The 60,265-nt window shown below is 56.6% G+C and overlaps 8 protein-coding genes and 1 non-coding gene across 9 annotated transcripts; 5 read left to right on the forward strand and 4 right to left on the reverse strand.

Moving 5' to 3' along the window:
• Window positions 1–5,780: 5,780 nt before the first annotated feature.
• On the reverse strand, window positions 5,781–9,201 carry NCLIV_008130 (GTP cyclohydrolase, related; the record flags this gene model as incomplete). The annotated part of the gene is made up of 6 exons (XM_003880326.1): window positions 5,781–5,862; window positions 6,239–6,318; window positions 6,758–6,839; window positions 7,100–7,253; window positions 7,488–7,590; window positions 8,071–9,201. 6 exons carry the CDS (start codon window positions 9,199–9,201, stop codon window positions 5,781–5,783), a joined length of 1,632 nt encoding a protein of 543 aa, XP_003880375.1.
• A 4,808-nt stretch (window positions 9,202–14,009) lies between these two features.
• On the forward strand, window positions 14,010–18,357 carry NCLIV_008140 (zinc finger (CCCH type) protein, related; the record flags this gene model as incomplete). Its single annotated transcript, XM_003880327.1, has 2 exons — window positions 14,010–14,332; window positions 14,688–18,357. Coding segments are annotated over 2 exons (3,993 nt in total), but the record flags the coding sequence as incomplete, so codon positions are not given.
• A 4,867-nt stretch (window positions 18,358–23,224) lies between these two features.
• Window positions 23,225–27,316, forward strand: NCLIV_008150 (putative ribosomal protein L15; the record flags this gene model as incomplete). Its single annotated transcript, XM_003880328.1, has 7 exons — window positions 23,225–23,227; window positions 23,780–23,961; window positions 24,590–24,664; window positions 25,285–25,360; window positions 26,182–26,349; window positions 26,660–26,813; window positions 27,153–27,316. 7 exons carry the CDS (start codon window positions 23,225–23,227, stop codon window positions 27,314–27,316), a joined length of 822 nt encoding a protein of 273 aa, XP_003880377.1.
• Window positions 27,317–28,078: 762 nt separating this feature from the next.
• On the reverse strand, window positions 28,079–35,537 carry NCLIV_008160 (conserved hypothetical protein; the record flags this gene model as incomplete). Its single annotated transcript, XM_003880329.1, has 9 exons — window positions 28,079–28,119; window positions 28,860–29,262; window positions 29,640–30,011; window positions 30,610–30,708; window positions 31,251–31,291; window positions 31,537–31,608; window positions 31,832–31,886; window positions 32,330–33,552; window positions 34,013–35,537. The coding sequence occupies 9 exons, from the start codon at window positions 35,535–35,537 to the stop codon at window positions 28,079–28,081; spliced, it is 3,831 nt and encodes a 1,276-aa protein (XP_003880378.1).
• Window positions 35,538–39,033: 3,496 nt separating this feature from the next.
• Window positions 39,034–40,901, forward strand: NCLIV_008170 (hypothetical protein; the record flags this gene model as incomplete). Its single annotated transcript, XM_003880330.1, has 4 exons — window positions 39,034–39,261; window positions 39,597–39,737; window positions 40,151–40,288; window positions 40,731–40,901. 4 exons carry the CDS (start codon window positions 39,034–39,036, stop codon window positions 40,899–40,901), a joined length of 678 nt encoding a protein of 225 aa, XP_003880379.1.
• Window positions 40,902–42,333: 1,432 nt separating this feature from the next.
• Window positions 42,334–43,640, forward strand: NCLIV_008175 (uncharacterized protein; the record flags this gene model as incomplete). Its single annotated transcript, XM_003880331.1, has 2 exons — window positions 42,334–42,961; window positions 43,468–43,640. The coding sequence occupies 2 exons, from the start codon at window positions 42,334–42,336 to the stop codon at window positions 43,638–43,640; spliced, it is 801 nt and encodes a 266-aa protein (XP_003880380.1).
• A 1,488-nt stretch (window positions 43,641–45,128) lies between these two features.
• NCLIV_t040006 lies at window positions 45,129–45,201 on the reverse strand. Its single transcript has one exon. It is a non-coding gene; the product is annotated as a tRNA-Thr (tRNA).
• An 889-nt stretch (window positions 45,202–46,090) lies between these two features.
• NCLIV_008180 (conserved hypothetical protein) lies at window positions 46,091–47,887 on the forward strand (the record flags this gene model as incomplete). The annotated part of the gene is made up of 1 exon (XM_003880332.1): window positions 46,091–47,887. One exon carries the CDS (start codon window positions 46,091–46,093, stop codon window positions 47,885–47,887), a length of 1,797 nt encoding a protein of 598 aa, XP_003880381.1.
• Window positions 47,888–50,285: 2,398 nt separating this feature from the next.
• Window positions 50,286–60,044, reverse strand: NCLIV_008190 (hypothetical protein; the record flags this gene model as incomplete). Its single annotated transcript, XM_003880333.1, has 6 exons — window positions 50,286–50,512; window positions 50,789–50,881; window positions 51,085–51,178; window positions 51,372–58,389; window positions 58,727–58,851; window positions 60,027–60,044. The coding sequence occupies 6 exons, from the start codon at window positions 60,042–60,044 to the stop codon at window positions 50,286–50,288; spliced, it is 7,575 nt and encodes a 2,524-aa protein (XP_003880382.1).
• Between the last annotated feature and the right edge of the window lie 221 nt (window positions 60,045–60,265).

Here is a 60,265-nt window from a genome sequence, read left to right on the forward strand (position 1 = left end):
GCACAGGGAAAGGCAACATTCGCTAGCTCCGTACAGGCATTCAGAGCCGGGTTACCATCAATGCCGTAGGGTAAACTCAACTGTGTGCTCAGAGTGTGGCATGCAGTGATAGGGCCCCCGCGGTTTCCCGCCTACGCGGATGCACATTTTGTTTCAGCCTGTACGCACCAGTGGATGCCGCAAGAGCCGCCAGGAGTTGCAGCGACGCCTGCAAAGAATGTAACACGCCTTTTTCGCTCGTCATCACCGTACACCCATGCCCGAGCCGTCAATGCAGGGGAAGGGCAGTCCCGGAGTCTCTGTCTAGTTTGATGAAATGAGGCGTGTCGTCAGACCGGGCGGATTTCCACTATGTTCAATAGAGTACGCCGCACATTAGAAAGAAATGCATGGCGCAGGCAAACTTTGGAACGGCGAACTGGCTAATCGCAGGAGCAGCGCGCACTCCTCCCTTCAACTGAGGGATTGAAATGATTCTCTACTCTGCTGCGATCCAGTCAGTATGTGCTCAGTGCCCCAACGGAGCATATGAATGTAGTCGGGGCCCGATCAATCATATCGCTTCATGCCTTGGGGATTTCTGATCGAATCGGAGCCGGACAATCCATCTGGACAAGTGTACAAACCTACGTCGTGGCACGTGTGCAGTGTGGCGCGCGCCCGGTGTGCCACGGCTACCTCGCGGGATTCACAGCTAAGTTCGATTGACACGTTTTGGCCGGTGATGTGGAATGAACTTTTCGTGGACCCAACAGACCAGCCCAGCATGGATACACGTGCCGTGTTTCGCAGACAGTGAGTTGCGGAGCCGCTGGGTGAGCGGCCCTAACTGAGAAGTTCGGCATCGCCGGTGACCGAACCCAACTCGCCGAAACGGAGCCGTCACCTTTGAGGCTGCGTGGCCTTGCCAAATGCCTGAGCTACGGCTCAGACTGGCTGTGTCTCAATGCATTCGCTCGTGGTGGACTGACTTGTTGAAACGCCGTTACGTTGCGGAAGGGTATTAAGAGCAGGCCAAGGCCAACTGGACAGTGGCTTTCCCGTTTTCCGTTCAGGGAGTAAGGACTCACCAAAAGCGAAACATTGGGATAGACAACGGTCGGCCTTTAGCCACAAACACACACGTCTTCGACACGTGTTTGCTCGGCCTCACTGGCAGATGAAGGCAGCGGTATCCAAAAACGTTGCCTGTTGGACCTGACGACAAAGTGCGGCCTATCCGTCGCCGGGGATCAAAGAACGAGAACTGCGCTGACGGGCCGAGTACTTGAGTCCGTAAGGTTTTAGCCTTCGGAGCTGCCGCGCAGCTACGTGACTGCGCTATCATCGATAGCCTGCGCGACTATGACGGGGAGAATCGCGGTGCGAGTTTCTGGAAAGGATCTGACTGATCATGGCTTCTGGAAATCCCACACTCCCCGTGTGGTTCTTGTGCGGTCGCAATCCTGCTCAGAAGGTAAAGTGGTGCCTTGCGCCGTGCTGATTTACAGTGAGAAGAGAAAACGGGCGAGGAAGATGCTGTACGTTTCCGGCATGACTTCGTGTGTGACATACATGGAACTCTTCTTGTACGAGTTTGAATGGCAACTTTATCAGGCGGTAAGCAGAAGCTCTCCTTCTCTGCAGAAACTTCGGGTCTGATAGCCCACACGCTCCGCGATCCCTACCACTCTGTGACACGCTCGGAATTCTCCCTTTTCTTATCAGTCGCTGTGGGCCGTACCTCCCTGTCGCAGGTGATCCGTCACGGTCTTTCTCAGAGAGTCGAAAAGGACGGCACACTGACGGAGTGGATGCGGTGTGTTCGGCACACGAAAAAAAGCCGCCATCTGTCTGGCAGGTATGTCACGGCAAATTCCTCAACAACAGTCCGTGCGTTCTTCATGAGCGTGATGGGATCACAAAGCGAGCCGTTTGGTTTTTGGTGTAATTCAAGTAGTCGGGGCATCTGACTGAAACCCGTGGCCTCCACGCGCGGCACGAAGAGGAAGAGGTGTAGCTACCGCTGCCAGGCAGCACTCAGTGCTGTCTTGTTGGAAGTGTCCCTGGGAGTACGAGGGCGCTTACGCCTTAAACACCTCGTCTGCATCGTCCCTGGGTAGACTGCCGCGATGGTGCGTGCCAGGCGGTAAGTGACTCTGACTGGTCGCGTAGATGTTCGATGCAGCTGTAGCTCGCACCCGATCAGGTATTGACGCCGGAAGCACAATATTGAAGCGGAGTGCACGAGTTGGTACCACTGAACCCGCGAGATGCCTGGGTTGTCTCTGGGGAATTCATGGGCTTTTTGGCCAAGGAGAGTCGCTCGGCCTCGTGGAACAGAAAACAGTAATTGCGTTTCAAGACAACATTCCAGGTGTTCTGAGCCAAAAGCTGCTCATGTACTAGGGCGCAACTGCGGTGCCGTGCAGCTCTCTTCGGGGAACTCGTTACAGAGAGTGAGTCTTCAGTACCTAGCCTACGTACAATGCGGAGCCCGTCATGCCATCCCGAATCTGTTTGACGCTCCGAGAACGGCTGCCATGGGACAGAGTTTCTGAAGACGTGCCTCTGGTGTGAGTGACATCAGGGGCATCGTGATGGAGTATCGCTGGAGATCTGCCCCAACCAATGCACCGTGTGCACAGGAGGAAACGTGCTGCGATGCCGGGCGGCTTTCCGCAGTTCGTGAGTCAACGCTTGACATTCGATCTGCACATGCACAGACTGCTTCCCTCAAAAGGCGGCATCTCCGGACCTGGCCCACGCTGCCGGTCACACATGGACCATACCTCTTTCAGCGTGGCAATTGTTTGAAAGTACTTGCGAAGATGTTGTTTGTGGGGTAATATAACAAAAACAGTCCAGATGCATCGAGCGTAGTGAGTCACAACTGGAATGTGAATTGCTGCGGGATTCCAGCAGCTCTGTCGTGTCGGTATATGTCAGTAAGCTGTTGGTGGCGCCCATCGCATAGCTGTCCTGGTTCGCCCTCCTGTATGACAGAAGAAGCTGGTAGGATACTGCACAGCGGCGCCTGCAGCGCGTACACTGGCACAGCGGCCGCAGGTAAAGCCGCAGGTATCGCTTAGGTCGGGGATAGCCCGTGCAAGCGCGCGCAGAGATCAGCCAGGCGGTTCCTGCTCTGCAGAGCCGCAAAGCGCGTCACCGCAGCCACACTTATTTGGACACAGAGCTTCGCTCATTTGCCTCACCTCCCTCTCTTCCGCGTTCACCTCCTCGTGACAAAAGGGTGCGAGAGCTGCCTTTGGTATATGGGCGTGTCATCTCGTCACAGCCGGTACGTTTAATGCGTGCAGCACAGACGGAAGAACAGGCACCCCAGTGCAAATGTAGAGTCAGCAACGAGAAACATGCGGGAAAGGAAGACGATCACTGAGGCCGCGCTGTGTTTGTGTGATGCTGTCAATCACTGTTCTCAGCGCGACAGAAGCAGTTGCAAATCCAGCTACAGGCCGCTGCGGCTAGCCTACAGGCCGAGCTTCAGCAGTGACAATTGGACTCGAGTTGCGCGTGAGTCACGAGGGCACACAGGGAAGGCTACATCAGATTTCTGTGCGGCTGTAGTGGCGATTGCTGGTAGATGCTGTAAGGGTAATCTGAAAAGTAAAACGGATGGACTCACAGCGAAGGCACCATGTCATCGCGTCTGCAGGTCAGGCTTTGCAACGGTTTTTCTTCTGTGACAAGCTTGCACGAGCTTCACACACTGGGTTCAGGATGTCGGAGAGTCATGACGCTTGGGCGGTACGCTGCCGCACACACTGGGTTTAGTGAAATACAAGTTCACAGGGAAGCCTCACACCAATGCTTCCGGACAATACGCAGACTCTTCCCTATATGCAGCTATTTTGATAGAACGACCTCAGCGGGCTTGGACCCGGTTAACTCTTTCGCTCAGACGCCGCGAACAGCTTAGTCGTCACCTGTCGAGAAATGCAAGGCGGCCGACAAGCTGCGCTTACGAAATCAGCTACTGAGCGGGATGCTATCTTTCAGGCAGGGCTAACGCTCCGGGGTTCGAGGAAGGCCGGCGTTAGTGTGTGGCGTGTGGCGGCGTTGTGTTCCGCGATGAAATGACAGTGTGAACTGCGTCACCCTACTGGGTTGATGTGAGTGTTCCGCGTATCATGCATTTCCAACACAGTGTCAATGCATGCAGCCCTGGGCACACCCTAGGACAGGAGCAGCGTTGGGTCAGTGTCAAAGGGTGTCTACGAGAGACCGAAAAGTTACTCTTGGGCGCACTCCGCCCCGACTGTTTTCCTTTCAATTTAATGCAGCGCGTGGCCGCTCAGACGCAAAGTTTTTGTCTCCTGGGTGCGGGGGCTGGACTTAGGGACACTTGTGCCTGGCAGTGCGGGGCATTAGCTCTCTTGGACACATTTCTTCTACGACAGAGAGTCGGGGGGTGCCTCCTGATAGACTTTTATATCAAGCCCACCACTTCGCGAATCTACCGCAGAGCCCCAGATGTACACAGCTAACTTGGCGAGCAGCTGACCCTTTGTGAGAGATACTAATTGAGTTGTGAGCACGAGTAGTTGTTACCGTAGAACAGGGGTTTCACAACGTTATTCGTCACCACCCCCTCTATGATTTTGTCTGAAGCATAGGCCTAAACAAAACGTTTTATCCTGCCTTTCCTTCGTTGAATTTCGATCCACATCCCCTTTCAAGAAACGCCAAGCACAGGAGTCTCTTGCGTGCAGGTAAAGCCGTATACAAAATGGATCCTCTGCAATGCAGGCGATACAATCGTAGGAAACACAGAAAGAAACCTTCGCCATACATGGCCGACGTATTTCTCAGAATCTACCAGGAAACAAACACTAGAAAGCCAAAGAACGATCCCGCCAGAAACTGGGCTCCTTTCGCTACGGACGGCTAGCCACGATATTACATCTCTCTGTATCCTTTATTACAGCCGTTCCCGAAAGGTCCCCAAAGGATGGGGCTATTTTCTGGGTGCAGACAAAAAGGTTCAAACCTCTTGAAACGCCGCTCAGACGACCACGTGCCGTCTGCGCGTCTATTACAATCACGGCCACCGCTGTGTGCATGCGCACTTACAAGACATGGATTGGTGAGACGACCTGGCGAAAGGACGGCAACGGGCTGATGCAAACTTTCATGTTTGCCAGGCCGCACTGCTGGCGCAACTCCCCATCGCCGCCTAGGACGTCAAATACGGCCGGCAAACAGTGCAGCAGGTAGCCCCATGATGGGTGTAGCGGCGGTCCTTCAAATTCTCACAAACGAGTTGTTCACAGAACAGATTACCTTGAATATCAAATTTAGGGCATCTGTTTTTGGACGGGGGCCTTGGCGGAGGCAAATGCCGCAAACCACCTTTATCGCGCGATAAACGGAGTTCCAGGTGAGCCAGCGGAGGCCTGGGGGTCCACGGGCAAACCAGCAACCTCTTTAAAAACGGCGGGGTAGCCCGTTTCCAGCGAAGACAAAATCCGTCCAGAAAGATTAGGTCCTAACGGGTAGCTGCCGAGCAATCGACGACAGGAACTCGCTCCGAAGGGCAAAATCCGTTCTGAAAGCATGGGCACGGAAGGGACAAGCAACTGCGTCAGGAGCGGCCCGCGCTCGCCGACACACGGGACGACCTTTCTGCACGAATCTGCAGCGTGTACAGCGTCACCTCGCGACGCCTAAGAAGGTAAGCGCGTCAGGCATGAAAAAGCGCATTTGTGCTGCGCCTTGCATTGGACGTCAAACCTGCGTGCTGGACACGTTACGCCTTCCTCTTTAGCACCCCTTGGAACTCACTCAAAGACGCCACGGAATGCTGTAGTGGTGGTCATGCTGCCAGGAGTCGAGACGCCGCGCATCGCCATGCACATGTGTCTGAAAAGCACAGAGGCCAAAACAGAAGCTTTCGCAGTCGTGTTGCGAACCGGACACACCAGCACATCGACGCGACGTTGCGGAACCAGTTGAGCTCGCCCCCCACGCAGCATCCAACCGCACGGGGGGTCGCCGTAGCCACTGCTTCTATTCCTGCGTCCTCTGTTAGTTGAGACAATTCACTCCGAACAAATCCGCTGGTGCAGACCCCCACCCTGTGGCGGGAGAAATGGGTCCGTGCGACACCGACGCTGATGGGAGATCGAGCAAGCCGTGAGGCGCCACGTACGGCGTTATGCGCGAATCGTTACTTTTGTTCCTTCCCTACCGTGTTCCAGCTTCTACATCGTCATCCAGTGTACGTTGCACATCTTACTTGCATTCCAGCAACACCGCGACTCCACGAGGCTTCACAATTTTCATCACGGCCAAGGCGATCTGTTGCGTGAGTCGCTCCTGTACAAAACGGAGACAAGGAATGCATGCGCTGGGGCGTGGGCCACTGAGCGGCACAGTCCCTTGCTGCAGCGTGACTCAGTTCTACAAAGCAGTGTGCTTGATTGCGCCTCTTCGGGATGCTCTTGGGCGTCACAGACACTCTCTGCCTTCGCGGGTTCCTCTGCGGAGCCGAAGAAACTTCCACCGGACTTGTCTCCTTTTCTTCAGAAACGCAAAGGCCGCCTTCGAGATTCAACGCTGGTGGTGCCCATGCACAGTGTCATAGTCAAGCCCTGCGTCTCACAGCGGCAGGTACACAGAACGGATGTCACGAATCTAACGACAGAGCATGCCAGGATTCGCGCTCTGTCGATGAGTATAGGAGCCGCACTACCTGGTCCCCCCGAAAACGTCCGTGGACATCTGCGAGCTGCTGCGAACCAAGAGGAACCCTTACCTGAATCTGCAATCTGCATGCGTAAACGCGCATTATCCGAGCGAACTTAGAAAGACCCAGCACGTGCTTGTCGGGGATATACCTGCGGGAAAGAGCCATGCACGCGCGGTACGTGCTGTGCAGCGTTGACACGAGGTACCGCGACGCAAAAGAGCCAAGATGTGCACCACAGGGAAGGCTCCTTTCTGAGCGAGGCAGCCTCACAGCGAGGTCCTCGGTAGCTGAGGAGTCGCCGCGCATTTGCCTGGACACCTCGCGGAGGCGCAGTCGCCGACTCTGCAGACAGGCAGCGTCACTTGCCTGTCGATCCTCGACGACTACGCCCAGTTGCAGCCTCCTTACCCAATGTGGCACTTGCCGACGAACGGGAGGAGGTGGTGTTCACACAGCGAGCTGACATCGAGTTGCCCCACAGTGACCATGCCTTGGTTGCCGGTGAGGCAGTCCCCTTCTTCGAGCCCCTCCTCCACGCTGAAGAGGGCGTCCTTTACCACTTCTGCATGCACAGCGGCACATGCACACATCTCACTTCATCAAGGAAAACTGGCTTCAGCCACCGCGTCTCTTCTCATCTACCAGCCGTGAAGCAGCCTGAAGAAGCGAGCAAGACTACGCGAGTTCTGCTAAGGTTTTGGATGAATGCGTACCTCGACGCCAACATTAGAACGCAACATAACTGGGAAGGACATCCCGAGCTCCCTTTATATTTTCCGATGGGAAACGACGGTACCTTTCGGATCGGCCCGGTAGCCCTGGGAGAAAAACTCCATGGCAGCAGCGACTCTCGTAGGCGTGTCTTGCAACCCTGGCCGAGTGACGTCTTCGCCCATGGCCTGAGACACACAACGCACGCACCCGCAGCGGAAACCTCTGATATGCCCATTGCACCCCGATATCATCCCTGTAACGAATCAATGGCGTCGCTGACAAAGAATCCAACAGCCCAGCCCACCCGTATTGAACATGTGCGCGCTTTCCACAGTTCTGAAAAAACGAACGGCGCGGTCGATCACCAGTTTCTGTGGCAACGTTCGATTTCTTTCGGGTGGTCATTGTGACACGGAGAAAGCGGCAGCACTTTGGTTCGTGCAACGTCCAGCATCAACATGAATCTTCCGTGACAACCCCTTAGCAAGACCACCGCGCTGATATGTTTCTAGCTATTCGAATCACAACCCACCCGACGTCCTCTCTACGAATCTTTGCAGGACCACTGCTAACTCTGACGAGACACAAGCCTGACTGGGACCCGGCGCAGCTGTGTAAGGGAAAGGGTTCGTAGCTGTGTCAGGACAGCATCGTACAAGGCTTACTCGGAGGATCATACGGACGCCTTCCTCTATCGCTTTTTTGCTGTCTTGTGCGACTAGCCCGCGATCAATGGATTGACCTGGGATGTGATGAATCTCAGAGATACACGCAGCCTCGGAGACATCTCCAACGCCGGAACTGAGTTCCCTGCCGTTTCCTTTGTATTGCCCATTGCTCGAGCGGCGACACAACGCAGACCTGGCAGCCTCGGCTTTCTCTCCGTACGGCGCCGCCTCGTCGACGTGCTCACCCTCACTGTTCACGTTTTCTGTAGACCATTCTGCTGGAGTCTCCGCTTTATATCCATTCCATCGTTTGGATGCTTTCCCTCTTCTCCTGCGCCTTGTTCGATTTGGTTCGCTTGGTGTGTCATTAAGCAACTGACCGTCTCCTGTCCAGCCGCCGTCCCCACAGCCCGTTTGGCGTTCACCCCTGGATCGATAAACCGGCGCCGGGGAGGCAACCATTAGCTGCTCCTTGTCGTTGACCCCGCCTGCGCGAACGCGACCAGGCTTTGCCTGCGTGGGGCAAGCATCTGCTCGTCGTCGGGGACCACGACTAGTTTCCGTTGCTTCTGACCCCTGAGCCGGAACATCACCTGTCACACAGCCGCTGCGTTCACTCTCTCTGTTGCCGCGTGTAATGCAGCCAATACCGAGCCAGTGACGCGAACTTCGCCTTCTGGTGTTTTGAGTATCTCCGAGGGATTCAACCGCGCGTTCGTCGCGCTTTGAAGCGTCAGCCCGAGAACTTGTCGATGTCCTGCGCAGAGCCTGGGAAGACGACTGGGAATCGCTTGCTGAAACCGACCGTTCACAAGCTATCCCCAAGCCATAACGTCCCAAGCCGAAGTGTCCATACACCTGCGAGGTGCCTTGATTGCGCAGGTCATGTGTTGAGGGGGCCGCCTTGTAACTGGAAACGGGAACGTGTCGACTCAGATCTCGACCGCTGCTGCAAGTGCTAATGCTACCAGTTCCCCCACTTTGACCCACGCTGCTTCCTCTACTTGTGTGGCGTGTGGCGGCCCGCGAGCGACGTTGGATCCTGTGGATGTATGAAGCCGGTGTTCTCAGCGGCTGAACTTCTTGGTGTGTTGAGATACTTGCTAAATTGTGGATTGATCTTTCCATCCTGCAGCGCACTACCAAGCAATACCAGGCCGCGCAAATTTCACGGAAACCAGCGGGGAATGATGTCGAGGGAGACTTTGCAGCATTCCTTGAGCAGCGTGCTGCCCAGTGTCGACAGAGATCCGCCTACACGGTGAGAGGCGCCGGCAGCATGAGATATGATCAACTCCGACCAATTGCTGCAGTCAAAGCCAACGCCCTTTCACAGAAGACCGCTGATAAAAGACAATGGAGAGGAACGGAAATCGACCCTTGGAAAAGTGCCGGCAGGCGGTACGAGCCCGAGACACTCCGTGTGGGGTATGGTTTATGTTGCTCCCTGGGTTTGAACTTCTCGAAAACAAAGAAGGAAGTGAAGGTAAGGTCACCTCTGTCAGCAGCGTCGATGAGCTGTGAAGGAATGACTGTTTAGCGTGGCTGGCAGCCGATAAAAACAACTATGGAGTCGGAGGCGGCGTGTGTACATCACAGCCGGGTGATCCTAACAAAACACTGTCGGCAGTCTCTGTCCACGAGCATTCACCATTATAACGCGATTCCGAAAATGAAACAACAATCGTCCAACAACTCACTGGGCAATGAACGCGTAAGCGATCAGTAAAACACAGTCTTGTACGCGTTGACGAAACGGCAAAAACTCGTGACGAGAAACTGGGCGAGAAAATTTGACAAGTGCTCTTGAAAAACCCTCTTGGAAAACGCTGTCAACAAACAATAACAGACTTCCTTGTCGGTGACGAAGCTAGAAAAGTTCAAATCCCTTGGGGTCGCAAACACTCCTCATGTGTTGCGCACCCTTCGGGAGATGGCGCACTACACGAGAAAGTGGATTTACGGATTTCAGGCCTACAATATTCTTGTCTGCTCAGGGGACGGGGTAAAGCTACAACTCCCTTGGTTCCTACGAAAAACGGCGGCAGAAAAACGAGACAGGTACAGAACTAGGGGCAGTTCCTGCAAGGCACAGGCACACTGGAAAGCGATTCTTCTGCTTGGGACCAGGAGAGGGGGGCAGAGGTGGGGAAACATCTGGTACAACCGAAGAATCACTCGATCCCGCAAGCAGAAATGTCGCACTACAGCAATATATGAGGAGGCGATGAAACCATATGAATTAGGCGGTGCGTCAAACGAAATAACAACCCTGTGAGTACGCCTTCGGGTATCGCGCGAGACAATGCTTACCCCTACACGTTCAGCAAAATGCGACGTCAACTTTGCGCAAAACACCAGCCGAAGCCTCTTCTGCTTTACCGTTGCATCCCGTTGCATGGAACATCTGCCGGCCGCTACACGCTTCCGTCGCCTCTGTCCATCACACAAAAAACCACATGCTCAGAAAAAGCGGACAGTGCAATAACGGGAAAATGGCTTTGGCAAAGCCCACGAACCCCGCGTGTCAGTTTATTGTGCGAGAGGGCAAAAGGTGAGATTGCCGCTGGACGCAAGTCGCTGCAAACTTCTCCGCTCCAGTGGGCAGCAATGAGCGCGCTCCGCACACATGCGTAGGCATATTCCCGCACATTCATTCGCTCTCGCTCTTGCGAAGCAAATCGTGGTCCGGTTTGCTCCTCTTACCATCTGCCTCGCCCTAACTCCCCCTCCTACATTCGGCTCTCCGCTCTGTCACAAGTTGATGGGGCATGACAATTCACAGAGGTAATGAGGTCTTCCCTGAAGCTCCCCACGGTCGACGGTACGTGAACAGATGCAGCACGGCGTTCGATCGCATCAGAGAACCACGACGTGTATCATTGCTGGTTTGCTGGCTAGTGCTTTTCCAACACTCAGAGAGGTCTCTGCGATTTGACAACAAAACAAACTGAAAACCAAATTATCGGATAGATGTGGGTGCGCGTGGGTTTTAAGTGCATGCATAATGAAGCGAAAAAGGGACTCACACGCTAGCAGTCTGGGTCTCCACAGCGGCAGTCTCAACCCGGGTTGGTCTCCGGGTTGAGACGGGGGCGGGGAGGAGGGGGGGGAGGGGTGACCCATGCCGGAACTGAAGTCGAGAGGTTCGAACCCACTATATTCAGACGGCCAAATGTCTTGTGCCCACTCTTGCGTTCACTGCCCAATGCAAGCACGGTGCCTAGCTCATATTGTTCTATATATCGCGCTTGAGCAAAAGCGTCCTTTTTGTTTGGCCTTAGTGAGGAGCTGGATCGCATTCGGTACTCTCACGTTGCACCGGCAGAACACGTGCCAAGTACCCACGCGATCACGGCCCTAATTTCTTCGAATAAAGGCTTCCCACTGGTCCCCATCCCAGCACACCTGTATGGTGACCAGTGGTTCACACTTGGAAGAAGGCCGTCCGGCGTAATCCCACAGAAGGAAAAGACACGCTAAGCTATAAAAGCGAGACATTTTGCGTCTCTAAGACGGGTTCTGGATGAATGGCGCTGCTGATCACAGCGACCTTTCCAGTGAAATTTCGGTGAGGACTCTGCATTCGTTTGTAGGCTCATAGCCCCATGACTAACCCGGTTCGACTCTCCTGGATGCCAGTCTTGTTGGGGTATGGGGGGCAGATTTCATGGAGGTGGTTTTTGGTAATGATCGCAGCTGTGTTCGGTTCCTTCGCACACACAAGAGTCATGAACATTGGACAGGCTCCGCAACGCGCAAACATCGGTCGAAGCCTAGAACAACGGTTGCAAAACGTGTCTCCCGTTCCCTGGGTGTCTGTGTCGTCGTTCTCTCACCTGTTACACAGATGAATAAAAGTAGAGTACGTTCCTTGTCACTGCGGACGTCAAGGAAAAGTTCACAGCTACTGTGTAGAGTGGGCGGGTGCAGCACAGTTGTTGACCGGCGCGCATTTTTCCTGCAGTGCTACTGCCCTTCACCATTGCGCGATGAGCTCTGACAGTTAAAATTTCGTAGAGGGCTTCGGGTGATCGCCGAAGTGTGGGCTTCTCCGTAGTGGTTTGTTATTCGCAGCGTAGACATTTGTTGGTGCACAAAGCACCGGTCCTGTCCATGCCGCACCGTCCCGCATTGTTTGTCGACGCGATTGTGATACAACGCTCGCTTGTGTCGTTGACCGATGGCGGTTTTTCACCGAAAGGCAGAGAGAGGTGCCGAGGTCATTTGCGTGGTGGAGTATTGGTAGAAATGCGGGAGAAAAGCGTGAATCGGATTTACCGTAGCAGATTCGGGAATACTGTGAAGCCGCGGATGTAGCGCAGTACATGCGCCACGAATCACCTGCATGGAGACGGCGTTAACAAGGGGGTACCAGTTTACCTTTACCGGTATCGTTTGCAGAGGAGGGACGGCAACGAAAATAGTATCCGTTGTTTTATTATTACTCAATACGTTTTTTCTTCACAGCGGCGTTTGCCTGCCGAATTCCTTCGTCGCAGTGAATTCCGTTTCGAACTGTTGTGCGAAATCTTTCTGAAGGGCGGAAGTGGCCCAAAGGACCGTTTTTGTTCCGTTGTCCATATATCGGAAGGTAGAGGCCCTCTCCTGTCTATTAAGGTGTCTTTTTTCACGCCGCAAGAAGCACACACGGAATATCTGTAGTATGGAGGCTTCAGACGGATATGTCCAAAGCGGTAGGGCTGTCATCTTTATAACATTATATTTTCCCCGCAGTATCGCTGTTGGAGAGCGCTGAGCGCGTTGCTCGGTTGTCCCTGTCGTCATCCGTATCTACGCGTGAATGGTACCTCGGTGGAGGTGGCATAACAGAGTCAGGTACAGTCGTCTCTCGTCGGCGCTTCATCTTCCGTGACCCCTCCCGCTTCATCAGTCAGCGATGGGTCGGAAAGGCAGACGAAGGAAGAGAAGCCGCGTAGAAAGGAGGGATCGTGGGTGTATGACTGCGTGCAACGAACCAATCGATCGGTGCGGTCGTGGAACAGTCGCGGGGCGTGCTGAAAGGAGAGGCTCGACGAATAGTGCTCAAGATCTCAGCGAGGAAGGACTAGAGGCTGCAGGACGGTTGGTAGGGGCCGTGAGCACGATTACGGCACGAGAGCACCTTATGGAGCAAGCCTGTGACAGAGTGTCAGGATCTCAAGATGATTCACGCAGACGCGGACGAAGACGCCGGGTGAAACATGGTGAAAAAGGTTCGGTGGCGAAGGCACTTTCAATGCGGGATGGCGAGGCGTTGGATTTGATAGCGGGTGTCTTGTCAGACACAGGCCAACGGAAGGAGGTTGGGCAAGCGGGTCAGAGTAAGGAACCACTCTCAAAAGGTGCTGATGAAAGCTGTCCGCCTGCAAAAGGAGAACAGGAGCAGAGTTTCAGCGGCCGAATAACTCTGGTGAGTGGCATAGCGACGCGTCACTGATTTGCCGAAGATGTCTGACGATCACATCTGTTCCTCCTGTGGTATTACTGCTCACATCCACAATCGAATCACTGCAAGGAGACATACCGGTCGCCACAAAATGTTGTGGCGTTACGCCGTGGAGGAACTTCACTGAGACTTCTCTGAAACCGGAGGCGTTACCGGTCGGTAGCTGGGTGATGCACCAGGAAAGCGGTCGGTTTCCGAGAAAAGATATGTCGCAGTGGATAATCTGCGAGAACTCCTGCTTGGAATCGTGTGTGGTTGCTCCTTGTCGGGATCCGAATGTTCACCGCAGGCGCTGTTATTTTTCTAGGGTAAGCGTCAAGGGAAGTCGTGAACTGTGGAATGACGGGGGAAACCGCACCATTTTCGCCCTCATGCTCCGGGGAATGCGAGCGTTTACACGGATATATGCCACTTTGTCATGTCGTGGAGATGCCCCTGCTTGTGTGAGGAATGTTGACTTGGTATGTTGTGTTCGTGTCGCCTGTAGCCGCCCGCTTCTCCCGAGAATATCCTGGTGCCAGCGTCTTTGAGGGGGTCCACCATATCCACAATCTTTTTCAAGACGAAGATGTGCAGGTTTTTGCGCCAAGGCCGCTGCAAGCATGGACCATCTTGCCAGTTTGCACATAGTCCAGAGGAGTTGCGTACCCCTCCCAATCTCGCGAAAACCCGTCTCTGTCGGGCTTTCCGAGAAGGACGATGCGACCGCGGGGAGAACTGCGCTTTCGCACATGGTCTTGTCGACTTGAGGGGAACTGGCGAAATATACAAGACACAAATTTGCATCTTCTGGCCAGCAGGTCACGGCAAGTGAGGAAAGGCGGATTCCGGTTTCTGGTAGCGACTGTGTGCACGCAGATCTGAAGCTGGGGCATCGCGTATGTAGTCTTCCATTGCCAGTTCTGTTCCGACATTGGCACTACAGCTTGGCGGGTCTCCAGGGTGTTGAAATGGGCAAGTGGCGAGCACGGCCAAAGGCAGAGAGCATCGCGAATGTAGTCGCTGGACAGCTCTGGACCTTAGGAGCATGCGCCGTACCCTAAGCGATTTTGCCTCTAATCGAGGATTGCTTCTTGAACACTACGCTCATCCCCCGGACATGACCGACGTCGTCAAGCTCTCTTTTTGATGTAAGGTCCACTGGTCGTGGCTTCCTTGTGTTCAGCAGAGTCAGCGAGGGAGGTCGGCATGCCGTTGGCGTCGCAGATCACCCTCCATGGGATGGAGAACGTGGTGTTGCCAGCCATGACGGATGTGGCCCATCGTTGACATCTACCAGAGCTGCACCCCCGGCGCCTGTCAGTCAGCCGCCGTGCGGCCGAGGGTTTGATGAACAGAGGAGCTCGCGGCCGGTCGGAGTGTGCCGATCTCCACTGCACACGGAAGGATCTGCGGCTTGCATGTCATTCGGCTCTGTTGCGGCGATGGGCAGCAACGGAAGTGCGAAAGGTACACGTTCTCGCTCGTCGCCTTACGGTAGCGGAACGGCGTCTCCGCCGTCGTCGACTGCTGCATGCTCTGCGTTCGCCGCCTCGCCCATGTCATTTTCTCCACCCATAGTTGCTCCGCCTGCATCTTACTCCTCCTCTCGCGCGACACCTCGAACAGTAGGATCGTATCTGCGAGAGCAGGCTGCTCCAGTTGCATTTTCCCATGTCTGCCACACGTCAGACTTCCCTAACCAGGAATGCGCACCACTGACTTCCTCCCAGCCGCCCCCCACCCAAGAGGAAGGTTTACAGGATTTTCCTGACATGCTGCGGCGAATGAAGCCGCTGTGTGGTGTGGTGGAACGAAGTGAAGACGCCGCTGTGAAGCGTCCCTCCGAAATATGTTCAAAGCCAAAACTCCCTGGTTTCCCAGAGGGGCATCTGTCATCGGAAAAAGCGAGGAGTTCTGTGAAAGTAGCGAAGAGCATGAGAGCTCAGTTCAGGCCGTACGCGTATGATGCGGGCTCCTCAGTTCTTTCGTCGCCGTCGTCCTGCGCGGGTGGATTTCCAGTTGTGGACTTGCCTGCTGGTGTTGGCACAAAGCAACCGTTCGGCAGCTACAAGCTTGCACATGAAGCCACTCAGAGCCATCAGAACATCAGGCTACCGGCATCTGTGCACACTGGCCGGGAGATTCGTGGTCGTGGATTAGACACAAGCGAACATAACGGAGGGTGCAAGGATATTACAGACCGCTCAGTGGTCAAAGCTGTGACATCCGCTGCATCTGGAGAGCTCGCCGGGGTCGAGTGTCACGCCTCTCGCCAGAGCATTTACGGCAGACCAGTTCTCGAACAAACGCGGTCTATGCTCGTGGTCAGCTTCCCAGGGGCCGGAAGGTCGGGACGCTCTCGCGACACAGTCGGAACATGGAAGCGTACTGCTCCTCCAATTCCTCCCCCCCCACCTCTCTCTTCCTCTTTTCCTTCTCAACCATTCCGTTGTGGTGAGAGTAGGGCGTCACCAGATGGGAGAACGCCGCATCAGTCTTCCGGTTGTATCGACTCGAATGCCGCTATCAAAGCAGCGGCCAGCTCCGTGCCGTTGCTTGTCAGCCCTTGGGGCGACGTCAGTGACAGGAACACCGAGTCAAAAACTGTCGCCTCTGTATCGCCTACACCTGAGGTGGGAGTACGTCGGTCTCACGGGCCCTCGTCGACAAAAGTAAGGCAGCACTGGCATCCAAACGGTGAGCAGCGGGCAAGTGAGATCTTGCAACACAGAGGTGCGTCGCTGGCAAACTCGAAGCCCCAAGATCAATGCTCCTCATCTGGTGCGTATCTAATGCCGGCACGTGTTCCTGCCGCCTTAGACGTTCAAACGCGTGATCAACCTGGCTGTACAGTACGTGGTACAGGTTTTTGCAGGGCAGGGACAGAAGGCGAGAAAGGCGGACACTGTGCAGGAGTGTGTCCCACAGGCGTTTGCCAAGGGGCAGCAGCGTTGAGCTCTGGGTCTCAAAATGGTGAAAAACATGGCCACAGTGTCCCAGCAATGCATGTTAATAGAGGGGAACGAGAGTTGGACCAACAAATCTTTCCTACTGTTAATGCCATGGTCCAGGAGATTTCGAGCGTGGCGCAGTCCCAGCGACGAAGAGAAAGGTGGGATTGGGGCCACGAGACAGTCACTCCTACTGGCGCTACTGTGGACACGGACACGCGTGAGAAGAAGGGGATGACGAGTGACATAGAGCATGCGCCCAAGAATGTGGAGGAAGGACGGAGTGAGAGAAGAACGGGAAACTCAGTGCCTTCGACGACCTCAACGGAGCAAGCAGAAAGACCAGTCCGGCAAACCGCACTCACAGGTGCTGGTGGTCACCACGACCCCGCTGATATCAGGGGCGTGATGGACTTGGGCCCCTCTCTGCCGTCCGGGGGCTTGTTTGGATCTGTATCACCATATGCATCAATTCAGGGGCACAGTGTAGCAGTTGTCTCACCGGCGTTTGCTCCGTTGTATTGCCACGGCACAGCGGGTCTCGATAGTTCTTCAGGTGGCTTGCCAGGACACGGATGGCCTATGTCACCAGTATGTGCTGAACTGGGGGTCAGTGAGAGTCTTTTGCACGACGACGCGTCTCTGGTTGCTGCAGCAATACGAAACGTTGGACACGAGTTCGCGGTTTACCCACAAAGGAAGGAGCAGGAGACCTTCGGGCCTGGCCCACCACCACCAGTTATTTTTGTTAGCGCGTCAGTTCCAGAGCTGTTACCTTCACAGGTTCAGTTGCATCCGGCTGGCCAGTCCGTGTTCCTGTGTTCCCCTTTTCCAATGGCAGGCCCCGTTGCAGACCCGACGGGGCCATACTTCTTGCTTCCATCAGCGGGGCATGTTGGTTGTTTCGATGTAGGACAAGAGGCGACTCTTGGATTCGGACACGGAGTGCCTGCTCCCGGGGTTTTAATCCCGACAGAACTCCGAGGACCTTGGCCTGTTTGGGGACAAGGCGAGTTTCACGCGGTTGGACTTCTTCACACATCCACGCATGAAGTTCAGGGGCAAGACTGCGTCCCGGTTGGCCTCGCCGAATCCTCGTCAGAACGAAGTGTTAACAAACCAGCCGACAGCTCCCCAAATCTTTCCAGATTTGCAGTACAGGACGGTGTAGTGGATGGTCTTATTACCCAAGAGAGCGATACTGGCTGTTCCGAGGCCTTCGATGAAGTGGGTGACAAGTCATGGCGACCGCGTATAGACGAACCAGAGGCTACTGCGCAACAGGACGAACCCTTCCGATTGCCTCCTGTTTCGCGCATGCACTCGGCTCTGCCGACGTTTCCCTCCCCCTCACGTGAGGAAGAACCAGCTGTTCAAACCCCCAGGAGCGAGGAGCCTCGTGCTACTTGGGATAACTCTGGAGGTGAATCTGAGTCGTCAAACAGCCCTCTCGACCGGTGTACGGAACGTGGAAACTCCACTAGTATTGGGCGTCTATGGCGATGCAGAAGTGTATGCCAATCACGTTGCGGTCTACATACGTTTTTAGATCGTCCCTCGAAGAACCGTGTGCAAGGTACCTGCCGATGCTATAACGCCCGGACCAGAGCAGAGACAAACAATGATGATAATTCCCAGGAAGCAAGGACGAAACCAGCCAACAGGGGGCCGGTGGTTTTCGAGTCAGACCTTGAGCACCCGTTGCAAACCGTCTCCCGTACGTCGGGTCCAAGTTCTGAGCTAGCAGCTCAGGGGGCACGCAGAGCCGAGGAGATAACTCTTGTCACTGGTCGCTGCGACCCGGATGACGCCTGGTTGTGGTCCGAGCGGGAACAAAAAAGGGTCGAATCGTTTTGTCACCGGCTGGCGGTAGCAGGAGTCGATCATATCCGGAGTTGGTAGCGGCGGATCGGTTGCACGATGTGCAGAGGCAACGGCACAGAAGGATCGCGGGCGCCAGTGTCAAGTCAGTACGGACGCAGCCTCACAGACGCCTGTCCCTGTGTGCAAATTTCTGGCATAGGGTTGCTGTAGCAACTTGCCTGTGAGCGGTGGTCTGATAGCTGAGTCTGCGTTTCTGGGGAAGGGCAAACAGAAAGTGCAAGAGGGTGGTGAGGACGGAGTTGGGCTGAGTATAGACGAGGAGAACGTCCAGTGCCCACGGCGTGTTGCTGTAGATTCGAGGCCTAAAGGTCCGCAGGAGAGGTTGGTAACATGCGGTACACTCGAATGACGTCAATTCGGTAGCAACACACGCGCCTCTTCAGACAGTGCAATCCAAAGGCGAGAGGCATATCGATACAGAGCGGCACTTCTATGGAACGCAAGGTGGAAAGAGAGGCGCCTCTGTCAGGGTCCCGAGTATGGAAGGAGGTAGCGACGGCAAGTTCAGGGGGTCAGCGGATCCAACATGATGCTAAGCGACGTGCTCATGGTTGTATGAAATGCAGGCCGTTTCAACCGCAACCGGAGCACCCGGTAACTGCCTAGATCAAACTCATCTCGTTCGGCACCCGTTTCCCTCAAGATTTCGCTTGGATCTGATGAGATGGACTACGGAAGCTCCGTGTCGAAAGTGTTAGAGCGACAGCACACTTCGGCGGTTGGCGTGCTGTGCAGTGTAGACGGTGATTGAGGGAGAGATAGAGAAAACCGGAACAACTGACCGGGAGCGACACATGATTTGCAAAAGAGAAAACCAAATGCGTTTCCATCGCAGAGCAGAAGGCCATGTGAGGTTTCTCAATACCTGCAGCGCAAATGGATGCCGTTTTGACAGGGACAGAACGATTGTGGTCCCCACGATCGTGCAAGTTCTCCCGAGCCCGGAAAAACAGAAATTCTCGGGATACCTAGCCAGTGTTGAGCACTGTGAAGTTCTGTCGTCCGGGCGGCGGCAGTTTGGACGCGACTGCTTAGCAATGCAACATAGCTAGACCGTTTGAGGCGGGCTGAGAACCCTGTGCATCTTCGTTTGCGTCGAGACGGTTTTCGCGCTTCTTCACAGCACCGGCGGGGCGATGAGCTGGACGACCACTGGCAACATCTTCCTCTGTTGTCAGAACCAGCATAGTTGTTGGATAGGCTGTCAGCGGGGATGTGGTGGTGTAAAGCAGTTTCCTGGGGGATGCGTGGAGGCCGAATACGTGCACGCCAGTGAACGTGTGCATTCAAAACAAGATATACAGCAGTGGGGAAGTGGTGCGGCACACGCATTCAAGAGGATGTGAGCCGGGCAAGCATTCAGGGTTTTGTCAGCGGAGAGAAAACCGGACAATTGTATGCGTGTCGTCGTCCCGCTTATGCATGCATCAGGCACATGGCGATTTCATGTGCACGCAGGATAGTGCGATTGCGCTTTCTTTGCGCGAGACGTCGTCAGTCTAAGCTTGTGTATGTGAAAACAGTGGCTGTTGTTCGCCACATAGTCGGTGAGAGAACCGGGCTTACATAGGGTCGAACGTAGCATGAAGCAGCGGCGTGGTGTCTGGTTTGGTGCTCCCAGAGGAGGATTTGTTTCTCGCTGTTCCCGCGGGAGATTGTTTTGTGTGTACGGTTAAGCACGCGTATACAGTGGGTGCTGCAGAGGACGTTGTCTTGAAGCAGCCCAGGGTATGTTTTGTTCTATGGCGTACGGATGGGAACATCATGAGTCACACTCAGTACATTTAGGAAAATGCTTAAAGCGTCACCGCTGATAGCCCGTTCCCAAAGGACCATTGGTGCAGTGGGGCCATCGCGGGTGTGGATTGTGGCAAACTGAGTACTCCCAAGCCGTTAGTAATGACGTTCACCATTGTGGGTACAGCGTCCATTTTTGCGTCACAAAACGAGGTGTACTTGTCTCTGTTATTCATTAAGTAACGATAGGACTAACAGACCGCATGCGCGTTTCTGTAGACAAGACATGCATTCAAATACGACATGTAAATCCGGGGGGTGAAATACTCTTAGATGGTGACACACTCTATAGATCGAAGGCCGAAACACCACCCACTGCGCAGGCAGGATCCATGAAAGTCAGCGGAAGCTCTACGAATACTCGGCAATGTACTAAGGGATTTTTTCTTTTCGGGTTCCCCTTCTGGCTTAGGGTCACAGAGCGGCTCGATGGAAAAGCGTTCGCGACGGCGAGACGGGAATCCCTGCGCCGCAGGCATTTAGCCGTTCAGTGCTCGGCTGCGGGAGGTCGTACGCGGAGTTTGCAGCCAGTCGGCGTGCTACGTCGTTTTCCGGAAAGGAGGTGTAACAAAAATGGCAACGTACTTCTACGAAGAATAGCTTCTGTTTGTGTTTGATGAGACTCAGAGGGCGAGGGCTTGTTTCACACACCATCGGACTCCTCTTGGGTTCCGAAGAATAGAGTTCTGCCGGCACAGGCAAACCGCGTTCTCACCAATTCCGTACAGCTGAGAGACCGAGAAATGCGAGAGACGACAGCGAGTAGCTGCAGAACACAGTGGCCACTCCAGCAGGTATCTGTGAGACACCCCCCCTACGTGCAGGAGCTCGGTACAGTTAATCTCATGCAGATTTAGCACTTTGTCAAATTCGTCGGACGAAGACGACGCGCATGGAAGCTAGGTTTTACGGTAGGCTTCTTCAATACAGACATCGAACGCTTGTTTGCCACCTAAACGGCAAGCGGGCGCGCCTAGTGGTGTATACGGCAGCCGACTTGGACAGTCCGTTGATAGACATGCTGGCCACCCTTCGAGACTAAGTGTTTTGACGTCGTTCATCATTCGTGGCTCTTTTATGCACCCATGTAGAAATCTGTCCTGCAACTCAATGCAAGCACCGCTGAATGGGGAAAATCATTCCTGCCCCCGACGTGTGGAACGTTGTCGATCTCGAGTGCCTCCATCTGAAATGCGGGGCTCTTTTTCGCAGCGTCCAGTTGCAGATCATCTTGTCGGGTCCGGGACACCTACCGTCGTTACTTTGTTGTTTCAAATACGCCTTTGGCAATCAAGGGAACAGATCTCTGACTGGACGTTGACAAGCTCCTCCGTTGTCGAGCCCATTTCTTTGATTTTATGTGTTCAACTATTTGCCGTTGATGTTCCCGCACGCAGCCTGTTTCGGCGAAGCGTGCCGTGCCGAGCAGTCCCAGAAACGCTGTCCACGGTTCGCCTTCGATGCTGTTTGTGTCAGCCGTACACATCAGATGGATTTGCGTCTTCAATCCAAGATGCATGTTTCACTCTTGGTCCCATTTACTGTCTAGTTAACAGACCGCACACCAACCCGCGAGCAATTGCCCGTGACCCTACACACGCCTTCCGTTACCGCCGCCTCCCGGCAGGACCAGCGGCAAAGTGGACCCGACAGCGCACGTAAGAATGCCCGATGTGGCAAAAAGCAGAGAATTCCTATTTCTTTCAAGGCGGCCTGAAACAAACGTGGCGCGGTTGTGATCTCTCTGGAGCGCACGAAGCCGTGTGCTCTCAGGTGGCTCCAGGCTGCTGTCCCTCTCGGGAACCCCGTCTAAATGAAGGGTAACCGAGCAGGGGATCCGGTGCTATTCCTTGCATTTGCTTCTTCTTTTCGGCGCTGTAAAAAGGAACTCGAACGCGGAATTCCGCCGCTGTTCTTTCTTTCGTCGCCCACCAATCTTTCCCCCCATGTCCCAAAGATGGGGCAAGTGGGGGCAAATCCCCGCTTTATAACGGGCCTTTCGAGGCGCACCACACGGGGCAAGTCCGTGACTAATTCTTCGGTGAGTGCAGCCTCTGAGCCCTGTTCGGCGTCATGCGCACATCGTCGTTGCCTTTGTTCGCGGACGCTTGCGGTTCGTGGCGCTCCGTCCTCGTCCCCGGTCTTGGGCGGTTCTCGTCAGCTTGCCGCGCTCGGTCCCCGCCCGCTGTTCTCTTTCTCCCTTTGCTCTTTCGCGTCCTTCGCTCGTCGGTTTGCTCTCTTTTCCTTAAAACGACAGTCGCCTGGTCTCTCGACAGTGTCACGCCGTTCTCCCTTGCCGTCTCCGGTCCGATCCATTTCCCAGCTGCATTATCGGTTGCGAAGCTCCACCCCATATTGCGCAGTGAATCTCCAGAACGCTTCGTTCCCATCCTTCCCTCGATCCGTCTGGTGTTCTCTCCCGTCGCTTCCTGCTTCTCGCGGGTCAAGCGCGTGCGCGCCTCCCTCAGTTGCGTCTCGACTTCGTCGCTCTCTTCGCCGGATCACGGCTGCTCCGCGAGCGAGCGAAGGCGTGGCCCCTTACGGTAGCTTATCTGCCCGTGGCATCTGCACAAGTCGAAAGACTTCTGCTTCCTCCTCGTCGTCCGCTCCGTCTGTTTCATCTTTCTCTTCTAACGGGTACGCCCGCGCCGTCCCTCCGGTTTGCGTCTCACTTTCTTCCTCACCGTCTTCGCCCCTCTCTACCTCTGCGTCTTGCCATCTCCACGCACCCCCGAACGGTTCGACCGCACTTGGCCTGGCTGCCACGCGGAGATCGTCTCCCTTTTCTCCTCTCGTTCCCTTCTTCGTGTTATCCCAACCGCGCCTAGTGCCTGGAGGCCCGGCCGCAGAGAGAGACGGAGATGGAATGCGGGAAAAGGGAGAGCCGGGAGGTGCACAAGAGCGACACAGAGAGGGAATTGGGAGCGGCAACCGGGGAGAAGCAGACGGTGAAGTGCATGCACTGCGCGTCACTCGTGAACAGTTTCACGACGGATCCAGGGGGCTGTTTCGGCCGCATCCGTTCAATCGTCGTTTTGCCCGGGTCCGGAAACCCGTCTTCCCGATAGAGGCGAGGAACTTAAGACTCATGGTAAGAGTTGCACATCTTCAGCTAGGCGCAGGAAAAAACATCACCGCATTAAACCGATAGACAAGGGGGAGCAAGAAGCCGGAAAGAAAACTGTCGCTGCCCCACGGTTTTTCTTTTCTCGTGCGTTAGTCACGTCGCCTCTCTCTCCCAGCGGCGGAGTGACAGGACAGGAGACAACGCCACCTGAGCAGCATCCGCAAAGGAGAGATTGAGGCTCTTCCTATCTGTTGTGCTCCCTGTGTCCGCCGATGCCCTCGGACGAGCTTGTCTCTCCGGCACCATTGCGCCTGTCTCGTCTGAGGTGGAAGGACGGGAAGAACGACCCAGGAAACGGAACGGGAGATGCAGACTGGCGGGTTCCGTCTCGCGTCTCCGTCCCCCTGTCGCTCCTGTTCGTGTGTCGTTGGTCTCTACGTTCCGCGTTGTGTCTCGGTGGGTTCCCCTCCCTCGCATTCCTCTTCTCCGTGCCCGCGCTGCCGCTGTCTCCCTCTCGCTCGCCTCGTCGACCTTTCCGGTTCGTTGTGCACTCCCGTCTGTTCCTGCTCTGCTCAGTACAAACGCAAGTCCAAGAGACGCCGAGGGAGGGGAGATAAAAGCAACGCGAAAGGCATCAGATGGAAGCATGTTCACCAGCAGGCTGGGCGTTACAAGGGACCCCGCAGTCGAACCTTTGAGGGTGGGAAGCTGCCTCTCTACAGGCGTATTCCCAAGTGGCCAGACGCCTGGCTTGCCCGGTAAGAGCCTCGCCACTGATTTGCACAGCAAGCGGGCCTCGAGGCACATACTCATATATGAATATATATATATATATATATATATATATATATATATATGCAAATATATGTATATCTGTGCGGGTACAAATACGGGTTTAGACGTATATTTCACGTGCGTGTTCGTCTCGGTTGGCACGTGCTTCTAGTGAAGGCATAGCGTAGTAGCGAAATACCGCACTCGTGCGACTTTTTCGGCTTAACGCGAACTCAGCTCTTTAGGCTGCTCTGTCTTGTCACGACAGCCGGGGGGGGCGTTTCGTCACGGTCCATGGTGAACGCAGTTCGTTGCGGCTGTCCGCGTTTGCGGTTTGTGCCCTCTTTGGTCTTCCGATGCCAAATGGGCCTGAGGCAAACAACGGCATCGCAAGCGAGAACGGGCTGCGTTGCGTGCGCATTGCTTCCCTGCGTCCGCTCTCGCTTGCCAAGGCGTTTTACACAAAAATCGCTCACCCAGGGTTTCCAGGTGTGCGTGCAAGGAACTGGAGCGCGAGGGGCCAAAGCTGCAGATGCAGGTGGCCGCTCGTGCCCGCCAAGCGGCTCTGCCTTTTCTTGATTGCTTCCGTTTTTCAACCTGTGGCGTCTTCAGGCAGCGGAAAGTGCTGGAGCCACTGAATCTAGCAAAGCTGCGCACATTCATTGAGAGCGGCCGTCTCGATACGCGGTGAGAGACCACCAAAGGGAACCTTCCTTTTTCCACGGGGTGGTAACAGCAACCAGACGAGCACGGCGCGCAGCCTCGTAGCCAGCTCCCTGTTTGCTGCCGACGACTGAGGCCCAGGGGCGCCCCAACCACTTTCTGACAGTCCAGGAAGCTTGCAGTGTATTTGGATTTCCCATACGCACATATTTGCACGCTTCATGTGCACGAATACCCTACATATATGTATATATATTTGGATAGGAGAAAGAGTGATCGAGGATCGTAGGTACTATCCTGTCTCTATTCGATAGGCAGACACTGGCTGGGGTTCCGGCTGCTCGGTTGCGACTTCGTGTTTTACACGTGGGCCGGCAAGCGTAAGACAGATGTTGTCTGTATGGAGGTCAAGGTGCCCGCGTTCCCGGGTGTTGCTTGACGATCTGCGAAATGCTGGGCAGTGCCGGGGCCTTGCGAGGGTTCAGACGTTGACTTCCGCTAGAGAAGGGGCACCCGACTATAACGCGGTTTCTGTATAAACAAATCGTCGCTGTCGTCGCCTGAGGTGTTTCCTTTCATGAGCCGGCACGCGCGTTCGCCAACGCTCCGGGGCTGCCCGTGTCTTTGCACCCTCGCGTCCTCAGGTTCACCATCACCCAGCGGCATCTTCACGACAGTCGCTGCGTGAAAGTGAAGAATGGCGTTCGTCTTTTCAACGTGGTACGTCTCGGCCTCGCGCATGCGCTCCGTAGGTCGGGTTTTTGCCGGCCTACCGCCCGATCTGTTGCTGCCGGGCCCTCCGTCCCGCCGGCCGCGTCTGGGTTCTCAGCCTTTCATTTTGCGTTCGTCGCCACTCGCTTCCCTCGCTGTGCACCCCGGCACTTGAGACGGCCCCGCCTCGAACGTGGGCTGTCCCTCTACCGAATATCTCGCGCTGGTTTCCCGCTCCGTGGGCGTCGCGTCTTTCCTTTTCCAGCATGCGCATCCACCGCGTGCGTAGCCGTTCGCGTGCTTGCCTCAAAAGGGTATCTCGCTGGCGTTTCCTTGCCGCACACAGAAAAAACACACGAAGGCTTTTCGCTTCATCGTCTCGTTTTTCTCTTCCGCTGCCACTCGGCGACCTTTGAGCTCCGCCCCCCTCGGGCCTTCAGGGCTGGCGCGACAAGCAGGGAGGTTGCGTTTTAACCTCTCGTTCCAGTCGTGGACGCGTTTCGTCGAGTCGCCCTCTGCATTTCGGCTCGGGATGTCTTGCGGCCCTCCTATCCGTTGTCTTCCTGTCTCCTCTTTTCGCTTTCTCTCCGAGCTGGGCGTTTCTGCGTCTGGCGTTCTCGTACACCCTGGTTTCCATCATCTTCCCATTTTGAGGCCCCTCCCTATCCATCTCGGGCCTCTCCGGATTTTGCCCGTGCTTCGGCCGCCCTGCCCTCCAGTTTGCGGTCTTTCCCGCGCCATCGGCAGCGTGCCGTCCGACGCTTGTGCTCCGCGCCGCCTGTGCATGCGTCCCTTTTTGGTGTCAACGCTGTCTCGAAATGCGCTCGCAGAACGACTACCCATTCCCCTACAAAGTCAGCATCGAAGTGGCCGGGGCTGACCAGTCGTCGATCGACGCGATTCGCCGTGTTGGCGGCGAGGTCATCATTGTCTACCGGAATCCCCTCAATTTGCGGGCTCACATCAAACCGTACAAGTTCGAAGTTCTTCCGAAAACAGTAAGAAAACGCATGCAGATCCGCTGCTTCCCGCGTTTCAGGTCCTAGCAGTCCGTGCTGTCTTTTCTCGTTTTTGCTCTTCGTTTCCATTTTTTCAACACCTTGTCTCGCTCGGGCTTCCCGTGCTGCAAGCGCGGCGCGAACCACGCTTGCCTTCGAGTTTTTTGCCTGGCGTGTGCTTTCTCTTTTTCCACACTGCATGTCGGCTAGAAGGCCTTCTGCCAGCTCCCGGGGGACCGTCTCCCGTTTTCCTGTCTCTGCGTGTTATCCTCGCTTCTGCCTCCTTGAGCTCCTTCCCCTTTTTTTCTAGGCGAGGCCGAATCTCGAAATGGTTCACTACCTGGAGAAAATGCGGGCGCGCGGCTGCGTCGTGAAATACGTGAAGCCGCAGTGGCTGATCGATGAAGAAAAGAGCCTAAAAACAGAGCTCGCAGAGTTCGAGGCAGAGGCGCTCATTGCAAAAGGTCGGTCCACAGTTCCTCCAAACCCCAAGTCCACCAGGGAGCACAGCCGACCGGCGCCGGCTTATAGACGGACGAGGGAACCTGAATGAAACCCACTCACACACGCATGTACAGAGGGCACCGTCGACTTGGGTCTTGCCACAGAGATATCGTGACAGAATCCACTGTACATTTGCATGTGTTTGAAAAGACAGACGTCTCGGTTTTCAGAGCCGCAGGCACGCCAAATGACAGATGAATTCTCGCGCGGCGCGCGACAGAGATTCCGCGCTCAGACTCGCCGTTTCGCCTGTGCCTCTGACATTTCGGGCGTCCCTCCTCTCCTGAATTTCTTTTTAGGGCAAGCCATTGAGCGAGGCGATCCGGACCTCCGCGAAAGCGTCGACGACCTTCAGCAGCGCCTCCTGAAGCGCTTCCGCCTGCGCGAGACGCTGGCAGCGGAGTTGCTGCGCCAACAAGAGGCCAGAGAAAAAGAAGAGAACGAGGATGAAACGAGAGAGTAGCCCACGAGTGCACAGCCGCAGGGCGTCTCGAGAGCGGCGCTGGGAAGCCTGCCTCCCACCGACGAAAGCGGGAGGAGCGGCCGCGCAGCAACGAAGAAATGAGACGAGACAGGCGGCGAAAAGAGAGAAAAGTAAAGAGCCAACGCGTGCCACAAGAACCGAAGCAATGGGAGACGATGTGTGGACATACTCAGTCGACCGGGCGGTCTGGTGTGTAACGTTTCCTTCTCGAAGTAAAAACGGGAGGATTAGCCCCTGCTTCAGCGCTTGCATCAATCGAAGGATTGCAGTGACTACCCAGGTGGTCTAGTGATGATCTGCGAATGCAAGTTTCGCGGGGGGATACGGGGAAAAGCCTCAACGTCACATGCCGTTCGCCTTTTTGCACTCGGGCGCTGTGAACTCCTACGCAACACCTGCTGTATACACACATCTGTGTGTCTATGTGTCTGTTGGGGGATAGATACGCGCATGGATGTATAGACATGTTTTTGCGCATTTACGTTCTTGGTCCTCAGGAGTGCGTTGTGGAAAACGATCATGTCACAGCGCGTTCAACCTTGCCACTGCCTTTCTACCGTTTGCAGAGACGTGTCTTCTGCCCAATAGGCGGCGATTCAGCCGTCCAAAGTGACATTGTAGAGCTATCCCACACGCGCTCGCCGGGGTATCTCAGAACTGAAGGGACAGTCAGGAGCTTCGGCCAACAGTGTGTCTTTCCGCACGCACGCGGCACCGTCTGTGCATGCAGACGCACATTTTCTAAAATGCAGACAAGGTTGCCTTCTTTGCAGCGGCACGAACTGAAGCAGAAAACGAAAAAGGTGTTCTGGAACCGCCACCTGACGTGGTTGTATCTTCCCAATTCCCCACTGCCTGAACCGACGCCCACTCGCTTCTATACGAACCCGTGCTTTCACAGTGGCGCTCCCTCAGCACAACCCGTGAGACGAGGCTGAAGACGGCATCTTCCTGCTGTGCTGCGGTGTCTCTGCCTCGAAAACGTGCGGGCCTCGCTGTCGCCATCCAAAGCGGTGTTTTCCCGCTGTGTGTTGTGTGCCTAGAAAAAGAGCAAGACAGGGTTTCCCAGTTTCGCCTTGCGCGCCTTTCTTCCTCGCAGTTCCGAGGGTTAGAACTGCCCCTATCTGACCCGAGAGCGCGCTAACCGTGTGCCGCCGCGTAGGCGCCCCGTCTGGAACTCGATTGTTCCGATTCTGTTTCTCGACTCAGAGCTTACAAACACACAGAGACACAGGGCTGCCTACTGTATACGCTGCACGTTGCGTGTCGTTTCCTGTTCACTGAAGAAAATTTAGGAGGTCGTCGTTGACATTACAAGCGAGGTCATCTCCGACAGCCGAAGCCTCGTCCGCTTCCCTCGTGTACCCAGCTGAATGCACGCGGTCGCCTTGTGTTCGTCTTTCCTCCTGCGCTCTGGGCTCCTCCGGGTCTCGGCCTGTTCTTCTATGCTGCTGACCAGAGCCCGTCCACGGGCGTGCTGTGGCGGTCGTGAGGCCTTCTCTTGACCTCCCTGATCTCTCACTTAGACGAGCCTCTTCGCTCCCTTCCCCTCGTTCACTTGCTTCCTCGGGTCGGCTCTGGCCTTCTTTCTCGGGGTTTCTGCCCGCGAGGTCTGCATGTCTACGGAGGCCGCCTTCCCCGTTGGTGCTGCATTCGGCTGAGAAATCAGGGGGGGTATTTCGCGGTTCCCTCCAAGTGTCTCTCGGCAGACTGCCGCTCGCAGGATGTCCCCTCGCGGGCCGCGCAGACACCAGGTTCGCACGCGGCTTTTCCGACGAGCCAAAGCAGACAGAAGACGCGTCCAGCGTCCGCTCTCTGGAGGGCGACAGGAGCGTGAGCGGACCGGGAGGGTCCACGAGCAGATCCTCCAGACTCGCCTGGCCCTGAGACTGAAGCGCGCCGTCCTCGGGCCTGTCCACGAACCGCTGAAGCAAGAGAGAAAAGGCAGACACCGTCGGTGAGGCAAGGAACGTGGCGTCGAGTTTCAGCGGCAGAGCCACGGAGACAGCAACCGCCCAGGGGGCGTGCAGGTTGGTGAACAACAGCCCAGCAGCCGCAAACAGACAGTACCACGTTTTGTGTGTTCTCACGCGACTGCATCTGCCGCTGCTCTCTACAGCCCCTACGCAAAAACCGAATGGTAACACAAAGAAAATTCAGGTATGCGTACACATGTACACGCGCACACGTGTGCATAGATGTATATATATATATATATATATATATATATATATGAAGCGTTGCTGTTCCAGGACGTCTGGTTTTTTCTTCCAGTTCCTCTGTTTTTCGTTTCGCCCCCCACCTCGTTTCCATCTCCCGTGAGCCGAGGGTTGTTGTCCGCGTTCGCCTCGCCGGGTCTCCAGGCGGGAAGTCCTTCCTCCTCGTTTTCTTGTCCTTTCCAGGGCGCTGTCGTGGGGAGTGTCCGCGCGTCCCTTGCGCCGTTGGAGGGGTGGCCAGGCTTCGCCGCTTCATCCGAGGCAGACGGAAAGAGAGCAGACGGGGAAGCCGAAGAAAGAGAGTCGGAAAGCTGAGGCGAAGAGGCAGGCGGAGCAGCGAGGGAAGACGAATCCGGCGCACAGCACGGTTGCTTCGGAAACGGTCCCGACCGGCGCGGTGACAGTTCGCGAAGCTGCTCCCTGACCGCCGTACAGATCGAGGTGTACCGCTCCAGGGCCTGTGAGAGAAACCCCGCAAAAAGACACCAGGGAATCTCGAAACAGAGACTCCAACAGGAAATTAAAACAACGGGACGAAGAATTTAGGGTAACACGCATGGCACGGAAGATATCCGCTGCTGCCGATTCGACTGGTATCGCGTTTCCTTTTCCTCCACGTTGTCCTCTCCTCTTCCTGCCTTCTCCGCCTTTGATCCTTTGCTTGGACAGGCGCCTGTTCCACTCCTCTTGCCGAGACACTCTTTTCAGCCCGCTCTCGGGTCCTTGTATCCTCTTCGCTACTGAAACGCCTCGTCTCATCTGGCGGGTGTATCATTCTCTGTGTTTCGGTCTCCCCTCGCCCTTGTGTGCGCTCTCTTCCACTTTTCTCCCCCTCCGTTTCGCCCCTTTTCTCCCCTCTTAGAGGGTGCTCTCGGCGACTGCAGCCTGGACCCTGCCTCTGTTTGCTGCCTTTCCTCTCTTTCTCCCTCGCTTATCTCGCAGTTCCTCTCTCGCGTTCCCCTTTCTCTTTGGTCGCCCCCGCCTTCCCCGCTGTTTCGCCGTCGCCTTCCTTTCCTTCTTTTGTCTCTGCGAGTCAACGCCGCTTGGTCGCCTCACCCTCTTGTGTTCCTCGAGAACTTCTTGAAGGCTGTCCTTCTCCTCCACGAGTTTCGCAGCGGTTGCCCGAAGGCGCGTCACCTCTTCTCGCCACTCTCTCTGAACACGCAGAAAGCACTGGGCACGTCGCTTTTGCATGCCCCATTTTCAGACCCGACCCTTGTTTGCCTGCAGTTTCTCCAGCTGTCTGCGAGAGGCGACCCTCGACCGTCAATGTCGCCCTCCCACCACTACAACGGTCACGCAGACAGCCCACAACACCAGTCCCCAACACGCCTCTTCAAAAGAGTCCTTTAGCACATGCAGAAGCACATCCTGAATCGAGAACCTCCACAAAGACCCGCAGGAACGCAACGCTTCTGCGCGATCTTCTCCGGCCACGTAGAACTCCATGTTCAAGTTAGTACTGACCCCATTTCAATTTGTATCCAACCTATGAACCTGTTATTCATAACAACACTCTCGCTCAGGTGTACAGCCAAAACATCACGTCCGGATTGATCCCTCCGTTTCTTCCGCAGGGACATGAACAGCGCCGGTCCCCTGCGCATGTGCATGCCGCCCTGCAAACCCCACCCCAGTTCTTGTGCGTTGCGTCTCTTCGCGTGCCCAGTCGCTTCGGTCGAAGTGTCTGCTCATACCTCCCGACACTTCAGCCGCTCCTCCTGCTCGCGGGCCGTCGCTGCAAGACAGGGAGAGATGGAGCGGGACACGATAGGAAGGCGGACACGCACCAGACGACCAGTGCAAATGCCGAGGTGAAGGACAGCGCACATTACGGAAGGCCTACGGGTAGACCGGAACGCGGACGGACCCCGAGAAAAACGAAGGGAAGAGCATGGCGGACGGGAGGGCGCGCACGGAACGAAGCCAACCGAAACGTTTTCTTTCTCGTCCCTCGCTTCTCTCTTCCGATCGGACGGGTACCTTTTAGAGCCTCGAGCTCGAGATGACGCTGGGTTGCCTGTGTCTCCAAGTTCCGGACGGTTGCGCCCGCAGCTGCACAGAGAAAACGAAAACAAGGCGAAATGCCTGTCTCCGTTCATGGAAGTCAAAAGAGCGTTCACGCTATCTATAGTGCCTGTCGAGTCGCTCAAGGTCCTTCCGCTTGTGGCCGGTGCGCCCCGGACAGAATCGGCTTTCCCTCGCCGGGACGCATTCTGGGCCGCGGAAACAGACCAGCGCGAAAGGCATTCCCCCGCCGTGGGTGTGGGCGGCCTACCTTTCCACTTCTCTCTGGCTTCTTGCAAGGACGTCTGCAGTGTCGCGTTTTCCTCCTGGGAAAAAAGAAATACACGCACCGGCAGCAGCGAATGCGGAGGTGAGTCCGGAGACGGGAACCGCGAGGCGAGGAAAACAAACGATAAAGATCAAGAAAAACCCCGGGCGCCGACAAAGATGAAACGGAGAGGCACCGAAAGAAAGGCGGTCCGGCGCCGCGCGCCCGAAAGGCAAGCAACGGTGGCCCCTCCCGCCACGGGCGGATTTCCGCCCCTCGAAAAGTCGTCTGTTTCTGTCTGCTCCGTGATCGCTGCCATTCCTTCCGTCCCCCCCGCGTCCGCGGTTTGGGTTCCGCGTGCCCCGGATATCTCTGCTTGGCGCCCGAACCTGCGGCGCGGCAGCAGGTTCAACTCGGATCCTCCTTCCGAGGTCTCTTTTCCTCCTTCCCCCTGGACGCTCCTTTCAAACTTGGGCGTGCGCCAACCCCTCTGTCTCTTACCTGTCGCTGTTGCTCGGTGTTTCTCAGCTCTTCGTTTTCAACCAAGAGTTGCTGGAGCTCGTCCTCTAACTCCCGTTTTTCTTTCAGTACCTTCTGCAGCTGCTGCGCGAGACGCCCGCCGCTCTTCTCTCTTTCGCGGCCGCTCTCGCGGCTCGCTGAAACGCCGCCCGGCTCGACCGACCAACCCTCACAGGGCGTCGAAGGGATTTTGTCTCTAGCCTCTCCCGTCTCGTCTGCGCTGCTGAGTCGCATCTTCTTCTTCTCTCTCTCGTCAGCCTCGCGCTCTCCCGCGCGTGCGCGGCAGAGCGCCGCAGGTTGCGGCCAGGGCACTCCCGAGGAAGAAGACGCTGGCGCATGCGCGCCCAGAGACGTGGCAGCAGCCGAGGACGATGCAGACGAAGCGGCAAGAACGGCGGGAGGCGAGGAGGCAAGGGAAACCAGCGAACTCCGTGGAGGGTCTTCAGAGGGAATCTGGAGATCCAGGAGCTCCGCGGAGGCTGCGAGGAGAGAGGGGGTTGCAGCCGGTGGCGGGTGCGCCGCACCGGCGTGTGCGGCGGGTCTGTCTCCTGTGCCTCTCCGCTCCTGGCCCCCGACCTGCGAGGCACTGAACGAAACGCCCTTAACTCCGTTTCCCTGGCTCGCCCTCTCTCTCTCCGGCCGCCTCGCCTGGACTCGCTGACTGGGAAACTCGGTGTTCCCTGTGGACGTCGAATTGCTGCATGCAGGCGGCGAACCCGAGGGTGCAACCGCTCGAGTGCTGGGTGCTGAGCCGTACTCCTGGATGTATGTGGAGGCCTTCGGTTGATCCATTCCGTCGACGCTCGGCCCCTCAGAGCTCGCTTGTCGACGCATGCGGTGTACCTCCGCGGCGGCAGTGCCTGGATGTTCCTTTCCTTCGAAACTCGCACTTTCGTTGGAACGCAAAGCCTCTGCACTGCACACCTTATGCTCCGAGAAAGACGACGAACAGAGAGGAGGGTAAGGCGGGGGCGACTCGCCGTTTTTGTCGGTCCGTGAGGACAAGGAGAAAGTGGGGCTTTCCGTGCCTCCTCCCATCGGCTCCACCGGCAAATTGCGCCCAACTGGCCGAGACAACGCAAGCGAAGACGAGGACGAAGGAGATGAACTGGACGGAGAGAGCGGAGCTGCTGACGTCTGAATCCGGCGCCACTTGATAGCCAATGCCCATCGAAAGGCTGCGACCGGCTGCTCGGAGGGAGTATCTGAACGCAAAACAGAGAGACCAAGGTTTCAGGAAGGAACGAGCCAGAACGAAACCCCGGAAATGTCTCAAGTTCGTCGATGTCCGACGACCGGCAACGACAGAGAAGAAAGCATTCCATACAAGAGTCATCTTCAGATGGACGGGTAGTCTCCCTTTAGACACAACACTTTGTGCGACGTCTTCGGTCCACGGCACGTCTCCCCTGACGTCTCTGATTCTCGCCCTCCTCTGATTCGGCCTCTCACTCCCGCCTTCTCGTTTTCGTCGCCCCTCTTTGTCAACTGCTGAATCTGCTCCGTCGCCGCGCCATGTGGTTCGGCTGCTCCTCACCCGTATCCTCAGGTCTCGCCTGGCACTATTCGCTTTTCTCTCCCTCCGAAATCCCTCCGTTCTGTGCCTCTTCTGCGCCCTCTGCTTCCTCACTCCTCCCCGCTGTCGCTCGCCGTGGCGGAACGTACACTGTTTGCTGAGGGCGAGAGTCGCCTTTCCTGGCCACACTGCAGGACCTTGTTGTTTCTGAAGTTTGACGCCGCCGATCCACGTCCCGTTTGTGGAGGCGTCTTCCACTTGGAGTTCAAGAAAAGGGAATGGGCCGACGTTCTCGAGGCCCGCGGAGAAGCTGCCAAGCTCTTGGTTTCGCGTCGACACCGAAGGCGCTCCAGCAGCTGCATATCCGTCTCCACTGCTCTTCCGGCCCTCTTCGTGCGACGAAAGCGCGCATGCCAAGTTCGTCCGCGTGAGAAGACTCGTCAGTTGCGGGCGCCAGAAGGCGGCGGCTCGCTGATCGGTTTCCGGAGACAAAACGGCGGCTCGAGGAAGGGCTGAGGAAGACCACGGCGAAGACGCGGAGCGTGAGGCGCACGCTGGACTGTTTCCCTTGCCCGAATCTGCAGTTTGCGGAGCGAACGCGTCTGCACTGAAGAGATCTGAATCGTCGGCGTCAAAAACCAGGAAATGGCCCCAGGCATCGCGAGGAGCGCCTCCCCATCCCGCTGCGCTCGGTTGGGAGGAGGCACTCTGGTGTGGGCTTTTGTTCGCGGCCGTGTCGGCAAATTCGCTTGCGAAGGCCGGCGAAAGGGGCAAAGGCGGTTGGTTGTCTCCAGATTCGCACGCGCAAGCAGCGAGCACGGCTTCCGTGAGGCCCACGAGCCGATAGGTGTCGATACACCAGGACAAGCGACAGTGGACACCGCTGATGACCTGGTTCTTGAGTCGCAGAACACTTTTCTGCTTTCGTCCAAGAAAGCTGGAGCCCCGAGCGACTCCGGAAGACCCGCGTTCTTCGATAGCACCCGCTCGCTCGCAACTGTTCTCCACTCTCCCTTCTTGCTGTCTGTCTCCCTCGGCGTCTCCGCTCTCTGGCGCGGACGCAGGTAGCAAATACCTAACCGCCGGAAGAGATTGGTCGCACCTCTTCCCCTTGTCGTCATGCAGTGCGCCACTGCCCGGCAGCCAAGGATTCTCGCAACGCGAGGAAAAAGACGATGGCGGGGGAAGAGGCTTGACAAGACAAAAGGCAGCGGATTGCTTCTCAGAAGGCTTTCCGCCACTCCCTCCACTGCGACTCGAAGGCTCAACTGCGCCTCCATAGATAGGGAGAGAAACAGCCAGGGCGGCAGAGGTCACTTGAGGGGGAGGAATTTGAGACGCAGAGATCGATGGCGCGTTACTCAGAGCTTCGCGCATCTCTCCATCTTTCCCGGTGCCGTCGTGCAGGCCTTCTGGGAGGGCGGAAGAAGCGTGATTTTGTACACTGGTTTTGACCGATTCTCGCACAGCTGCCGTAGTCGCCGCCAGCTTTTGTTGTCGCGTTTGAATGCCTGGATCTGTGCACGATTGAAGAGGGAAGAGCAGAAGTTCATACGATACTTCTAGACAGCAGGGGGGATAGCCGCTGGGGCAGTCCCCACCTGGTGTGGCGCCGGCCACCCTCGCAGGCGGCTCGCCCCCGGAGGGACGGGGCCCCAGGTATTCATTCTCCATTCATCCGTCCCTCTTTTTCCTCCGCCAAGAGAAGATACTTTCCTCACTTCGTCCACACACGCGAGAACGTCAGCCGGAACAGCTGGCGTGTAGCGAAAAAAAGAGGGTGATCCAGCAGTTTGGTCTTCCCAATTCGATCAGCAGGATTCTTTACACAGCGAGACGGCACACAGAAGGCTCGCACGCCAGCGCACCAACCATGTCCAAAGCAGTCAAGAGGAATCGGGCGTGAAGGAAATCTTCTTCTTCAAAAAACCCTGTTGGTAAGAAAATGCAGGGTTGAAATCACCGGTGGCGGATGCTTCGCGCGGCAGGTGTTCGCTCCTCTGGCGTGCACACTTGGCTCTGATTAACCGTTTCCCTCACATTCACTTCCGACACGGTACCCCGGCAAACAGCCGTGTGTCTTTGGGACTGAGTGAGATCGGCGCGTTCGAGTAGAGACAAGGGAGTGTGGCGTATCACGCATCGCCAATATGCAGGCGACGGTGAAAGACTGTCCGCTGCGAAACCAGCTTCCTGCCTGGCAAGACGGACCGCGCTACGAAGGGAAGGAGCTGGGCGACACAGCGAAGGAAGACACGAGAACTCCTCGAGAGGAAAGCGGAAAAAGATGCAACTGATTTTTGGAAATATCGATCGAGACACGTTCCATGGCGGAGGACGAGAGGCAGGCGAGTCAAGCGGCAGCATTATCGAGCCACAAGATGGACCGCTCAACAGCACCTGGGAAACGAAGGAGGTAGAACGAGGTGTGAGAGTAAATAAAACAGAAGGAACGCGGTAACTGGTGACCGAACGGAATTTTCATCGCGGAGCTGTAGACTAGCTCCAACCGACGAACAACCACGTGCAGACGCTGTATCAAAAAAGACGTCGTGTAGACGGCGTACCGGGGCAACAGAATAAGTTCGAATACTGTCCGGAACAAAGAAAAGCCGAGTTTTTTTGGCATGGACTACCGATCTAAAGGATCTTTGGTCCTCCACACATTCTTTTTTCTCATGCCGTTGGACGTAGTCCACGTGGAGACAAGCACGAACGGCATGCGCTCTGCAGACGCTGCGTAGGCAGTAAACCCCGTCGAGGCAGTTTCGCGACACGAGGTTTGCAGCCGGGGAACTGAAGTGAATCACGTCACACCCCCCGTAGCCATGATGCGGTCCCAAAAGGTTTTAAATCCTACTGTGCTGCGCTAGTTCCGGAGTTCGCGAGCTGGGAAACAAGTAAGGCTGGAGCGATTTTAGTAAAAAGAGGCAGTGAGTGAATATTGTCGCATGTGCTACAAAGCCAGGTCCACTTGTTCCAGCTGACTGAAGCGTGGTTGTCTGCAGGGACGAGGTCATACCAGTGTTCTACCAGGGGAAGCACACAAAACATGCATTTGAGACTGACTCGCTACAAACCAGAAGACGGCTGTGCAGTTCTGAGCTGGTGGTGCCTGCCTCAGGCAACGTCCACCAAGTGGGAAGTCGTACGGAGGGTGACGGGCTGTAGAAGATTCGAAAAAGTGGGGTGCGTGAGGGCTTCCCGGCAAGTCATGGCCTACAGCACTAGCGAACACAAGTAAGTAAACAGAAGAGGATTCAATGGTTTTCCCGACACTCAACTGTCGTCGACTGCCCCGGCAAACATGATGTGCTAACGAGGTCAAGCCACACATCACGCCCAACCGTACGAAGCTGCCCTTACAATGACATTAGCGCTGCGAGTCATCACGCACATGGACAGCGTGTACTTTTGCCCCAGTATTTGTCTTCGAGGTCTGAATCTTCGCACCTTTTTGAGGAGGGTCTGGCAACATCTGCAGTATCGGGAAACGAGGATCGGAAGAGGCAGCTGCCTTTATTACGGCATCAACAGGATCTTTCGCTCTCTTCGAAGGCGCAGATAGGAACACGCGAATGGCTGGGAAAAGGGGGCATTGCGTTGTTTGCGTACACCGGCGTCGTTCAATTTGTCTGTGCTGGTGCAGCGCTTCACAACCGTGGATCTCGGAAAAATACCGGAACGGTGGAAATGGCCATGTTAGCGCTCGACTCAGCTCTCTGTGACAAACTTCCTGGCTCTCCGACATGTGAAGGGTGTAATACCTCTTGTTCAAACAAACAGTCTGGCTTGGCTCCTACGATACAGTCGGAACACCTGATAAGTCTATCTAGTTCTTCTGCTGGACTTCTGCAACTACCGTTGGACAGCCAGGCACCCTCCGTACCACGTAAGATTCGGCATTCATGAAAGCTGCCTCTTCCATTAGGCTTGACACAATGTAACATGCGCCTGTAACACTTCATCCGGGGTTGTGTCAGATGTTCGAATGATCCATTCTTCACCCCGTGGTGTTTAGTTGGCACCCGGGACGCCTGAGATTTTTAGGACACGGTCCCGCGGTTCGGGCAAAGATGTCATGCCGTACCAGCATCCCGAGACAGGCTTACCACTGTCACAATCATCTGTAATTCCCTTGCTTGGCATCCTAGTTCTGCCTCTCCAAATAAAGTGGCTTGAGGATGTGCAGTTGCCACCTGACACCAGATAGCCTGGAGAGCTTTCTTGCAGTTCACGCATACTGTCCTTTAAGTCAGATAACAAACCCTCTATTCGATCACCCAGTGTATGTACTGGAACTTTCAGGAAAGATTGATATCTCCGTGTTGGTAGCCGGCTCGCATTTTTTCCTGCTGCGCACCTACACTAGAGGGGGCCAGCGCCCCCTCAAGGCTCACTCGCGACGGGAATGTATTCTGAAAAGCATCCACCACAACTTTCCTGTGGCATATATGGCATTTGCCTTCCGACAAGACATTGCGATTCACATCCATAGAGAATACAGACAAAATGGAAAACGGCCTCGAAGTCACTGCTCGGGATCGATTTATGTTTTGGGGCCATCGTGTGTGTGCAAAAGCGATGGTACTGTCGTGGGCGTCCTGCTTTTCAAGCGTTATAATAGGCGGGCTGAAAAACAACGACAGGGAAAAAAACCGATGTTCTACCACCTACACATTCTAGCAGACATGGAGGGGAATGCCGTCAGACGAAAAAATCAGTGGAATACATGCAACACATTTACTACGTACAAGAGTCGTGACCCGAAACACTCCCGGTTTCAGCCCGCGAAATATATGCGAGGCGCGAGGCGAGCCACGAATGGCGCGTCTCGATGCTCGGACTATTCATCAGGGGTGGCTGACATGCGGGCTAATTTAATGCTGTTTTTGCCCACCATTTTTGTAAATCGTTTCATCGAATGATACTTCGGCGTAACCTAAAGCTACCGACTTCTGTTTTTCATAAGCACTATTAGCGGCCGGGTCCGAAAAGCATTGCCTGGCCGAAGCACGTCGTCCTCCGTCTGGTGGTTGGATTGAAGACTGGAAGTGTCGCAGCTTCAGCCGATATTTGAAAGTCAATAGCGCCACTAGGTGCCTGTTTTATTTTTGCGTTTCGAGGTTCTTACTGGGTGGGTTTCCGTTTTTTCTTTTGGGCAAGGGCGATGGCGGAAACCGAGCCAGGTTCGTGCGGCCTCTCACTCGAAGTTAGCGTTCGGCGCGATGACACCCGGGAGATGGAAGAAAGCGCTCCAGAGAGTAGTCTCGATTCAGCAGGCGCGCCGAACAATGAATCGGATATGCTGGTGCCGCCCCCTGTACGGAGCCGGCGCCGGAGTACGGTCCTTGGCCCCGAGAACGCTGGCCTTTATCTAATGTTTGACGTGGCTCAGGTGAGATGTCTCGACTGTCAAGTTGCTGCGAGCCATGGGAAAGACTGGAGGGTGCGTGCTAGTATGAATGTGAGTGGGCGCTTTGCATCAGGTGACTGGATAGCTGCTGACAGGGACCTGAACCCACCTGTAGTTGCCCAAAATTAAACACTCTGCCCTCTGTCGACAAAGAGAGTTTTGTTTGCGCCCGGGGACTAGAGGTTCTCGTCAATTTGTGGAGATTTGCAAATTGTGTCTTTGTCCAGTGACGTTTCTCCGCAACGCTTAACGCTTCGGCCGCTGAGTGTCCACAAACGGCTTCACTCTACGTGTGCTCTTTGTTGTTTTTCTTCCAGAAGAAATGGGTCGGCCAATGGAGCTCTGGGGTAATGGAAAATGTGGTCGCTTTCATGCGCCCGACAGTGAAAGTTCCGCAGTTTAAATACACGAAGAACGAGAAGGTCCTTTTGAAGAGCGGCAATGTTCCAATGAGAGACGTGAGTCACGGGCTCAACGTACAGTAGCGCCGGTGGTGACAAGCTTGCAGTTCGTATAGTCAGTCAAATGCCCACAGTTAAATGCGCGTAGAGGCGTAGCGTAGGCATTTCGACAGCAAACCGCGGATATACTATCTAGACACTGCAGATGTTCAAATAGATTCGCCGATATCTTTGCTCTACCTGTGTGATTCCACTTTTGTTGAGGACCAGCCGTGAGGCACGGCCATATACGGCCGGGCCGGATACTTGCACTGGCACCTGAGCCTTTACAATCTATACGGCCATCATGCCTAGTGTAGCCACATGCCGCCGATTTCTGATCCAGGTCGTACAAGATTCCTAGCTTCACCACTCACAGGATGTCAGGCAATTGCACTCGTGGTTCCCATTCTACTGTATGTGAATTTCAGGAACGGAAAGATTTCTTGGAGGGACTCTGCTTGTTTGTCAAGTTGGCGAAGGAGTATAGAGGCGACTTCTTGATTATTTCGAAAAGTGATCTGGATGAAAGGAATGTCGTGCTTCTGGGTTTGAGCGAGCGCCAGGAGGTACGTGGGGGTTGATATTACCTTCTGGAACGGACGTGGATGGATACAGGATTCAGTTGGTCTGCGTTGTACTGGTGCCTTGGCTATCCCAACAGCACTGTTCTTATCTCGAGAATTTCAAGTTGGGCATCACTAACTGCATGTGTATTCACCCGCTTTGGCAGGCACACATCCAGATGAAAGGCGTATACTGGAAGTAGTGCCGGGGAGAAATGGTGAAGTACATATCGCATCAAGCCTCTAGTGTGATTGGCCGCCGTTCATTTATTCGTCATTGAACCGCGGGGCAATCAACTGAAACAAATGAATCTGGTTTCAGCAGGTTGCAGCTCTTATTTCATTGGATTTTGCGCCGGTGCCGGCGTCCCGTGGCGTCTAGAGGTGTGTCGCAGCTGTTCAGTGGTCGAATTGTGTGTGTGTGTGTGTGTGCGTGTTTTTCCAGATTCGGCACTTTAACACCGAGGATGTTTTCTATTCGGCAAAAGACTTGTTAGCTGCGGCAATTGTGCCGGCTTCATCGATTTCTTTCAAGGCGAAAACTATGGATGTGCCAATTTTTGTCGGTCTCGCTGAGCGAGACGGAGGTTTTGCAGTCAGCTTCGTTACTCATTAGGCCAAGCATTTATTCTGGTGATGCTCATCTTACGCAGCAATTTCTATTCCAGCCTTCCATGCGTCCAGCGACGGGGTGGGCCTACCCGGTATAGATGCAGAAATAGGACTGTCAGTGCTCAACACAGGACGTCCAAGTACTGCCGAGTTTCGCTGACAGTACACGCGTTCGGGGATGCCGATGGCATGGAGCTCTTGCTTCGTGACATGCTTTTGTCTTGAGAGTGTCGCTGCACGGGGGTGGCTTGTTTCACAACATAGTGTATGTTTTGCACAAGCATCGGGCATTGTGACGTTCAAGGTAGTCACTAGCTGCAGGATGCGTCGCCCGTGCTTGCATTCCCGCGTAGGCGTTCCTACTGGGAAGCATGGCATGCTAAAATGTGTGCGCAGCAAATCCGAGTAGAATCTTGGGGAGCGAACTGAATGGACATATGCAGTTGAGGGGGCGTTATAAGGGGGACGATTACGGTAGAGAGCTAGTTTGATCCTCAGGTTCCATCTAATTATTGGTGGAGTTTGGTGGTCGCGGATTTATATGCGAGCAGTTGACAGACACTCATTCTGGAATCAGAGGTGCGCAACAAAAAGATGAAACAAGAGAGACGCACTATTCTTACTCGGGAGTGTCAACGTGATCTCGACACAGAAGAAACAACTTGCTGAAGCGCCTCCCTGCATACCAGAGAATGGTGAGGACAGCGTCATGGATTGTTGACTGTTCGACTTCGCACCTGTTTGCCAGTGGGATTCCCTCTCCCCTCGCTCCTCTTGCTTGCCTATGGTTGTTAACACCTCTTTCCTAAAGGCGGAATGTGCTTGTGTTCGCGTCAATGGTTGGAACACCGTCGCAATCTATTGTACTGTTCCCACGGTGTTGTATGGTGCTAGAATTCTTGCACTCGAGACAAACGATACAAAAAATTTTCCCTACCCGCCCTCACAGAAACTGCAGTCACTTCGGTATTATTCGCAAATGCCCGAAAGCACGCACAGTATAATCGTCACCGCACACCAACACGTCTATCCGAGGACCGCAGCCCTGCGCGCACAGGTGGTCCAGCGCATGCAGAAACGAAGCTACCAGGCTGCAAGGGAATCCACAGTTATATGGCTGAATATGAAGTTTCCGTTTGCAAACACAAGAGGTCTTACCTGGAAACCATCTACGAATGTCGGTTAGACATGCTTTATCTCGACAGAGAACTCGACTCCACCGGACGGCAACTCGCTGCTTGCATGCGGTTAGGTCTATCGCTTCTTCATAGGGGCTGGTTTTCTTTTCGCCTCGTTTGACCTGTTTTGCTTTTCTTCCCAGTCATTTACCACCGCCGCCATTTTCGAGTGCAACTTCAGTTCGTCTCCTGGATTCTACCCCGGATCTTCTGGGTGAGCTTTCTCCGCTTGTGTGCCTGACGACCGCTTCCGTGCAAATGCCGGCTGTTCGCAGTCTCTTCAAACTGGGGAGGAGGGCGTCCACCGTCTGCGCGTTCTACTGCCCGTCGAAGAATAGCGTTGGGTTGAACGCCGTTTCTACACAGACTCTCTTAACGCGGGAAGTCCCTTCAGTCGCACCCCCTCCCCTGCCGTTCCAACAGCCTCGTCTGTGTCGGGATGTGCCGGCGGACGAGTCAAGCGGCGTGAAACGCGACTCGGTTAGGAAAACTGGTTACGCATTCCAATCACAAGCGTGGCGTTCAAAATACTTCCCTCCGCCTCAGTCAGGTGGAACTGCCTCAGAGCGCGGTGGAATTGCCTACCGTCGACCTGAAGCCCAACGCCTACGCGAGACGGGGAACCAGACCTCACAATCGCAGGGCGGTTTGCGAGGTGGGTCGAAGTTAAGCGAAGAGAACGAAGTAGACATCGCGTGCCGAATGGGAAAGACGTATGCCAGAAGATGTAGACAATTTTTTTTAGACGCTTCCTCAGCAGACACCACTGGAGCTGTCTGTTCCAGTGGTAAGGCCCGACGTCCGGAAAACCCAAATTCTAGTTGCTCGAAAATCGAAGGCAGGAGTGAGCAAAGCTGTCCGCGGAACTTTCTGACATCTTGGCTTCGTATGTCATCGGTACGGCTCGCCGGACACAAACATTCCGAGTCGGTGTTGCAGCAATTCTATAACCGCTTGCCTGTGAGGAAACGGTTTCTCAAAGCGATTCGCAAAGGTGAGCTGCGTCCCAAGTGTTCAGAAGAGAGGAAAAGCCTTCTTAACATGCAGCGGTCGTCTGCAGTGACATGAAATGCACGTAGAAGGATTGTGACCACTAGAGTGGCGGCAGGCGATTCTCTTCCTTCTTTTCAGACGGTTCTCGTAGTGAGCACCGGGTTGTGCACCCGGCCATTCGACGTGCCGGCGGGGTGCTGTTTATCCACAACGTACCTTGCTCCGCTGATTTTTGATCCAGTCCAACCTAATGTGACGCGCCGTCCGTTCGAGTGTGTACTTTATTAGAGGTTGGCATGCGACCCGGGTTATTGCCAGTGGAACCAGTGGTCTAGTAGGCGTAGAACAGAGTCAAAGATCTTCCAGCGGCCGGCAGCGCCTGTGAGTCTTGTTGTGCAGGAACGCTCATCTGGGACAAGGGCCAGGTGAAGATCCCACCAATTGCAATGCAGGGCTACGGCCTGCCGAACAAGCTGGTTCTCCCGCATCAGAAGGAGTTCAACAACAAACTGCCCAAGTTTAAAGGAAAGATTAACCAGCTGAAGGCAACCAGGATCTGGTTTCAGGACTAGCGTTTTTGGTGTGTCTCTATGGCATCCGATCAACTGGCGACAACGCATCTGTTGTATTAAACTGGGTCTGCGTACAGGTTGCTGCTCAAGTATGTGTGTCTGTTCTGTAACTTGCTCATCGGGGATACGAGTTAAGGGAAGCTACGGGTTTTTGTGTTCGAGCCAAAACTCCTTTTCTAGACATTTCTCCGCCTGACCCTGCGGAAGGACTGTCGACATTCTCTGTAAGAGAACCAGTCTACTCCAGTGGCCGGGATCGAACTTAGGGCGGTGCCGTTCTTTCTCTTTACGCACTGGCAGTATTAGAAGTCGCATCTTATTCACGTACACGCCAGAGGCTGGCGTTATCCATGTCGGCGTAGTAAAAGTAGACTCGGGCGACGACGGGATTTACACGTTGCGCAAGCTGATTCAGAATCGGCTGACATATTCTCAGGCGGCACATAAGGCGTCTTGGTTGAGAATCTGCGTTATCAGCCGACCAGAACGTCCATGTATGGCGAGCGCTTCCGAGTATTCTTATAGACAGGTGCATCCGTGCTTTCTTGCTCGAGTTAGAGCCAGTGAAATGCACCACTCTCCCAAAGAAAGGAAAACCTATTGGTTTCGTCAAGCAACAAGGCTAGGGGTGTATGCATTGCGGAACTAGCGAGCAGCTGTAGAGCAGTCGACCAGCTAACAAAAATCGACCTGAAACCCTTGCGGTTCTTCTGCACAAAGAAAGACGTGCCAGCTTGCGAAATACATGGCAAATGTGATATTCCAAGTGTCCTTCGCGAGCCGGTAGTGTTGCATGTCCGCGTGGGCGCTTGCCTGCAAGACCATGGCATTAAACGACATCTGAAGCTAACTCCGACCCGATACGAATCCTAACCCTGGCAGCTTACGAGTGGACTCGTGAGTAAACCTTTCTTTTTCGCTGCTGCTAGAGGTGACGCAGCTGAAGGTCGCATGAGCGACAAGCGGTTTCGCCGGGAGCGGTTGAAAGCCATCAAAAGGATATGGGTAAATAGGCATTTTACCACTCGCGCGAACAGATGTACCCTCGTGAACCATTCGAGAACCGTCTTGTTTCGTCGTGGTAATGTGGCAGCGAAGTTCTTTGGCTGGCTGCAACTATCCTGACCCGTGACTTGCCGAATACAGCAAGAGCCTAGCGTGCCAACGACATCAACGAGAATAACTTGATGCTAGAGTTCGCAGATTCATTTGACACATCTGAAACTCTGGTGTCCACATAACTTTTCTTGACAGTGGAAATACGCATTCATGTCTTGAAAAAACGACGCGGTTAGAAAACTATCCATGCAGGTAGACGACATGTGCTCGGACGTCGGCGTCGTGGACCGGACTGGGAAACAGCGCCGACAAATGATTGGGGGTGGCACACAACTAAAGAAATGTCTGTATATCGCCAGAATGCGCATGCAAGGACGATAGCGTGGCAAGTGTCCAAAAAATAATGTATATAGAATTGTGTTAAACCAGAGCCACCTGTGGGAATCGAACCCACGACCTTTTGATTACGAATCAAATGCACTACCAACTATGCTAAGGTGGCTGACGTCTCTCGCGGGACGCACGGGGTTGTCCGTTGATACGCATCCGACGATTGTTGAAGATGAGACGTAAGTGTAGGGGGCGAATGATTTGCCTGCTTTTTTGCTGGGACAATATGGGCAATGCCTGATATCTCATCTTTTTTGGAGGCTCCCTATTTCACGTAGCCGTGTGACGTCGCAGAAGGCGACGGGTAGTCTCCATCTGTCTCACGGCATGACCAGAAAAGACAGGCGACAAAATGTAGTGTAAAAGCATAAGCATACTTTCTTGAAAGATCTGACGTGGAAACATCTTTTGATTTCATGAGAGGCACGATAATGCGATCGATGTGTCTCGCAGGTCGCTGTATAGCCCACTTGCTTGCGCATGCCGTGAAAATCGTTGCCAGCCTGAGAACTCTTCGTAGCTTCGTCAAACAGATTTTTCTCTGGCCCCCACTAAATTCTGGCTGTGTGTCCTCGTGATATTTGTCTTGACATGCCGCAGAAAAACACAGAACCGCCAACTTTTTACATTCACAGCTCCTTTCAGACAACGGTTCTCTGTTTCTCCTCTTCGAGGCAGACAGTTATGCCGTACTCGAGATTCGCAGGGAACTTGGAACTGACGAAGCGGGATGGCAGCGCCTTTACTTTGATGAACTGACGGAAACCCTGTCACGGGGCTTTGCTCGATTTTTGGTACCCCGCAAAGAAGAACTTTCAGAGCTAATCTTTCCTTTCTGCGGCTGTATGACAAGTATTGTGTCTCCCTGCGGCCCTTGTTCCCGTGCGTTGAGGTTCCATTCTCTCGAGTGGGGCTCACAACTTTCGTTTCCTTCCCTTCCTCTCCTTCTCCCTTGTCCTCTACGAAGCAAAGCCATTTGTCCAGATCCAGAAGGTTGAAACATGTTGTTCTCCTCGAAACAGAGCCAAGGCAATCGCCAGGGCTGTATCGACACCGACGACGGGAATCTGTTGTGCTCGTTTGATACCGAGGGCGACGCGTCACTTTCCTCGCTTGTCGTAGGCTCTACCTCGCGCGCTACGACTCCTTCGTCTCATTCGGTCGGCGAACAGCGCCTTTCTTCCTCATTCTCGAATTCGAACCGCGCACCGACCAATGACCACCCCCTCGCTGCGACTTCGCGCCCGTCCTCATTTTCTTCTGCTTGTTCTTCGTCTGCAGAGAAGGAAAGTGAGCACGCAGGCCGAAGCGAGAGGAACCCTTCAGGCAGTGGCATCGCCTTTTCTTCTGGAAGCCAAAGTCGACATCAACCTACCTCTGGACCTACAGCAAGTTCCCATTCTGTCCCCTACCGCTCGGTTGGGAAAGGCGATGTGCGGAAACTCTCCTTCGAACCTCCTTCACTTCCCTATTTGAAACCTTCTCACGTGCTGCCATCTTCCACCTCTCCGCAAGCTTCGACTCTCCCTTCCTCCTCTTCCTCTTCTTCTTCTTCTGTTCCCTCGTCTATTCGTCTTCGTCAGTCGGTCGGCGCGATGTCGTCGGCGTCGTCTCTGGCCTCTTCCACGTCAGCGGCAGCTTCACGCTACGCTTCTCAGGCCGGGCAATTGCGGAAGTATCGATTTGCAGAGAGCCGCTACTTTGTCTCGGAAGCGGACTTGGAGGAGTTGAAGCCCGACTGGCTTCGGCGCAAAGAGGAGGCCTTTGAGCGCAGGTCGGCTCTCGGCAGCTCCTTTCCCCAGGGAGGGAGGCGCGAGGGGAAACGCGAGCGGCAGCGGGAGAGCGAGTGCGTTCCCTGGGGCGAAACGCCCGACAGACAGAGGCCGAGAAATTGTTGCTTTCTCTGCTTCCAGGACGACCACGCGCACTTCCAGTGTAAGGCGAAACACCTCTTCTGCCGCCTCTGCGCGGGCTTTGGCCACCCCGAAGACGCATGCCCCCTTCTCCTCGTCGAACAGAGTCTCCGCGGAGAGCTGCGGTGCTTCCTCAGCGATGGCCCTTCACCAGACGGTTTCGTCCCGGCGAGCGACAGCGAGAGCGGAGAAGGCGACCGATCCAGCGACGCAGAGAGAGGCATCAGGTGTCTGTCGTGTGGCGCGCGAGGCCACGCGATCTGCTCAGAGCCCCCCGTCACGGTTCTTCAGCTTTACTGCTGCAGGTGTGGGCTGTACGGTCACTCTCGGAGTGACTGTCCCGGGATGCTCTCCTGCGTGCGTGCTTCGTCTCGGGGCCGCCGTGGCGCGTCGCATGCCCGCTTTGCCTGCCACTCGACCTTTGGTCGCAGCTTCTCTAGGTCGCCCTCTCGGGCTTTCCCGAGTAACTCTCACCTTCGCCACTCCAGTCACATTCCTCAGGCGGGTCTCTACTCAGAGTCCGGCGGGAGCGAGAAGGCGCATCGCCGGCCGGTGCACGGGTCCGCCGGGACCGGCCTCGGCGGAGAGACGAGCAGAGCGCAGGCAACAATCTTCGACGAGAGGACGAAGAAGAGGGAGAAGAAGGAGAGGAAAAAGGAGAAGAAGAAGGAGCGGGCGAGGGCAGAGAAGCAGGCGAAGCACAAAGAGCGCCTCCGAGAAGAGAGAAAAAAACACGGGAAGGGAAGCTGGGACGTGCACTTTGGCGGGCACAACGGCACAGAGGGAGGACGCGGACCCAGTCGGGGAGAACGAGGGACGTGGGGAAACTCGGCGAACCAGCCGCCGGCGAAGCGAAGCAAACACAGACACCGCGGCCTCTCCTGAGAGGGACCGAGCGTGTGCAGGGTTCCAGGTGTGGGTTTCATCGCGCGACCGAGACGAGAAAGAGAGAGAGGAAGGAGAACGCAGAGGGCGAGAACAGAGGCGAACCCGTGGACGTGATGCAGCGGGAGGGCGCGCGAGAGATAATCGATCTTTGACGGTCGGTCGGGAGGGGGAAGCGCGCCGGAGGAGAAGAAGAGACCGAGAAGAACAGAGGGGAAGGAAGGGGTGTGAGTATGCAAGTACGGAAACGAGAGAGAACAAGATTCCAAAGGAGAAACCCAATGAAAGTGTGAAAGGAAAGTGTATGAAACGCCGAGTACGTGCAGAGAAGGGACACAGCGAGAGGGATGGAACTGACCGGGGATGGCGAGGGAAGAGAAGACGGACGGAGCCGCACAGAAGGAGGACGCGAAACAAACAAAGGAGAGGGTCATGAGAGGTAGGAAGCAACGCTGGGAGGCGAAGAAAGAACACTGGAGACAGAGAGAAGAAGGATTAACCGCGAGAAGAGGGGAAAAGGGAACCATCGAGAGCAAACTTGGGACTCGAAGGGCCCGTCGAGAAACGTTTTCGTCGAGTGTCGCGTTGCACGTCAAAGTTGTTTCTCTTGGAAGGTCACGGGAAACTCGACATCTGACTTTTTGAGCTCGCCAAATATTTTGATCTAATCGTTTCCTGGGACATGCTCAGCGACAGCCAGCCCGAATGCACAAAGAGGTGCGTGTGAATCTTCAACTGCACATGTACATAAGTCTGGTATGCTTTCGTAATCAGCGTAGCCTTTTGCGGTGACGGCTGTCCGTGCCAAATGTTTTTCCCCGAGGGAGTCGCGCTGGTGCTTTTCCGTACGTCTGCATGTACCTCCCGATATCGGCCACATGAAAGTTTCTCTCGCTCCTGTGAGGGTTAGTATCTCGGCCCTTTTCTTCTGTCTCCGAGACGTGAAGTGTCTCCTATTTGGGACTGCCTTGTCAAAGAAACGGGAATCAGAGCCGCCGTGGGGGCGGCTGTGATGCTCAGCCCCCGTTCTCGTAGCTGGCGAGAAATGCGAAATCTAGAGTGTATCTCCGGCCATTGCTATCAGATGGAAAATGTCGTTCTGACATGACTTGACTGTTTTTGCCGTGGCCCCTCAGCACCGGGGAGCGGCAAGCGACTGCGCCTATCTCACTCTTTGCCAGTCCTGGCCCTCCTGGGAGTGTCTCCCCGCGCAGTCCCTCTCCTCAGCATCCCTGCACTGACTCCGGACAATTCGCGCGAAATGAGACACGGCTCTAACGTCGCCGACGACCTGACACGCTGCAGAGCCGCCTCGAAAGGGTTCGTGCGGCCGCCGAGATCCGATCCTGCTGCACGACTTCCTCACAATCGTGGCAACAAACGATGGATGCCTGCGCATATTTGTATAAACGTATACATTCATATATATATATATATATATATATATATATATATACGTATGTATAGCAGCACTGCCGAGAAGGCCCTGATGAGAGGAATTCGTGTTGAATGAGAACAAACTGGCGTCCGTTTCTGGCGGACTCGACAGTCAAGTTTTAAAAAATTGATTTCCGCGTTCAAGATTCACGCATTGTGCACGCAAACGAAAAGAAACGACGCGGTTCCCTTCCGTCAAACTGCGCCCCGTCTGCATTCGATTCACGCCGGAATTGAGCGGCACGCCACATTCCTTCGGCCCCTCCTGGACAGGCGTCTCGGATTGTTCGAAAACCATTTGCCAAAAATCGGGTTGAACACATCACGCTATTCACTCTGGTAGTCTCCTCGTTGCGTGCACACAAAGCAAACGATGGATACGCAGCCGCACATATAACTGCTCACATGCAAATACGTACTTGTCTTTGTGCGTCAACGGCTCTTTGCCTGCACTTTGGGGAGCGCGCGTGCATGCGGGTATCAGTTTGAATATCGCTGGGAAAAATGCACGTCTTCCGGGGTGCGGATGAGACTGAACCGCGATCCCGGGAACGGCCCATCGGCCACATGGCGCTTCCCCGGTGTTCTCGTTTCGCATTCGTCGCGCGAACATTTTCCTGTTCATGTGTGCGCCTTTCCTCCGACACGAAAGTATCGACCGCGTTGCTTCTCCAGACCGCGATGGAGCGAGCGGCGAAGGACTCACCTGCGAGACGACCGCGTGTCCTTTTTTCACGTGGGAAAGGCCATAGACCTAACTATTAAACAGCTAAAGCCGTCTCTATCAAAAACGCTAAACCTCTCTCTTTAAACAATACATACCAATCTCTCAGAACGATAGGTGCCTCACGCCTAGTACAAGCCGTTTTCTTAGAACGATAGACACTTTTGTAACAGAATGTGGAGGGTTCCCCATTCGATAACTCTCGACGGCTGTGCGGATGGAAGCGAGATCGCGCTTTCACGCCAACCCGAAGAAGTCGTCCAAGTCTCGTTCTATTTCCGACAGAGCGTTCGCTTGAAGATCACTTAGCGCCTGCGCGACTTCCTCGAAGGACGGCCGCTCTGACGGCTCGAAGGCGAGAAGCCGGGACATGAGGACCCTCAGCGGGGGAGGGAAGTCGGAGGGAATGTGGAGGCCCAAGGCCCCTGCGGCAACCCGCGTGAAAACGAAGCCGGCCGGAAAACCTGAAAAAAGGCCAGAACGCATTGCCTAGAGAGTGAGACATATCGGCGGCGAGGAGACCGAGGGCGACGCGAGAAAGGCTCGCGGTCCCACCCTCCACAGAAGAAGCGGGGCAGTCCAGCGGCCACGAGACTGAGGTGTCCGGGGCTGACAGGCAATCAAGGGAAAACAGAACCTACCTGTTCCAATAGTAACGCACCGATATGGAGACACACGAGTCAGTACTTCTGTTGATACACAGAGGCGCGGAGAGGCAAGAGTGTTGTGATACGACATACCTTCGTAGGCGAGTTTCCCAGTCAGTGCTTCCCAGAAGGCGACTCCGTACGACCAGACGTCGGAAGCCGGGTAGAAGCCGTCTCCGCGGAGAACTGCACACAAAGAGCGACGGTTGGAAAAACAAGGTTCAGCGAGGCGGACGGGTGAAGAAGCGACGCGCCACGGTCACCAAAAGGCAGAAACGAAACCGCGTGAAAACGCACGACCTCGCTTTGCTGGGAGAGGCGCGGAGAAAGAGGGTCGGCACGAGCGCCTGCAAACGGGACGAAAAAAAGCCGTCTTGTTTTATTCCTACCTTCTGGCGCCGCGTAAAAAACATTTCCAAAGAGGGCCAAGACCGACGGACTGTCGTTCGGCACAAACGCCGTCGCCACGCCAAAGTCCGCAACCTGTGAGCACGTGGAAATTGCACCACGCAAAAGCGTCGCAGCCCGGATACCGTCTCAAACCTACACCTCAGAGGCTCAGACTTCGCGCTTCGGAGTCTGCAGACGGGCGTTTACGTGTCAACGTGGATAGGCGTCGACGTTTTGGTTTTCCGGCCTTCCTTCACGTTCCTTCACGTTTGTTTGCGGTTCATACCTTTCCTGTGTCCCCGTCGAGGAGAATGTTGCTAAGTTTGAGGTCTCTGTGGAGGATGTTCCGCGAGTGCACGTGGGCCATGCCCCTGGCGACGTCGATGAAGATTTGGACGAGCTTCGGCCTGGAGAGCGCCTTCCAGGGCTTCCGGCCTCCTCGGCGTTCGTTGTCGAGCGGAAAAACGAAGGCGTCGAGACTTCCCATTTTGCAGAACTCAACAATGAGAGCTTCCTCGCCGGGACGCAGATGGCAGCGCCCATACAGCGAAATGATGTTCGGATGGGGCTGAAGCGCGGCGAGAATATCTGCCTCATAGTCGCGGTGTTTCAGGGGCTGGGGACAGTACCTGAAGTAGTCGAGCTTGGGGAACACACGGCCCTGGGCCTCCGGCAACAGTCCGACAGGACACGAAGACGCCTTCTGGCCCTCGTCTTCGTCTCTCGTCGCCTGCGTTCCGTGCGTCCCCTGTCTCGCCAATTCCCCCACCTCGCTCCCTGCCTTCTCGCTCAGCCCTGGAGAGCCCCCGTCGGACCCGCCCGGCTGTGACTGTTCGCTTCGTTCGCCACCAGCCCCGTCTGCTGCGCCGGAACGCGAAAAACAGCCAGGCGTCTCCCCGAATGCGTTCTTCTCTGCCTCAGCCGTCTGGGGGTTCTTCGAGCCGTCTGAGGAAGACAACAAGCTGGCCTCGAAGCCGAAAGTCCCCGCGTTTTGCCGCCCGCTTTCCGCCGCTTCTCTCGCAGACGGGAGTGGCGAAGGTGAACACGACCCTGGCGGCGCCGTAGACATCGCGCTCCGGTCCCCAGTCGGCGTGTTGCAGCGCAAGCGCGAGGAAAGTAACGCCGGCTCGCTTGACACGGGAAGGCGAGCGAGGCGATCTGCCTCGTCGCCCTCTCTCGCCCCATGGAACCCCGTCGTCGCGCTCTCGTCCTCCCGCTCTTCCCCGCCCTCACCGTCTTCCCCTGACAGAGATCGCGGAAAGGCGCGTGGGTACATCCGCGGTGCGGGGCGCGGGCTCACGCCGGCGTCGCCCGTCTTCTCGGCCGGCGCGATCGCCGCAGCAACCAGCCGCATGCAGCTGCTCAGCGCCCCACGAGGGCCCACGCGGCCCTCTACAGTTCTCTCCGCAGGCGAGAAGGCCTGGCGGGCGAGATCCTCGTCGCCGATGTCGCTCGAGAAGCGCGAGACGCAACTTTCTTCGAAGGCCGGGAGACTCTCGCTCTGGCCCTCCTCGCCCCGCACGCTCCTTTCCAGTCGAGGCCCGTCCCCGCAGGACTTCGCATCGCCCGTCGCGCTGTCCGTCCCACCTTGCGTCCACGTGCCTGCTGAGCTGAAGACATGGCCAGCGGTTTCCGACTGAAGCGCTTCGCCCTCGGATCTTCCGCTTGCTTGGCCAGTTGCTGTGGACGCACCTCGCGCCATCCGCAGCAACTCCCCGCTTGGAGGCGCCGGCCCACAAGTTGCCAGCGACGCCCACGAGGGCTCTCGCGTGTCGCTTGCTTCGCTCCGCGCCGACAGGAGCGCGGGGGACAAGGCCTCGCTCGACCTTGGGTCTTCCAGGGCGCTAAGAGTGCCCTTGGCCGCGGCGCGCGACCTTGGATCCGGCGCCGAACACGCCTCCCCACTCCTGGAGTCTGGCTGGACGGGGGCCTCCCGTAGATTTGAGAGGAGCGCGGGATCTCCAGGGCTGCTCGACAAACGCGGGCGCGAAGCCAGGCCAGCGGGTTCCACGAGCCGTTTGGGCATCCTGTCGCGTGCCTCAGTTGGCGGCAGGGTCGCCGCCGTCGCCGTATCCTTCCGCGCGGGGTTCTGGCGACTCCACAGGGCCTCCAGAGGTTCCTCACACTTCGCTGCTTCGTGCCAGGCTGAGGGGGTGTATTTGAAGATCTTGCATGCGACGTCTCGGCCCCGGTACCGCGCCTTGTGCACCGTCGCGTACCCGCCGCCTCCGAGCTTCCTCCCAACTCGCACCTCGCTCGTGGGAATCGTGCGAAGGCCGTCATCCGAAGCCAGCGACAAAGTCGAGGAAGAGGCCGAGAGGCCGGGAGGCTGCGGGCCTTTCCCCGCGGCTTGTGCAGATCTTGCGCCGAGGGTGGGTCTCCGAAGGTGCCGCCGATTGAGCGGCGTCAGCGGGTCGAGGTGGTCTGAGCACGACCAGAGATAGCGCGCGACAGTGAGGAGAAATTTGTGGATGTACCGGTCGGTGATGCCTGTTTCCCGCAGCTTCTCGCGCGTGAGTGTCGGGATGTCGGTCCCGCAGAGGCGATTCAACTTGGCAATGGACGCCTCGCGCGTGAGGCCGAGCATCCGGAGGAAATGGCAAAACGTGTTTGTGCTCCACTTGGTGCTGTCCGAAGCGCGCAGGTAGTGGCAGGGTGGGGGCCCGGCGCCAAAGTGAGGATCGCGCATGGTCGGGCGCGTCCCGCCTCGGTTGATGCCTTCGCAGAGAACTGCCTCTGTGACTGCAGGGTTTTCTTGGGTTGTGAACTCCGGGAACGTGGAACCGCGTCGCAACCGTCGCTTTCGCCGCTCCAGCTCCTCTGCGGACGCGGCCGCCGAGGCAGACGATCCCGACGCGTCCCTGTCCCCCTCGTCGCTCCTCTCGGCCGCCCCGGTCTCGCCCCCCTCCACGCCAGGCAAGTCCAGCATGACCTTCTTCGCCGCCTCAGACGCTTCGTACGCAATGCACGTCAGCGGGCGCCGCCGCGGCCGACGGTACAGCGCAGAGGCGCGCTCGCTGTCTTCGTCCCGGGACTCTTCTGCCTCGAGAGCCTCAGACCCTGTGGGCCCTCGCCCTGAGCTCCGCGACGACGACCGGGAAGAGCTGCGCGACGAACCGCCCTGGGAGTACGCCAACGGGTGAAGGAACCGCCGGGACGCGTCCTCCGCCGGATCCTTTCCTTCCGGCAGCTCGAGCGTTCCGAGGTCACTCCGTTTCTCGTCGTCTCGGGCCTCCTGGGCGTCGCCGGCTCGCGAACCTGGCACGGCGGACGGAGGCCGTGCGCCGTCGGAAGCGGAGACAGCTGACGGCAACGGACTCTCGCGACTAAAGGGTTCCTCGCCCAGCAGCTCGGACGCGTCTTCCCTCTGCGAGGAGAAAGGCGAGACGTCGTTTGCAGTCCCCGACACCTCGCAGCCTGACGTCCACCCGCCGCCCCACACGCTGCTCTCCCTGCCGCTCTGACTTGTGCTCGCGCTGGACGACCCGAGACGCGCAGCAGCAAGGGCCCACTGGCTGGCCGAGAGTGGCGGCGAGGACAAAGACAGAGAGGCAGAGAGAGAACAAGAAGACGCAGAGGAAGGACGGCCCCTGGTTGGGCTCGAGGTCACCGGGTCTTCAGGGTTCCCCACGGCCGTTTCGCTTTCTCCCAGAACAGATGGAGAGGGGAAGCCCGGCGCGTCGCCGAGCGACGCCGGCTGTGCTCGTTTGCCCTGTCTCTCGTCTGTCTCCTCGCGCACAAAACGCGCACGCCCCGCCGCCCTCGAAGCCCGCCCCATCGCCTCCACTTCCGCCGCCGCCTGCGCCGCGGCAGCGGCGGTCGCAGAAAGGGCGGCTCTCGCATCGGATCCGGCGCGCGACGTCGAGGCCCGGCCGTCCACTCGCGGCCTGTCGATCGCCTCGCGCCTCGGCCCGATTTCGTGCGTCCACGCGAGCACCTCTGGCCCCAGGACTTGGTCCGCCGAAGCGGAGCGCGGCCGGAGAGGCACGACCTGGTCCACCGCCCCGCCGCGGGCCCCGCCTGCCCCGCTCTGGCCGTCGCGCGTTCTCGTGCCCCTGTCGCCGGCGTCGCTCTGGGCACCCGGGTCCGCCGCGAGCGCCTCGAAGGGCGTGACGGTGATCGTGAAGGCGGTTTGGCTGTGGATGGTTTTGTGCTTCAGCTTCCCGCGCCGGACTTGTGACAGAACTTTGTCGGCCGCTGGGTCGTCTGCGAAGTGGGCCATCAGCGGGCCTCTGCGCTTCGTCGCGTCGGCAAGCGCCTTAGATGGCGAAGCCTCCAGAGAAGAGCCTGAATACGGCGAGGGGGAGGGAGAACGGTACGGCGAGGCAGCCGCGGCGTGGTGCCCGCACGCGTTCGACTGCGTTCCACGGTCGCCGTCGCTTGCCTCGTCGCGCCCGGGGTCGCGCGGAGTCCGCGCCTGACTGGCGCTCAGCGTGTCCGCGGAGAGAACAGATGAAGAGGGGAAGAAGGCGGCAGTTGAGGCGGACGAGCGGGTGAAGGTCGGCGAATGTGCGGCGCTGTCGGAGTCGCTCTTTGACCCGGCTGCTGCCTGCTGTTCCTTCTGCTGGGTGACGCCCGCGACCGTCGAGCTACGCCGACCGGTCCGCCCCCACGCCGTGCCTGGCGAGGCCGACACCTTCTCCTGCCGCTTGCACTCGCCGTCAGCAGACGTCCTGAACACATCATCGGGGTCCGTGGGGTACGGACGGACCGGAATGATGAACGAGTTGCTGTCGCTGGCCACGGATACGGCCGACACGTCGGTCAGTTCGCGGTACCCGAACTCGGTGGCGTACTCGTGGTAGCAGACGTACCACCCCAGCACCGTGTCGTTCACCCACTGCGCTTCGAGGAGACATCTTTCGTCGTTCACGATCATTCCCCACCCGTGTCTCCTGTTCCGCTTCGTCTCGCCAAAGTAGTAATACGTGGCGTGTGGGGCGCCGCGCGTCGCCAACCGCGGGCTCAGCCCGGCGCGAGGGCCCCGGCAGAGCGACACAGAGGAGACAGCAGAGGAGAACTTGCGGAACGGGAAGCGGCCGGAGCCTGTGACCTGGGAATTCAGGTCGCCGGTTCGCCCGCGGCGAATCGGCGCGCCGCCTTCCCCGCCCTCTCGTGAGGCTGTCTCGCTCCGGCAACCAGCGGCGGCGCCCTCCGCGGGCCTTCGGGGACTCCACGAAGGTTCGCCCGACCGGCTGCCCCTCGGGGGCGACGCCACCGCCCGCTGCGCCGGCCGCGGCGCGCTCTTGGCGTCGCCGTCGGAGAACCGCGAGTTGGCGGAGGAGCCGCGCGTCTGCCCTGGCGAGAGGGGGAAGCCTCGCGCACTCTCTCTCCTCTTCAGTTTGGAGCCTCCCATGAAGGAAGCCGAACGGAGCGACGCAACCCACGACGATGCTCCCGACGGGGCCGGGGAGGCATTGCCGCTGTCGCGCCTGGCGTCGTGCCTTTCCGGCTCCGAGGAGCTCTTTGGAGGCGTCGCGGCTGCCGCGTGGCCTGGCCTGGAAGCCGCCGCGAACGGGCCTGGGGCCTGGGACAGGCCCCGAGACCACATCCTGCCGCGGTCCCCAGCCGGGCCCTTGGGCCCGCTCACACTGACGCTGTGGCTCGGCGTATCTGCGATCGTCCATGATCGCACGGGACCTCGCGGGTCCAAGGCGGAGGCTGGGTCGGCGGCCTGCTGGACAGTGCCCGAGAGGTGTCTCCGTTGCCCATCACCATGTGCGTACGACAGAGCCCCCGTGACTGTGCCCTGGAGCAGAAAGGGGTTCTTTGGATCAATCGCGACTTCCACGTTCACGCCGCCCGTGTCGTGGACCGTCAGCGCCTTCACCACGACATCAGAGAGCGTAAACCAGGCGAGCGACGGGTTGCCCTGACCCTGCGGGCCTCCATGCCCTGCCGCAGGCCCCGAGGCGTGGGGGACAGGGGGATTGGCTGCGAGATCGAGGCCGCGCGGGGCGGCCTGCGCACCGGAGGTCCGCGAGTAAAGGGCCGAGGTGAAGGGACGGAAGGAGGTCGGCATTAGAGAGAAGGACGCGTTCCGCTTCGTCTGTCTCTCTTGAGGCCGGGGCTTACAAGACAGGGGCGCCGCAGAGTACGGCGAACTGTGCGCGGGCCCACTGGCCCCGGCTGGCTGGCCTGCGCTCGCCGAAGGGAAGAACGAGACGCGCTCACAGCCTGGCCACCCAAGGAGACGATCGGACGCTACACAGGAGTCTCGGGAGTTGCGAGCCGAGGAGATGCGACTCGGCGGCGAAGAACAGACTGAGGACGTCGACCTGTCGCTGTGCAGGCGCTCGATCTCCGGCCTCAGGGTGTAGCCTGGACCGCTCGGGCACGGCGGGAGGGCCGAAGAAGAGGGAGGAAGCGAAGTAAAGGAGAAAGACGATGGCAAGTTCGGGACTGCAGACGGCACCGCGCTGTTAGTCGTGGAGCTGGAAAACGAGGAAAACAATCGGGAAAGAAACGACTTGCTCTCAGAGACCGGGCGCGGCGGCTCGGTCTTCAAACGCCGAGAAGGCCTCTGAACTGGCAACTTCGGCACCAGCAGCTGCGAACGCGAAGAAAGCATTTTGATGGGCATCCGGGTGTCAGGGTCTTCCTTCTCTTCCTGAAAAGAAGCGGATGCGAAAGGAGTAGAAGAACGCGAGTCCGCAGTCGATCTGAACTGCCGGTCGGCAAGTGCCGTCTTCACAGCACATGCTTCCGTTTCGCGTCCTTCTAAGTCTCCAGGTTCTTCCGCTTCTGCTCTCTCGCTCTCTTCTCCGGCGCTTTCCCGCGGACACGAGCGGGGAGACGACGGCGAGGGAGCGTGTGGACCGCCAGGCGACGGAACGAAGCAGCCTCCGGAGGCCTCGCTCAGAGGCGCATGCGCATGCGACCTTCCTCGGCCTCTCGAGTCCTGCCACGGGGTCGGCTCACGAAGAGACACCTTTCTGGAGAGCGGAGACGGGGGAGAGGGACAGTCGTCGCTGTCTGTCTCGTAGCGTTCTTCGTCAGATTCCAGAAGAGCCTCGGCCCTCTCTGCCACCGGAAGTGAGAGCCCATGGTCGTGCCGCCCCCGAGAAAACGCCACCGAGGGAGACGACCGTCCCCCTCTTTCTTCCTCGCCTCTTCTCCGCGAGGCTTCGGCCGAAACGCTGCACTCTTGTCCTTCTTGGGGGCCGAGAGACGAGCAGCGACTGTGCAGGCGTTCGCCCGAGCCTTCCCGAGAAGGCAGAGGGTCCGGATGGTTTCTTTCCTCCCCCGAAACATCGCGTGAGTTGTCTCTCTCTTTCTCTCGAAGAGGAGACACTGACCGTTTCCTGCCGCGCAGAAAAAACGAAGGACGGATGGACGCGAGCGACGCAGACGAGACGGCGGAAGCAAAAGACGAACCGACAACGAAAGCGCGAAACGAAGAGGAAGACGATCGTGGGAAAGTCTCCTCGGACGAGGCCTCTGGGGTGCTCCCCCTTGCGCCTTCCCTGGGTGGATCCCTAGGCATTTCTCCAGGCCGAGAAGAAAAAACTGACGAGCGCGAAGAGTAAGGTGGATTGGCAACTCGGCCGGGCCGCTCCGCGTTCCCGGACAGAAGAAAAACGAGGAAACAACGAGGAAACGAAGACGATAGAAAGGAGACGAGGGAGCAGACGAACTCACACGGCTAGAGCGAGCTCCGCGGTAAACTTCCAGCGACACCAGATCCGCTTTCTACAGCTCGAGGAGATGCCCTGGGCAGCACGGACCAGCGTGCGCCGAACAAAGGAAATGATGACGAGAGAGAGCTATGGATAAGGAGAGGAAAAGGAAAGGAGACGGAAACGAGACAACTGGGTCTTTGCGTTCCCGCGAGAAGGGGAGCAGTGAGGAGAGACAACGAAGCAGTCCCGCGCCTCTGACAAGCGATTTCAGAGCCCGACACACTGACGAGAAAAGAAGCGACGACAAAGCATCGTCTCTACCTCGGTCTGAGAAACGAAAGACGAGTGAGTGAGGCAGGAGACAACGCGAGAGGCAGCGCCTTGCAGACTGAGACACCCTGGCACCAGGTCTGTATGTTCTCTTCTCCAGGCAAACAACCGCACCAGAGAAAAGTGGAAGCAAAAGAAAGAAATCACGAGACTCGAAACTTAGGAGCTTTGCTGTGGACCGGAGACACGGACGAGAAAACCTCGCCCTCTCGAGCCTCTCCATTCAAAAAAGAAATCCGCAAAAGGTCCAAAACGAGCTCGCAGTAAAGCCATCAAAAGGAGACAGACAGGAAAAATAAAGAGCCGTCGTCAACGAGTCACACAGACATCCGCCTGCAGATGCATGCGATAAGGTACGCTCACAGAACTATCCATACATATATATATATGAAGAGAGAAGAGGGTCTCGTGGCACGATTGCAGAGGCACGTCTAAAGTGCCGCCCACAAAAGGAGCACCGGTAAGGGAGGAAAACGTGAGAGTCGTTGCCTTTTCTCTCCCTATTTCCCCAGTGCGGCGCGGGGTCAGTGGCGACTGTGGCCCCCGCGATGCTGCGGGAATCTGGTTCCCCGCTTCCCCCTCCACCAGAGAGACGGCAGGGGAGCCCGTGGCCTGGTTGTCCCTCTACCCTGTTCTGTTTGCGTCTGCTTCGAGATGAGCACGGTGGGGGGAGGCGACCTGGCAGACAGGCTATGTGACAAAGCGTGGGAACTAACGAAAAGACGAGTCGAGTCGGTTCTCAGCCCACCCCCCCTTACGGGGGGCCAACAGACAGAAGATATTCATCCACCAAAAAAGGCGGCAGGAAAAGGTCAGAGAAAGCTACGGAGAGAACAGCATTGTGGCCAAACAGCCGGGACTGACTCCAGCGGAGACAGCCAGCTGTGGCACCAGTGGTGTGCGTGGCCCCCCGGCTTTTTGCCCTCCTCTTTCCCCTTCTCTCGTCTTTCTTCTCTCGCGCAATCCGTCACAACTTCGTTGTCGCTCACCCTGCCGGACGCTTGCATTGGCCGCGAGGAAGGCAGCGGCAAACCGCGAGAAAAAAAGGAATCGCGACGGCACAGAGAACGGGGGAGCGGGGGAGAAATGAACCAGTGAGGGAAAAGGTACGTAAGACAAAGGCGAGCAAAGCAGACGATGCCGAGAGGATGCCCCGCGGAAACAGGAAGCAGAATTGGAGGAAAACGAAGAGGAAGAAGAAAAACAACGAGCGCTCTTCACTGGGAAG

Source organism: Neospora caninum, chromosome III, assembly GCF_000208865.1.
Source record: "Neospora caninum Liverpool complete genome, chromosome III".
NCBI lineage: Eukaryota > Apicomplexa > Conoidasida > Eucoccidiorida > Sarcocystidae > Neospora > Neospora caninum.